Source organism: Lathyrus oleraceus, chromosome 3, assembly GCF_024323335.1.
Source record: "Lathyrus oleraceus cultivar Zhongwan6 chromosome 3, CAAS_Psat_ZW6_1.0, whole genome shotgun sequence".
NCBI lineage: Eukaryota > Viridiplantae > Streptophyta > Magnoliopsida > Fabales > Fabaceae > Lathyrus > Lathyrus oleraceus.
In genome coordinates, this window is record NC_066581.1 from 478,559,393 (window position 1) to 478,631,481 (window position 72,089).

General features: G+C 37.9%; 1 long non-coding RNA gene across 2 annotated transcripts; it reads right to left on the minus strand.

Moving 5' to 3' along the window:
• Positions 1-16,893: 16,893 nt before the first annotated feature.
• Positions 16,894-57,779, minus strand: LOC127128818 (uncharacterized). 2 transcript variants are annotated; one of them, XR_007806042.1, is made up of 3 exons: positions 57,285-57,779; positions 55,769-56,141; positions 16,894-17,105 (listed from the first exon to the last, which is right to left on the minus strand). It is a non-coding gene; the product is annotated as an uncharacterized LOC127128818 (long non-coding RNA). The 2 variants fall into 2 exon arrangements; XR_007806041.1 differs by lacking the exon at positions 16,894-17,105 and having other exon boundaries at positions 55,530-55,824; positions 55,917-56,141; positions 57,285-57,763.
• Between the last annotated feature and the right edge of the window lie 14,310 nt (positions 57,780-72,089).

Consider the following 72,089-nt stretch of genomic DNA (forward strand, 5'->3'; position numbering starts at 1 on the left):
TATCAGTCCGTGCAATACGACTTCCCTGATGAGGAGATTCTGTATTTGAAAATGAAAGATTGTGATGAGCCTACGCTCGATGAAGGGCCAGAGCCTGGTTCCCGGTGGGGTATGGTGTTCGATGGTGCTGTCAATCAGTATAGGAACGGTATTGGGGAGGTGATTATTACTCCTCAAGGCACACATTTTCCTTTTACAGCAAGGCTAACTATCAAATGCACGAATAATATGGCGGAGTATGAGGCTTGTATTATGGGTTTGGAAGAATGTATTGATCTTAGGATCAAACATCTGGATGTTTATGGCGATTCAGTCCTTATTGTTAATCAGATTAAGGGTGAATGGGAGATGAATCAGCCGGGCCTCATCCCATATAGAGATTATGCGAGGAGGATTTCAACTTTCTTTACTAAAGTTGACTTTCATCATATTCCTCGAGACGAGAATCGGATGGCAAATGCTCTCGCTACGCTTGCCTCAATGATTGTTGTCAATTATTGGAATGAAGTTCCAAATATTACTATGATGCGCTTGGATAGACTAGCTCATGTGTTTGTAGTTGAGGAGGTGGAAGATGATAAGCTGTGGTATTATGATATCAAGTGTTTTCTCCAAAGTCAGACTTACCCGCCTGGGGCATCTGTTAAAGATAAGAAGACTTTGAGGAGATTATCCGGCAGTTTCTACCTTAATGGTGATGTACTTTACAAGAGGAATTTTGACATGGTTCTGCTCAGATGCGTGGATAGACACGAAGTAGACCTGTTGATGACTGAAGTCCGTGAAGGTTCATTTGGTACTCATTCCAATGGACATGCTATGAAGAAGAAGATGTTGAGAGCAGGCTACTATTGGCTGACAATGGAGTCTGACTGCTGCAAGTTTGTGAAGAAATGCCACAAGTGTCAGATTCATGCGGACAAGATTCATATTCCCCCGACACTTATGAATGTTATTTCCTCACCATGGCCTTTCTCCATGTGGGTAATTGACATGATTGGCATGATTGAACCTAAGGCGTCAAACGGTCACCGTTTTATTCTCGTAGCCATTGATTACTTCACCAAGTGGGTTGAGGCGGCATCATATGCAAATGTGACCAGGCAGGTGGTTGTGAGGTTTATCAAGAACCAACTCATATACCGATATGGTGTGCCAGACAAGATCGTTACTGATAATGGATCTAACTTGAACAATAAGATGATGAAAGAGCTGTGTAGTGAGTTCAAGATTGCACATCATAATTCTTCTCCCTATAGACCCAAGATGAATGGGGTTGTTGAGGCTGCTAACAAGAACATCAAGAGGATTATTCAGAAGATGGTTGTTACATACAAAGTTTGGCATGAGATGCTGCCATTTGCTTTGCATGGCTATCGTACGTCTGTCCGCACTTCAACAGGGGCAACCCCTTTCTCTCTTGTATATGGCATGGAGGTTGTGCTCCTCGTGGAGGTCGAGATCCCATCAATGAGAGTCTTGATGGAAGCTAAGTTGACTGAGGCTTAATGGGTTCAAAGTCGTTATGACCAACTGAATATGATTGAAGAGAAGAGATTAACTGTCATGTGCCATGGTCAGTTGTATCAACAGAGGATGAAGAAATCCTTTGACAAGAAGGTCAAGCCTCGTGTGTTCTGAGAAGGTGACCCCGTGCTCAAGAAAGTCTTGTCTTTCGCGCCCGATTCCAGGGGCAAATGGACTCCAAACTATGAAGGTTCATACGTTGTTAAGAGAGCCTTTTCAGGCGGTGCTTTGTTGCTTACAACTATGGATGGGGAGGATTGCACTTCTCCCGTGAATTCAGATGCAGTCAAGAAATACTTTGCCTAAAAATAAAAACAGAATGGCTCGCTAAGTTGAAAACCCGAAAGGGCGTCTTAGGAAAAAATGAGCGTCACGGTGGATTGAAAACCCGAAAGGGCGGTCCAGGCAAAAGTTAGAGACATAAAAAAAATGAATAAATATATTCCGCTAGATTGAGTGCCTCACCCTGGGGCAATCTAGGCAAAAATTAGGGATTTGGCAAGTAACTGCATCCTGACAAGACTTTGTTCTACAGCTGTCATCTATCAAAGATTCTCGCTCAGTCATCATCAACTGAAGTTTCGAATACATTGGATTCAGAGTTGGTGGAGAAATGGTCATTATGTTCAATGTATCCCTTTTTCCATGTATATCACCAATTTCAAATTTGTAAAAGATCCATGGAGTCTTGCTATTTACGGGCTACCATTCTCTTAAATAAATTTGAGCCTTTATCCAATTCTTGGCACTCTTATTTGTTTCTGTTTAACAAATGTTTGCATGTTTTAATTAATAAATATCATTGTTTTAAACAAATAAAGTTTTCATAAATAAACTGTTTTTAAACAAAATGAACATTTACAATGACTGAAAGGATAAGTGGAATGTCCTCAGTGCTTTCCCAAGGATAGTATGATCCCCGAAGGGTAAGACATTTGTTCATATTCTGGCGTTCCTATATCCTCTTCATCAGCTTTCAGTTGTCTCCTCAGTAAGCGCAGAAAGGAATGATACATCATCAGCTTCCCAGAGAATCTGATATGAGAAATTCTCTTTGATGGCAATAGATTGATCTATCTTATTGGATTGTTTTCTCCTAGCAGAATTCTTGGATGTTCGTTCAACGCACTCTCGGATAGTTTATTTGTGCATACATGTTTGTTTCCCCGCGGAGTCTTAGCAATCCATGATTGGTTGTATGGTTGATCTGTGGATGATCCCTTCTGTTCCAGTTCTTGCCTTGATCTTTTAGAGACGTGTATCCCTCTATATCAGGCACTAGCATTTGTGTTTTATCAATCATATGATTGTCATCTCTTGTGAGGGCTGACCTAAAATCCCTTATAGATTGATAAAAGTTGATATGCTATTCTACTCACGAGGAAGTTTGTCTTTCCCCAGCATGAATAGAAGTTCCCAGCGGAGTAAGCATGTGTTCCCTGCAGAGCTATCTTTCCAAACAATTATATCCTCAGCAGGAAGTTGCCTAGAGCAATTAATGAAGGGCTTGTGTCCCTTTTCATCCCTGACATGTCGCTTGTTGACAGCGGATTCATCTCCGATTTCCTCAGCCAAAGTAGTTCCTTCGAGAATATTCGCAGCTTGTCCCCAGTAGGGTTGCCAGATCCGAGCTTAATGGTATCTTCTCCGGGTTTGAAGATTTCTTCTAGCATTGAAAGCTGGTGTTGAAGATGTTTATTTCCTTCCCCAGTGGAGGAAAGTGCTATTTCCCCCCTTAGCAGAGTTTCCTCTCCAGCAGATAGAAGGGAGTGTTTTGATTGATGTGCATCTAGTTGGTGGTTGTTCCCCACGGAGTTTCACATCGTTCCTTGATAAGCTTCCCCAGTAGAGTTTCTTCTCCAACAGATCTTACTGTTATTCAACCACCTGTCCCCTAGAGAGTTGATGAAAATCCCCGGCAGATCTTCTGCATCTTCCTTATGTCATGATTGTTTGCCCCTAGGAGACTTCTCTTGTGCAGAGTGTTACCTCTTGCAGTCGGAAGCTTTGACTTTGCCTATTCCCCGCTATGGTTAAAGTATCCTCTTTTTCTCGAGATCATCCCCACCAAACTGAGTTCTCCAGTAGGCTTTGCCCTTCTTGTTGAGATTTTGTGTCGGGTGTCCGTTCATGTTTCTTGGACTTGTTTGTGTTAGATATGTCTGTTTGTCAGCATTAGTCATACACAAATCATGCATATACATGCATAATCATAGCATTCAGATATTCATATTGCATTCTTGGACATATATCTTTGATTGTTATTCGCTGCTATTGGTGAAATGTTCTTCCCCAAGCAGATGTTTGTGTTTGATCTCTCCATATAGAGTCAGCCCCATAGGCAGAAAGTATATATCTTTCCTTCTTTATTCCCCACTGAGCTATCTCCTCATGGATGATTATTGTTTCAGTTCCCCCCCCCCCCCCCCCCTAGTGTGTATTGGGATGGAATTACTCCCTGAGTTATATCCTCATCGGGTTGAGTCTTGTTTGATTGTGTCTTTCCTGGATTGACTTTCCTTTCTTGTTATCTCCTGCAGTTCCCTGTGGTTTAGTTTTTCAATTGCTCAGTAACCAGTAATTGTCCATCCTTTCCCCAGCGCATTTTGTGGCCTTCTACCCAGTAGCCGGTAGTTGTAAGTCCTATTTCTGTGGTTTTCTACCCAGTAACTGGTAGATGTAATCCCCTCTTTGTTGGTTATCTTTATCCAGTAACCGGTATTGATATTCCTTCGTTTCGAGTATACCACCCAGTAACTGGTGATATATCGCTTGGATAATTGCTTTTGTCAGGCAGTTTATCCCTTGCGAGTCATCTTTCATTTACCCTTGTTTGGTAATGATTGTTTCTCCATTCTGATTGGTCATCATTATATACCTAGTAACCGGTATCCCGATGTCCTTTCTTTTCGGTTGATTTATCCTTTATTAACCTAGTAACCGGTTGTGGATAATCTTCCATGCGAGTATGTTATCTATGTTATGACGGTAATAGATAATATATCTCATGCGCTCTTCAGTTGAAGTCTTTTTTTTCTTCCCCAGTCGAGTAAGATTCGGATTTCCTTATGGAATCGAATGTCCGTCCTGTAAGTTGAGTTTGCTTTTTCAGCCCTCCTTTCGGATGATGAGTGTCTTGGATATGTTCCCAATTCCCGCCTGGTTGGTCTCCTATTATATACCCAGTAACCGGTATCTCTGGTGTCCCTTCCTTCTGCTCCCTATTATGACTTTTTGTCCCCTGTGGAGTCAGATTTTCCTGAGTTGAGATGTGCCTTTTGAGTCCTCCTCAAATGTTTTGGATGATTGATATCTCTCACCTTTATACAGGTCTTAGATATTCTTTCTCCTTGAGCATGTTGTTTTCTTGCCTAGTAACCGGTGTTTTGATGACATGTCTCTCTTTGAGTTTATTACCCAATAACCGGTAATATCTCAGTGTTGCTTCCTCAGTTGCGTCCTTTGTGGACATCCCCGTCTGAGTCCGGATTTTTTATCTGAGATATCCTTTGTGGATGGTTTTGTTGTATTCCCAAATACATGCATCTTTGCGTCAGCTCGAGTCTTTCCATCGATTTATTTTCGTGGCATCCCTTCGTGTCTCCCAGCAAGTTTTTAAGTTGTGACTTGCTCACGCATTTTTACCCTGTTTCCCCCCAGAGTCTCTGTCTCCCTAGTGAGTGTGTTACTCCTATGGGTTTTCATTTTCTCCTGATTTCTTTTCCTTCGTGGCAATTATTCACCATGAAGATTTTATTTTGCATGCATACATTTGCATCATGAGGTCTCTTAGGGACCAAAATTCATCTCTTTGTTATTATTTAAGGTCATTATATCTCGTCGAGATGAAGATTTTAACCTTCATATCTCCGGATAGAACGACCTTAAATAGGGGCATCTGTAATACCCTAATTTTGTCCCTAAGATCCCTCATGGCATCATATCATTGCACAAGTGCATTGCCTCAAGGATCATAGCATGTTTGGCTCCTTAACCCTAGGGTTGGGACTTGTTTGAGTGTTTTGAGATCACCAAGCATGCTTGTATTGTATATTATTGCTTTTCTTATTTGATTACTAACCAAAAGCACAAAAATATGTCACTAACTCTTTTTGTTTTGAAGCTCAAGTGATCATGTGCTCCAATGCTCCTAGGAGGCTCCTAAGCCCAATGAAATGGCTAGATGAAGATGATAAAAAGCATGACAATGGTCCACAAAGCTCCTAATTATCATATATTAATCCCAAGTGTCTAAATTTACCAATTTGATCAAGATAACCCAAGGGGCTTGAGGATTGTTTCCCAAGGAAACCCTAATTCCATTGTGCTTTGACTGTGCCTTGCCCATGAAGCAATTTCAACCTCTGATCAAATTTAATCAAGGGAAGTTATTTCATTCATCATTTTATGAATATATGAGCCTATTTGAGCCTCCCCAATCATTTATTCATCAATATTGGAAGTTTGGCCTTGAAAAGTTGATCAGTCAAGTCATCTGACTAAGCTGAGCACCATTGAGATATAACTTTTGATGTGTTTGTCAAATGTAGATGACCCTAAGAGAAAAACTGTTCTTAGGAATCATATGAACAACTTTCATGTTCATCAAAAATCCATTTGAAACTTGAAAGGTCATCATTCATTTCAAAACATTATAGGTCATTTTGACTGAAACCCTAATTTTGGGTCAACTCACCAAGGGCATAACTTCCTTAATTTTTTTATGATTTTGAGGTGATACCAAATGCATTGTAAATCTCGGGATTTCTACTTCAAATGTTATGTTGGACAAAATTTCATAATCATCAAATAAATACATGTGATAATACAAAACATTATAGGTCATCTTGGACCTAATTCATTGAATTTGAAAAAGTACCCAACTTCAAATGCCTATAACTTTGTCATAGAAAATCCAAATGATTCAAACTTTGGGTCTAAATTGATCATATTGAAAAGATATACAACTTTAATGTTGGAGGTTTTTCTATTTGAAGCATGAAAATAGAGGGGCTTGATTAAGTTTATTTTTGGTGAAATTTTTCAAAGTGTTTTGAATATGTTTTGTACTTGGATTTTCACAGCCAGTTTTCATCAATTTCCAAATTCCAAATGAATTTTTTCCCAACATGACTTGTGTTCCTTATTTAAAGGGCTTTCCAACCATTACTCACATTACTCATTTGGATCAACCATTTGGGAGTTTCGAAGACCTTTCCATTTATGTGCATTTTGGTGTTTTATGATGAAACTTGAGTATGCAAGCTTGTTCAGTCCAATGCACACGGCCATTTGCTCTCTACATGACCTCAGCAAGCTTTTGCATTCATCATTGGGCCTTCCACACGCCTGTACAGGCCCATGCATCCAATTTCAAATTTTCATGCACATGAGGGAAGTGTGATGCACAGCCATCTTCAGCTATAAATAACCACTCCCTCTCATTCATTCATCAACCTTTTGGAGATCTGAATTGCTGCAGTATTGAAACCATAGTCATACCAAAGGAATTGTTCAAAAAAAATTCTCACTTTCGAGCTTGAAATTCAGCATCATTAGCTGATCTTCAAAGCCTAATTCCTTAGCCTTTCACTTCCACTACATCCATAGATCAAAGAGGAGCAAAGAACTTGGAAGTTTCGTGGCCAGAGGTGCTTCAATTCAGAGGTATACCTTTAAAATTTTTGGATCTAGAACTCTCATTTCAATGTAGCATTCTTGTGTTTGTGTGGTTTTCTGAAGTCCTCACACTTGAGGCAAGCTTGTGATGCTTTCAATTTTCCATTTCATGAACTTTCAGTTGGAACACCATGATCTTCCACTTCACATTTCTCTCAATATAGGAAGAGTGAGGAAGATCCATGGTGTCATACCCCGATTTTGACCCTAAATCACGGATTCCGTACATTCATCATAGTTATTGCATCTCTAATAGCATACCATGCATTCCATACTGCATAATGCTTAGAATATCAGTCGAAATAATTTTTTCAGATCTACAGGCAGACCGGTTGAATTAATTTTCGAATGTGCGTCAAATCAGTGGATGAAATTTTTAAAAAAATCAAGCTTCCAGACACCAACTTTATTAATCTATGTTTTACGTAGTTTAATTTGGTATGCTCGATTTATTTTTCAGCTAATTTTTCGGCCACTTTTTGATCAACTCGAGCCTGTTTAACCGGTCAAAATTTATTTCAAAATTAAAAGAAACGCTGTATTTTTCCAATAAGTTTATTTCGCACTGTTCATTTTGGTGCATTCATTTTAATTTTTCGAGCACTTTCGCGCTCGACTTTTATTCATTTTGAGTCCATATATTTTTATCTTTTTGTCAACATGTTCATAAAAAATAAATAGAATTAATAAAATAGTTATTTTGATTTTATCTTATCTTTTAGAAACATTTCATTTTTATTTGACATAGTTATTTTAGTTTCATTTTGATTTCAAATAAATATTGAAGGGTAAATTTGGCATTATTGAATATTAAAAAACCCTATATTTATGCTATATATACTTTCATTGGCAAACTAAAAAGGGGGGACAAAAAAATTACGAAGCGGCGCATACTCTTAGTATCATCTCCCTCATCTTCAAATTTGAAAAAAAAACCATAGAAAGAAGTGGAAGATTCACGTTCAGGCAAGTGAGAATGGTGTTTGTTCTCTTATTCCTCATTTCATTAAACACACATGTCCATGCTACATTATATTTTCTTACTATCAAAACAAAGTGCTATTTTTTTCATTTACACTAAACACACATAGTACCCCTTTCACCACATATTATATCCTTGCTTTCTATCCATTTACCATTTAAACAACTCACATCATAACCATGTTGATATATGCTTCATGCCATGAACGACCACTTTTCTTCTTTTCTACACATGAAACAACCCAAATCTAATGCAACAACAACCATGAAAACACCGGAGAATCGATCCAATACGCCGCACCACAAATCTAAACAAACATCCCTTTTCCTCTCTCTGACAACCGCGCCCTCAACAACTCTACACAACCACCAGACTCAACAACCCATCACTTTCGAAGTTGCCGACGAATACCACCAACATCATACGACCTCATCTCTTGGATTCAACCATTATTTCTCCGATTGGTAACTCATTTTCCTGCAAATCCATCTTGGAGTATGTTGTTTGTTGGAGTTTTTTATTTTTATTTTGAGAGGAATATTTGAATTTTGAATTTGAGTTTGTGCTTGGAGAGAAAAAGCATATCGAGAGAGATGAGAGAAAGAAGTTGATTTATTTTGTTCCTTTCCAATTTATGTTTTACTGTTTTCTGTTTTGTTTTGATATTTGCATTGCCACATGTCAGTGATTTGTTGGTGGCTTTTCAAATTTTGAAAAAATGACATGCCAATCTCTCTACAACACCGTGTGAACGTCCCCTCTCCCATGTACTTTTTTATTTTCTCTATTTTTTCATTTTCATTATAATTTATTTAAGTTGTAGATTAGATTTAATTACATTTTTTTTGTTTTATTGGATTTGGACCCAAGTAAGGTTAATATTTACACCCCATCCCAATTATTTTCACCCTTTTACTTTTTCTATTTCTTACTTTCTTTTCTTTTTTTTATTATTACTATTATTAATTTAATCATTTAATAATTAGTTAATATATTAAATTTTTATTTTTATTTATTTAGTTGATTATAATTTAAATGAAACATATATATATATATATATATATATATATATATATATATATATATATATATATATATATATATATATATATATATATATATATATATATATATATATATATATATATATATATATATATATATATATATATAAGGGAATTTGTATGATTATTTGTTGAATTATTCTTAAGTTCGTTTAGTTGATTAATTAGGTTATTTTTCATTGTGTTGCGATCTCAAAGCTGAAATTCAATCTAGCTTTTGAAATTCGCTTGAACGCATAGATTGTTGCTTGGCTTACTCTTGGGCCTTCTTACAATGAGCTCTTTTCTTTTTGCATGCTCACATTTACTTGTGTGCATTTTAATTATCCTTAAGTCACTTCAAACCATTTTCATAACTAAATTAAAAGAAAAAGATTACCCTAGATGGAATATCCAGTCGTAATCCCGAATATTAGGCCCAAGTTGTAAGAGCTTGTAAGCCATATGTATTCGTCTTCTCTTCAAAATATTTGTAAATATTCAAACGTCTTTTTCTCAATAAAATTTGAAGAAAAAGATTACCCTGGATGAAATATCCAGTCGTAATCCCGAATATTAGGCCCAAGTTGTAAGAGCTTGTAAGCCCTATGTATTCGTATTCTCTTCAAATATTTGTAAATATTCAAACTTCTTTTCTCAATAAAATCTGAAGAAAAAGATTACATGGATGAAATATCCCGTCGTAGTCCCGAATGCTAGGCCTAAGTTGTAAGAGCTTGTAAGCCATAAGTGTTCGTCTTCCCTCCAAAACACTCATAAATGTTCAAACCATTTTCTCAATAATTGGAAGAAAAAGATTACCTGGGTGAAATATTCAGACGTAGTCCCGAGTATTAGACCCAAGTTGTAAGAGCTTGCAAGTCATAAGTACTCGTCTTTCAAGCCCAAAAATACATCCAACCAATCAAACTCTTTTTCGCCGCCGTGCGATTAATCAAAAAACCTTTTCATAAACGAAAGACATCTTGTCTTGAGATGATGCAAAGTAATGCTTCGGCCACAATTGTTGATTTGAGATAAGTGACGTTTTTCCGAATGTTGATTTGTAAATCCATTTGATGTGTGGTATACATCCGCTCCTCATCTGTTTTGGGTAAAATAATGTTTTCATCGTTTAATACAATATAGCTTTCGCTAAAATCGACCAACAAACAAACATTTTCTACCCAGAACTACGTAAGCCTTGAATTCTCTTTTGAGATACGTAGGAGCAGGATTGTGAAATCTTGTCAGACCCACTAATAAAAAACTTAGGTTTAGTCCTTCGTTAAAAATCCAAAAATATTCTCCTCTCACCCTTTCTTTCTTTCCCACCTAATAACTCGAGAAGCCTAACATTTCTAAGCTAACAATAACGTGCACAATTAACCTAATGGTTCCCGTTGAGTACAACGGACGTAAGGGGTGCTAATACCTTCCCCTTGCGTAATCGACTCCTGAACCCTGATATTGGTTGCGACGACCATAATCATTGTCGTTCTTTCTTGGGTTTTATCGATATTTCCCCTTTCCTTTTTAGGAATAAATAAAGTTCGGTGGCGACTTTATTTAGTCCATCATTGCGAGCGTGCGATTGCGCTTCGCTAGGTCATGATCTCATTTTTTTGAGGTGCGACACATGGATACAGTGATGATCTCCACCACACGAGCTTCATTTCCATGTCCTTGTTTTCCATTTTCATTAAACTTTTTTTCTCTGCAACTGGTGGCCGGATTCTGTTGACTCGCCGGAGAAGACAGTGGTTTCCACCACCACCATTACGTGTCTTGTCTCCTGGCCATTGGATTTGGATACCAGGTTTTAATCTTGATCCTCCATTGTTTTTACTTCATTTAATACCTTATGTGGCGCGCTTGACTTGGTTGCATCGTGTTCCTCATGATCTGAACCATTCACCCTTGCCACGTCAATTAATGCGTTGCATCACGCGGCTGTGGTTTTTTTTTCTATTTATTCTATTTTATTTTATTTTTAGTTTATTCATTTGATTTTCAAAAATTCATAAAAAATTCATTTGAAGTCATAAAAATATGAGACCAACTCCAAAAAATTTCTTGAAAAATCTAGTTTCATATTTTGATTTTTAATTATTTTTGTGACTTCATTTGATATTTTTCTTGGATTATTTGATTTTTATTAGTTTTAATTCATTTTAAAATACTTTCTAACTTTTGAAAAATCCAAAAATATTTTCATAGCATTTATGGATCATGATAAGTCAATGAAAAATAGTCTCATTAATTTCTTATTTGATTTGAGATTTATTTGAGATTTTAATTCATATTGTGCTATTTTTAATTGTTTTTAATTGTTTTTAATTACTTTCTGGTTTCAAAAATTTGTGAGAAAATTAGTCAAAGTTTGTTTGACTATGTTGAACCTATGAGAATTTAATTGGACTTTTTAAAGTTGATTTGAATTGAATTTGAGGTTTGACCTTATTTGTTTATATTTTATTTGCCTTTTATTTTAATTCAAAAAATACCAAAAAAAAAAATATTGTTAACTTGTTGACTTGTTATCTTTATTTTCTTCTATTTGGTGTTAATTGATGATGATTTGATTCATATTTAATCAATTGGAATTGATTGTTGTATTCTTTTCCCCTCCCTTTCATCTTCATCCCTTTCTTTCCATCAATGGCCAATGAGTTAAAGTCTTATGGTTGGTCTTGACAAATGAGAGGTTTAACTTTCTTTGATCCAAACCAAACTTAATTTGATCCATGATCAAGTGAGTTGTTTTTTGTCCAAGATAGGTTGCTTCTTGGTCAAGCAAATAACCTAAAGTCAATACAAGGCCCTTCCCCTTTTGTTTTGGCATGGCAAGTTTATGGAGCTTGGCTTACTAGTCATGATCTCTAACTTGTGTTCTTTGTCTATATTTTTATTGACTGGCCTCAGATAGGTGTGACTACTACATTAGTCCACTTACGATTGCTTAACATGGCGTTACATTGTCTTATGACAAGATAACATAACCTCACTAATTACTAACTTTAATTTGAGCCTTTAATTTCTTGCCATTTACTTTTAATGCCATTTATTTCTTGCTCATTATTCATATTGATCTTCCCTTTGCTCACTTGAGTACATATTTTATGTTTATGTCATTTTTCTTTTGCTCATTTGAGCCCATTATTGTATATAAATATATTGTTATCTTGTGTTTGCTTTGTGTTTGTTTTGTGTGAATCAAATGCAAAAGGAGAAAGGACTTAGAATTAGGACTTACCTATGCTTAAAGGAGTTCAAGAGCAACTAGGCCTCATGCCTTTAGAATGCAAAATTTGTTGAATAGCAACTAGGCCTCATGCCTTTAGAATGCTAAATTTCAAAGTTGACCTCAAAGGATTTCCCTTCAAACTTATTCTTTGTCCATTCCCCTTTATTATGTTGTGAATTTTTTGATATTTGCTTGTGTGTGATAGGGATCCCACTTTGAGATGGTGAAAAGAGGATCATTGTCATGAGTAGCCAAGTTAAGAGACAAGCCAAATGGATATCCTAGGAGCTTGAATTCAAATTGTTTGATTGCTTGTTTGTGTGCTAAGTCCAAAGGAAAGGAGCATCTTGAGTCATCTATATGACTTCAAGAAAAGGAACTCCAAGGGTTTATCTTTCCCCTCTTATCTTTGCATTGCTTTAGGACTAGCCTTTCTCTTCTTCTCCCCACTCTAACCAAGCCAAAAATCCTTTTCAAAACTTTGACTTTGTTTTAAATTAGAAACCTAGGCCTTAAGCCTTTGACTTTTCAAAACCGTTTTCATAAATACTCATTGTGAATAAATTTTAATCCAACATTGACTTCATTTTGTGAATAAATCTAACTTGTAAATATAACTCACTTCAAGTTGTTTTTTTGGTTTCAATGGCCACTTGTTAAACCTTTTCAAAACATTAGTCATAGGTTTGAGTTATCATAGTGGTTGATGTAAATCTCACCTCATCCTTAGTGATTGGATTATAAGTCTTCCATGCTTATTATAGGGTTAACCCCTTCACTAGTATGTTGAAGCCTTCCTCACATGGTGGATTGTTGGTTTAGGTTGAGTTTTCTCCCTTTAATAACAAAAGACCTTAAGGCTTTTGATCAAATCAATTCACCAATTTTTGAGATTTTTACCCCGAACTACAAGGTTTTGATCCTCCTTTATGATGGTATGTAGGCAATGGGTTCATCCATTCAAACAACAAAATTTGTAAATATAATCTATTCTCTTCTTATCCCTCCAATCTTTTGCACAGATCTTTTTACAAATACCAACCTACAACACATATTTGCAAAAAGGGTTCCCTTAGAGTACAAAGGATGTTTTGGGTGCGTAAAACCTTCCTATTTCATAACCAACCCCCTTACCTAGATCTCTGACATTTTTATTAGTTTTTTATTTGAAAAACTTCTTACCTTGGCTTTTGTTCGCTTTTTAGCCTTTCCTTTGGACAAATAAAAGTGCGGTGGCGACTCGAATTGTATGTTGACTTTTGGTTTAGTCAATAAACCCAAAGGTAACGAAAACCCCGCTACAGTACCTAACAGTTCTTGAGGGATATATAGGATGTGTTCTTGGACAACACGATGAAACAAGTAGAAAAGATCACACAATCTACTACCTAAGCAAAAATTTCACCGACTGCGAGAGAAAGTACTCACTATTCGAGAAGACATGTTGTCCACTTGCAGAGGCTGCCAAACACTTAAGGCAATAGATGCTAACTCATACAACTCTCTTGATCTCCAAAATGGATCTGATCAAGTACATTTTTGAAAAGCCTGCTCTCATAGGAAGAGTTGCTCGTTGGCAGATGGCACTAACCGAATATGACATCCAACATGTCACGCAGAAAGCCATCAAAGGTAGTGTGTTTCGACTTCCCTAATGAAGAAATTATGTTCATTATATATTGTAACATTCCAGACCCGGAGGAAGGACCCAAACTAGGTTCACGATGGACAATCGTGTTCGATGGTGCTTCCAATGCCCAAGAAAATGGAATTGGGGCAATCATCACCTCTCAAACCGGTTTTCATCTACCTTTCACTACAAGGTTGTTCTTTGATTGCACTAACAATATGGCGGAGTATGAAGCATGTATTTTCGGCATAGAGGCAGTCATTTATTTAAGAATCAAGATCCTTGGAGTCTATGGAGATTCAGCCTTTGTAATCAGCAAAGTTAGGGGAGATTGGGAAGTTCGAGATCACAAGTTAATCATGTACAAAGAGAATATCTTGAAGATAACCCCATACTTTGAGGAGATTATGTTCCACCATATTCCTCGAGGGGGGAACCAACTGGTATATGCTTTAGCCACTCTGCTATCCATGTTTAAGGTTATGTGGAAGAATGAAGCACCATCTATCTGCATTGACTACTTGGATGAACCAACATACTATTTGGCAGCCGAAGAAGACTCTAATGGTCATCCATGGTTTTATGATATCAAGAGATATTTGGATAAGCAAGAATATCTAGTGAATATATCCATTACGGATAAAAAGTACCTCTAAAGCCTCTCGACTAATTTATTCTTAAGTGGAGATGTACTTTACAAGCGGAATTATGACTCGGTCCTGCTCAAATGCGTGGATAAACACGAAGTAGACTAAATCATAATTAAAATTCATGAAGGCTCCTTTAGGACGTATGTCAGTGGGCATATAATGGTTAAAAATATCTTGAGGGCATGCTACTATTGGATGAAAATGGAGGTTGAGTGCCACCGTCATGTGCAAACATGTCATAAATGCCAGATCTACCACGATAAGATACATGTGTCATCGGTTCCGCTGAATGTCTTGATATCACCTTGGGCTTTCACCATGTGGGGCATAAACGTGATTGGGCGCATCGAGATTACTGCCTCGAAAGGGCATCTCTTTATCCTTGTAGTCATTGACTATTTCACCAAATGGGTGGAAGTAGTCTCGTTGCAAACGTTACAAAGCAAGTGGTTGCTCGCTTCTTGAAGAAGGAAATTATATGTAGTTATGGGGTCCTAAATAAAATCATTACTGATAATGGTTCTAATCTCAATAACAAAATGATGAAGGAATTGTGCAAAGACTTCAAGATCAAACACCATAACTCGTCGTTGTACCGTCCAAAGATGAATGGTGATGTTAAGGCAGCTAACAAAAACATCAAAAAGATCGTTCAGAAGATGGTAAAGACGTACAAGGATTGGCATGAAATGCTACCATTTGCTTTGCATTGCTACCTTACTTCGGTACACACTTCCACTGGGGAAACTCTGTTCTCTCTCGTGTATGGCATGGACGAAGTACTGCCTATTGAAGTAGAGATTCCTTCTTTAAGGATATCAATGGATGTCAAGTTGGATGAAGCTGAGTGGACACAAGCAAGATTGGATCAACTTAATCTCATTTATGAGAAGCGCCTAGTAGCCATTTTCCATGGGCAAATATATTAGAGGCAGTTGAAGAGGGCATTCGATAAGAAAGTTCATCCTTGAAATCTCAAGGTTGAAGATTTGGTATTAAGAAAGGTTATGATGATTCATACATATCCGTGTGGAAAATGGACGCCTAACTATGAAGGTGCATGTTGTACCCCAAAATTTCCCCTCCTCTTTTCACCTTTTCATCCAAACCTTAACTTTAGAATCATTTTCATACCCTTATGTTTCATACATATGCATCAATCATTCATTCATACCTAGTGGCTAATCATTATGGATTCAAAGTTCTTGACTTGCAAAGCTAGGATTTTTGGTGTGGATAAAACCTTAGAGGTTTGGCTTGGATATTCATCTGATCATATGGGTTGTGAAACCCTAATGCTTTAATCTTTGGGACTTGAATTCAACAAAGTTCCATCATGGTATTTCTCAAAGGCCTCAAACCCTGGTCTCATGTTGTTTTGGTTGTAAGGCTCCATGGATGGTCTTTAGGTCTTATCTCGACTCTTGAACCCTAGTTGGGGGTTCATATGTTGAAGACTTGATTAGGAAGAATCTTGGGCCATCCAAAGCCTTTTATTGAAAGAGGTGTTATTGAAACCCTAATCAGGAGCCTTGGTTCTAGTATGCCTTGTTGGCTTTACCTTTCACCTTGAGGTTTGTTTAAACCAAAATTCATTAGAGGATGGTTTCTAATCATTATGGTATGTATCATCAATCATCACATTTTTTCTTGCTTATGGAAATCAATTCAAACAAGTTGATCATTTAACCTACCTACTTGGGGGTTCATCTAATCTAAAGCCTTGTCCAAGATTCCATCCATGTCATGTGCATCCAAGTCCATTAATCCAAGCCTTTGTTACATTTCTTCATACCCCATGGTATTCTTAGTCCATTTATTTCATTGGTTCCATTATGCTTCATGGGCATATTGATAAGTCACTTGGTGCATTCGTTGGTCCATAATGCAGTGGTTATTGGTGCCCAGTCTATTATCCTTGATTCATAGTCCATTGGTTTTTATCCATTATGTCATAATATAGTCATGATCCTTTGATTTGAGTCTTTTAATGTTCATTCTTAATCCATGAATTCATTCAAAAGTTTCATGGTAAGTTATGGCATAAGCATAAACATGGAAAGCAAAGTTTTATTTTGAAATAAGTCATGTATCCATTCCATCATAAAGAACATTTTATTCAAATCAATGTCCATTCATTCATACAGTTGGCATTTACATCAGTTACAAAAGAAAACACAAAAAATACAAGTTTTGTGAAAGTTGACTTTTGGTCAAATGTTGACTTTTTGGTCAACCACTTGACCAAAGTCAAGTAACATGTTTTTCATCCTCTAAAACTCATTACATCTTCATTATCCTTGCATTCCATGATATTCCATGATCATTGACTTCATGAATAAGAAACCTTTTTTTTGTGAAATTTGCCATGCCTTGAAGATTGCTTTGAAACCATGTTCATACCTGCAAAACCATACCAAGTTCATCATGTCATTTAAGCCAATAAGCAATACATTCATGATTCACCAAATTGCAAATGACATAAGGATGCATACCATGTAACAATGCAAGCTTAGCAACCAAAACCACAAGACCTTGACTTTCAACCACCACCAAGCCATGATATTTTAAGCAATATGCGGCCAAACCAATTCCTACTATTCTACACATACCTGACCTGCATCAGGACCTGAACATTCCATACATTATTGCAGTCAACACATCCTGATGCTACACAGGTATAACCCTACATCATGGTCATCATTTCCCATCCAACTAGCCTGCAACAGTCAGCATGTAATGATCAGACAGCAGGCCAGTCTATTCCCAAATTGAGCTAAGCATCAAACAAACATCAATTCCATAGGTTATAGCTTAACATTAAGATTTCCTCCAAATTGCAACAAGGTATAATAGAACAAGCATACCAATCCATTAACAGAGCAATGCAATAACAACTTAGTCTATTGGTGCATAAGCAGCCCATTGACAATTATTAGTTGGCTTTAATGGACCCATGTACTAATCATTCAAGTTTTATGACATTGTATTCATTTCACAACCCAAACAACCCAGTTTTAATTCATTAATCAATTCTGCATTTTCCATAGTTTTGGTGCTAGTTGAATTCATTTTATCTCAATTAACTAACATTACCATAACCTTTCAAGCCATTGCAATTAGTGTAAAACAAACATAGCATAACAAGCATATCATGGACATTCTAAGGGTAATCAAACTCAACACAAGATCAGATGTTAACAAATAATTTCAATGATCAAAACTCATGACAGTACCAAACTCCTTAACATGACTCAAAATCCATAACAGTTAACTAACACAGAGAAGCATGACATAATAGTTCAAGCAGCCAATCAAATCCACATAACAGTTCCAATAGGATTCCCAAGTCCCTTAACAGTTATCCAGTTTTTCCATTTAATCCATTCTAAGTTATTTCAAACCATAGACTAGTTGCTGCCAATTCTAACTGAAACTAACCTAAACTAATTCAACTAACAACTAACATCATAACAGAATTCAACTGAATTACACTAACACACTAACCATTAATAACAAACCTTCCCTAATTCTTAACAAACTGACCTAACCTGCCCCATTATGTTACAAGAAAATCCCCTATAATAGGTCATCATTGCCAATCATTAGAGGAGGACACATCACAATCACAAATCTCAGAATTTTCGCTCTCACTCTATTTTTGATCAATCCCAATCATCTCCCTCTCTCATTCAAAGCTCTACTCTGAACTCTATTGAAGCTTCACATTGAAGCTTCAAGAAGAGCGAGCTCAACCTTGCGTCATTCTCAGCTCAATCGTATCATAGAAGTTCATAAGAGAAAGAGTTGAGTCAAAGAGGAAGTGAAAGAAGAAGAAGAAGCATACGAGGTTGTACCTAATAATCAAGTGATTTTCCGTCTCTTACTTCGTCTTCTCCGATTCAACGCTTCGCCGGAGCAACCCTCAGCTCCGGAGGTAGGTCCATCATCTCCATTTTGTAGCATTGCTGTTATCATTTCATACCCCCTTAGTTCTTTAGTTCAGTTACATTTTAATTCTAATTTTTAGATCTAATTAGGATTTTCTTGTTAATCCTGTTTACTTAGGTTAATCAAAAAAATTAGGATTTAATTAGATTCTTATGATTTAATTAGAATTTAGGGCTAATGAAGTTAGGATTTTAATTAGAATAAAATTAGGATTAATTAGTTTTTTAATTGATTTTAGAATTTAGTCATAGTTTCTAAACAATTAGGTTTAAATAGGTTTTAGAACTTCATCAAATTTTAGGTTCTAGTTAGAATTTTATTAGAATTTAAAATTTGTTCCTAACTGATATTTCATGTAATTTGACCTTTTTACCCTTATGGGTTATTTTTGTTATTTTAGCCATATAAATGCATGTTCCTTTAGGATTAGAGTTAACTTAGAATAATTAGCTAGTTTGATCAAGTTGATTTTCATGAAGTATCTGATTAACATGACATGCTCCCTTAGGAATAGCTTGTGAATAATATTAACCCTTAGATTAGATTAATCACAATTTTCAAGTTAATTCAAACCATCTGATTCAAGTTGATCAAAAGCAATTTTGATCAATTAAATCCTTTGATCATGTATAATCCCATAGTCTATTCAAGTGATCAAAAGTCCCTTGATTGCTTGATAGGACTACTTCTAATATTGTGGATCTCCAAGCTTCAAGTACAAACTTTCATGCAAGGCAACCTAGTCAAAGTAAGCATCAGATTATACAAGATACATCAAAGGTCAACACTTGCTAACTAGGATTCAAATTGTATGCCATGAGCCTTAAGAAATGAGGAATGATGAGACGGAGTTTCTCCTACCCTTGTCTAGAGTGACTTTGCGTATAGGGCGTAGGCCTTAGCTATTTAAGGCATTCACCCTTATTCATATACTTTAGTGTAATGAGAATCAAACAAAGTGCCAAGTCTTCTTCATATAAAGCAACATCAACTCAAGGAGCAACAATGAGGATTCTTCTCAAACAACTTGTCAGTTATGATAAAAAAAACACGCCATGAGCCTTAAGTAATGAGGAATAATGAGACGGATTTCTCCTACCCTTATCTAGAGTGACTTTGCATACGGGGTGTAAGCCCTGGCTATTCAAAGCGTTTTCCCTCATTCATAGACTTTAGTGTGATTCAAATCGAATAATTGTCAAGCACTCTTCATATTCCATTATCAATCAATCACTTCTTTTTCCTCAATCATCTTGTTGTCAGCCTTAGTAGGCTGAACTACGAAAGCTCTGACTTTCTCATTACACGGTGAGAATACGTAGGCACGAGAATTCAGATTCCCCGCGAGCTACCTTATTTATTTCTACCTTATTCATTGATCTTATCTTATTCATTTTTCTATTCAATCAATATAATCTTTTTGAGATCAAATACATTTTTCCTTGGATTCCATAATCAATGCCTTCCTTTGAACCAAGAGATGTTTACCTTTATGTCAAGCATTTAATTCTCTTTGTTTCTGGTTATGACAAGAGTGGGTATGCCTAGTTTCCTCCACATCTTAGTCTGTACCTCTTTTACTCTTCGGTTCAGGGCTTATTTCCTTCATGAATCCAACGTACCATTCTTCTTTGGTTTCAAATTGTTTGTTCTCCAGCAAGTGATATATTGTTCCTTGTATCCAAACAACACCTTCTTATGGGTCTCATACATATCCTTTTAGGACATTTGTCCATCTTATGAACCAAGATATGTTTACCTTGACGCCAAACACCTATTTCATTCTTTTTGGTAAGACAATACAGTGGGTATGCCTCTGTAACTCCACATCTTAGTTTATACCTCTTTACTCTTAGGTTCAAAGTCAGTTTGCCTTTATGGGTTCCCATGTTACCATTCTATTGGTACAAGTTATATTGTTTATCACTTCAGTCATACCCTTGAATTTTTTTGTCTTGTTAGTCCTAGTTGCGTAGGCAAACACTTCCTTATCTTTCCTTTATCGTCGTGGTTTCGTGAACTATGAATGCTCTGACTTTCTCATTGCATGATGAGAATACGTAGGCACGAGGATGTGAATCCTTGGCGAGCATAATCATAATTATTCCTTATGCCTTAGGGAACCATTCATATCTTTCATGATCCATGATCTACCTTCAATCATAAATCGCTCACCCCAGTGACATACTATTTCTTTGAAACCATATATAATTTTCTTTGGAATCCCATAAATACCCTTTTAGGACATTTGTCCATCTTGTGAACCAAGAGATGTTTTCCTTGATGTCAAACACTTATTTCATTATTTTTGGTAAGACAATACAGTGGGTATGCCTTTATCCCTCCACATCTTAGTCGTGCCACACTTACTCTTGGGTTGCAAATACCATTTCTTCTATAGATTCCAGTATACCATTACCTTTGGTTCTGAACCATACTCTTCAGTCACTTTTACCAAACCCTTCGTTTCTATGACTTTGCTTAATATTCCCCCATCATTCCATTCATATCCATGATGCATTCATATTCTACCGTCAATCACTTCATATGATACACTGTTATATTTGAGCCCAAATACACTATCTCTTTGAGCTCCATCCAATGTCAGCTTTTGAACCAAAAGATGTTTGCCTTGATGCCAAACACTTAATTCATTCTTTTCGATATGACAATACAGTGGGTATACCTTTGTCTCTCCACGTCTTAGTTTATACCAGTTTTACTCTTGAGTTCAGTTTTCATCCCTTGTTGGAGTTCAAACCATTATCCTTTGGTTCAGACCATACCTTGATCACAACTTCTTTTCACCTCCCACCACTAGCCATGAACTACGGAGCTCTGAATTCCTTATTACACTATAAGGATACATAGGCATGATGGCCCTAATCCTCACTGAGCACTCTATCTATTCTTTTCTTTTCCCTTATTCCTTTGTGAGTAATCTTTATATATAACACCCATTCAAGTAAGAACGATCAAAACGGTTCCCATGTAGTATGTTAGGGGTGTTAATCCCTTCCCTTGCATAACTGACTTCCTTACCCAGTTATTCTCTTTCCCCTGGGTTTTATCAATGTTTTCCCTTTCCTTCAGGAATAAATAAAGTTCGATGGCGACTATGTTGTATGTTCGAGCGTTCGATACATTTGGGTATATTTCTGCTAGCTTTAGCTGGCGACTTTGCTGCTTGGAGTATTTCCTAGTCGCTAAAAGGAGTCGAGCCTATTTTTGGTTGTTTACGCTTATTTTAGGTGTTTATCTTTTTGCTTTACTCACTTTATATTATTCACCATTTATTTTATTATTTGTATCTTCTCCTATTCAGGATATCTGTATATGTTGTTGTTCGGTTGGGGTAACGATACATGAGAGAAAAGCTTTATACCCGAGTTTGAGTATAAACACATGATAGTAATGTGACTAGAGTCATATTTGATCTCCGTGGAGTTACTCTGCGATCATGGTTGACACGAGACTTCACACCTAGAGTAGATCCTTTTGAGAGCATCATTGTTTGACGAGTCATTCGTCTAAGGCAATTGTATCTCAAAATGGGTTGTTAACTCTAGGAACCTTTTAGGACCACCCTTTGAGGATAGTACATACATGTGAGGGGGATATTGGGTTTTTGCAGGAAACCAGGACCCTTCATACCTATTTCTCGTGTATACGTCGGACCTTTGAACTTGCAACAAACAAAATATGCAGTTTATCCAGAATATGTCAGAACTCTGATTATATGATATCTCATCATCATCGTATCATATGACATCATTGCATCATAATGTTTGATTTTGTCTGTTGCATTTTCATCTTTTCAGGGAACCCTCTGTTTGTCAGTTCCAATTGTCTACTCAGTTATGGAGAAATTCGACAGGAGGAACACTTATGAATACAAGTTAAGGGACTCTAAGTTTGATGAACTAAGGAAGCTTGGTGATTTCTTGGTTGATGACCGCAAGATGGACTTCAAAAAGGCATATGGTAATTTGTTTAGGGTTCTGTCTACTAAGGAAGACACATGGTTGATCTTCACTTTCGCACAGTTCTATGATCCCATTTTGCATTATTTCACATTCCATGATTTTCTTCTAGCTCCCACGCTGGAAGAATTTGATCACTTGCTTCATCTACCGGTTAAAGATCGGGTGCCTTACATGAGCGAAGATAGTTTCCCATATTCTGCCGTGATAGCACAAGCCTTGCATATGAAGAAAATTTTGATTGATTCTAGCTTTCAAGGAAAGGGTAATGCCAAGGGTCTTCCGTCTAAGTTTTTGTTTGAGAAAGCCACTTTATTTGCCAACACTAGAAGTTGGATGCATTTTATGCTAGATTTTCCTTGCTTATCTATAGTCTAGTTCTATTTCCGATTGTTGAAGGGTTCATTGACAAAGTCGCCATCACCATCTTTATCTCCCAGAATCCAGTTCCCACATTGCTAGCTGATGTTTTCTTCTCTTTCCATTGGAGAAATATGAATAATGGTGGGACTATTAACAGTTGCATTCCTCTATTTCACAAGTGGATCATGACTCACTTTCCAAAGAGGGGACCGTTTACTGATAATGTTGGGGCATTGAAATGGTCGCAGAGATTGATGTTCTTGGATGTCGAAGATGTTATCTGGTATAGTCGTGATTATATTGGGGTTGAACCTATATTTTGTTGTGGGGATTTTCAAAATGTTCCTCTTATCAGTACTAAAGGGGGTTGATCAACTATAACTCTGTTCTCTCACTTTGTCAGTTAAGGTATCCATTGAAGGAAAAGCCTGAAGACCAATAACTGGAAGAACTACTTATAGCTAAAGGGGTTGAGAATCTTGATATGATGAAGAAAGTACGCAGATCTTGGGGTAAGATCCATCATATTGGGAATAAGGAGTTGGGTAAGCAAACATGCACCATGACAGTATCATATTCAGCTTGGGTTAAGTCAAGAGTCAAGATGATTAAGTTGTCATACCCATGGGAACCTTCCATGAGTTTCAAGACTATTGAGCCACCTGTTGCTACTATTTCTGAAATGGACAGGCTCAAAGATACTATCAAGACATTGGAGAAGGAGAATGTCGATCTCTGGTCTAGTCTGGGAAAGTCACATTAGAGAAGGAAACTTTGAAGCTTAATCTCAGTCAAAAGAGGGAGCGAGCTCTCAAAGCGGACACTGGTATTCAGATTGAACAACATAAAAGAAGAAAGGTAAGAGAAGTTTTAAAGGGAACTTATGAGAACCTTGCATCCAAAAAGAAGAAATTAGCCGAAGCCCAATATTGCACATGAAAAATGGAGATCAAATACTAAGACCAGATCAAGAATCTACAAGACCAGTTAGAGAAATGTCAGAAGGGGTTTAAGGAAGAGCAAAGTCGTGTCAAACATCTAGAAGTCACTCTTTCACAACACCAGAGTGATATCGACAAAAGTTTTGAGGAGATTCAAGAACTGAGAGGTCAAGCACACAAGAGTTTGGAAGATAACAATCAGTTGAAGGAAGAAGCCACTCATTGGGAGACCCAAAGTCGTCACCTCCAGGTCCTCCTAGATCAGAATGAGGTGTTTCTACAGGATCTTTTAAGCGGACCTAATCACACTCTATTGTACAACCTTGTTAAGTATGTATAGTATTGGAACGATGGGCACGCACGCTTGGTCAAATTTGTTGACCATGCGCTTGAGGACCTTCCTGGATTACTAAAAGAGGCATATGCTGACATGTTTCCTCACAACACTCCTTGGGCCGCTTTTCATTTTGTATCAGTGTGTAGAGTTGTATTTAAGAGAGTCTAGGATGGTCTTCCTGTAGTTCATTGAACCAAATTTTGAGTTGTAATAATTTTTATTGTTTGTTCCTCAAATGAATAAAAGAGATTTTGTTGAAATATTTATGTTGTCTTACTCCTACTAACTGTATGACTATATATGCAAACTGACATACTTACTCCCTCAAAAACTTTTTCTTTTCTGCTTGCATACACTTATACATTCATGCATTCATGCATTTTTTCTAACAAGAAAACAAAATGCTTACCATATCAATTTTCCACAAACAGCTACGATGACTCGTCATCTCTACTTTACCCGTGCAAGCAAGACTGGGCTCATGGTTGAATACAACTCTGATAATGCCGCTGTCAAGGAAAATCTTACCCAATTCTAGGGAAAATGGATCTTTTTCAGGGTAACATGGAGACCATTATAAAGTATCGTTGTACCCTAAAATGTACCCTCCCCTTTTCTTTTTTTATCTAACTTATAACTTGAGATCCATCTATACTCATTCATGACCCATTCACGTGCATCATTCATTCATGATTAACATTTTCTAACGAGCATCCTCGATTCAAGGTTTATGGTTTATAAAATCAGTGATCTAGCTTGAAGGTTATGGTATCGCTCCTCAGGTGGGTTTAAACCCTAATCAAGGAAGATTTGGTCCTAATGTACCTTGTGGCTTAACTTTCATATGGAGATGATGGAAACCCTAAGTCATTAAGAGAGGTGTTGTCCTATCATATCATGCCTCATCCATTACCAAATACTCCACGTGATCATGGGAATCACCCATTTAACCTAAATAACTACATGCTTGGGATTTCATCTGACTCAAGGATGGGTTTTGGCATTCATACGTGCATTCCACTTGGCCATTCCTAATTTATTGATTCTAGGTCTTTGGTGCTTTCAAATTCATAGGTCGTTGGTCTTTGGTGCATTGTAGTGCATTAATTCTTAATTCATCCATTGTCTTAGTCCATTTGACCCATGCATTCGTGATCCTCATGATTCAAATGTTTTGAAAGTATTGATTGATTTACTTCTAACTATGGCTTAAACTTGGTTTTAAGGAAAAGACGACTTCATTTGACCCATGCATTCATGATCCTCATGATTCAAATGCATTTTTTACAAAAGTTGACTTTTGGTCAACTGTTGACTTTTTGGTCAACCAATTGACCAAAGTCAACTATCAGATTTTCTCATTCCCTAAACTCGAATGTACATGGAATCTTCATTCTTGAATTCTTCCACGTGATTCCATCATTCACTTACTTCATGAACAAGAAATTTCACCTTTTGCATCATAATTTGTTTTTGTCATGCCTTGATTGATTCTTGCCAGGCCTTAAAAACTTACCTTGAGACCATGTTTAATTGACATGCTAATCCTGAATTTCATACATTTTCAACCAAGCAACATGCATTCCAAATCCATTCATCACACACAATAATAAATCCATTATTAACAATCACCCAAATATCTACAACAGGTCAATCCACATTGCATAATATAGAAGCCTAATATTCAATTCTAGTGGGACTTGCATTTCCAAAAGCAGGATAACAAACCAACTGCATCAACAATTCACTAACTGACTAACAATTTCTCATATAAAAAAAGAGACCAAGAGAAATCATTTTTAAACTCCTTCAACTAAAACAGAACTAACAAGCCCCAACTAACCGAAATTCAACTGTAACAGAATGGAATGGAATCATTTGATTATAAACAGAATGTCACTTGCTAGAAATTTTAACAAGCCTAACATAACATCCATGACCACTTCAAAACCAAGCGTATATTCATACCAATGCATTTAGAAACACATTCAAGTCTAAACAAAAGTTTGCACGAATCATCGATGGATAGATCTATGCATTCAGTTCCTTGGCAAAATCTGCTATTGTTTGATGCTAGTAATGGAAACAAAAGGATTTTCTGAATTGACCCGTCCAGTACAAGTGCACCTGACTCCACATCTGGATCCCATTAACCATCACATGTAAAGCCATTCAAATGAAGTCGTCAAACACATGAAAACCAACTAATAGTTCCAGCTGCTACTCTAAATTAACCTAATTGACTAGTAATAAGACTACACCAATAGCAGCAACATCTACCTTAACATGAACATGGCAAGTTATGCAGGAAACGTTGGCGTAACAATCTCGGGTCATCTCATGCCTCACGTTTCTCAAGTTTTAGATTGCTTGCGACTTTAGTTCTTCTTCTGTTACTAGCAGGTACATTCCTATAACATCATGCAGGGTGAAGATTCATCATTTGTGGCTTTACCGACGACAGTGTAATCAAGATAAATAACGGGAAAGGTGTCTAATAAGTGCACATTGCGAAACGTCTTAAAATCCAGATGAAGGTCACACTGACTTACTTTTTCACGACATTGAAGAAGGCCTCTAATAAATGGGGGAGGTTGGAGAGCTGGCAATCCCTCAGACAAGAGACTTTTGTGAACAGGATTATAAGATTTGGAAAATCTGCCGACGAAGTCAAAAACTCATCTTTCAAAACACTTGTATCTAGGGCACTCACAGTGCTTGAATTAAGAAGAGATTTCTTATCTAGAGATCCTCTCCCATTGCAGTAGAGACAGTGATAAACAAATTGCAGTAGAATCCAACACCAGTCATACTTCAACAGATCATTCCGCCCCGCATCCAACGGCAAAACCCAACAACGCTAACCGAAACCATCTGACTTGCATCATACATGACATAAGTTCCACCTGCAACTTTCGAAATGAAATCAAATAAGTCATCGTAACTTACCACTCGCGAAAAATCACCATATGAGGACATGAGTTTAGGAACTCTTCCTTGCTATAGCAGATAGAATAGACTAGGCCATTGCGAATTCTCCAAGGTCCTTTTCAACCATATTCGTGCACCTTGAGTAACCTATCAAAACATATTGCGAAAGTTTAATGCCAACAAGATAAGAAATGAACCCAATTCGGTCACTATCATGAGAAAAAGTGAGTGTATAAGAGATTACATGTGGTTCACTCACCTCAAAAAGGCACGATTCTGCAACACACCAAATTAGAGATTCAGTATGTGTAGCCCTCCAAACAATCAACCGCGAAATTCATTCAGTAAATCATAAACTAACGCAGTCCACTATGACTAACCTAAGAGCAACACATGGAATCATTACTCAACTAACTGAGTTAGCAGTTATAACAAACTAACCACCCTAATAGATTTGGGAATTCCAACTAATTGGAATATGAGATGAATGTGAGTATGAAGACCCTATTGTAGTTGTGTTAAAGAAACTTGAACAATTTGGGTTTCTAGCAGGTATACATGAAGATTGTGCAGTATGTGAACATGATCCAAATAATTGTGATGAGTTAAAAGGTTGTGTGCAAGAGTTGATGGACCAAGGGCTGATACAGTTCTCCAAGTCTAAAGCAGCCGAAGAAATTGCAGTGATTGAACCGATAACTATTGTATATAGGAAGAAGAAGGTCGAAGCTCTTCCTAGGAGGATTCAGCCAATCCATTTTCGTGTTCCTAGTCCGTTTTCGTATCAGAATACCAAGGCGGTGCCTTGGAATTATGAGATAACGGCGTATGTAGGCGGAAAAAAATCTGTATTCCTGACACTGAAATCGTCAACATAACTGGAACGGGAGGCATGACTCGCAGTGGTCGTGTATTCGCTCCAAAATACACTCCTAGGTTGTCTCCATCACCCACAGTTATTCCGCCTAAAGAGAAGGTTCTTCCTACTCCTACTCTACAGGCAAGGGCAACTGTGCCTGCCACTCCGAATATGACGACTATTCTAGTACCAACAAATGTTATTGCTAACAAAGTTGTAGAATCTGAAGTGTCTAAGGGTAAAGGGCCAATGGTTGAAGACGACCAAGTTGAAGATCACAAGAAGAGCATAACTTTTGAGGAAGGACAAAAATCTATATTTTGTCTTTGTTGTTGAGTTTTGAGGCTCACCGTAAAGCATTGCTGAAAGTTCTGAATATCGCTCATGTGATGCAAGATATCACGGTCGATCAATTTGACGGCGTGGTTGCAAATATCACTGCCAGCAGATACTTGGGATTTAACGAAGCAGAGTTTCCTCCTGGAGGAAATGCCCATAATAAAGAACCACACATTTCAGTCATGTGCACAGACTCTCTTCTATCTCGAGTCCTTGTTGATATTGGTTCTTCGCTTAATGTACTGCCGAAAGCTACATTAAGTCAATTAGAGTTTAAAGGGCCCGAGATGAGGACCAACACACTAATTGTTCGAGCTTTTGATGGTTTCCGAAGACAAGTTATTGAGGAAGTGGATCTGCATATCTGTGTTGGACCTCACCAATTCAAAATTACCTTCCAAGTCATGGATATCAATCCAGCTTACAATTGTTTATTGGTAGACCATGGATTCACACTGTAGGGGCAGTCACCTCTACGCTGCACCAAAGATTGAAGTTCATGATTGATGATAAGCTGGTAATTGTATATGGTGAAGAAGACCTGTTGGTTAGAGAACTCTCATCATTCAGATATGTTGAGACAAATGAAGGAATTGTTGAGATTCCATTCCACTCTTTAGAGTTTGAAGAAGTCAGTTCTGCTACCACCAACCATGATCAGTCATCCGCCACCATCCTATCTTCAGTCAGAAGCACCAAGCAGACTTTGGAGAAAATCCCGCTTTCCGTTTGGGGTAAAGTTGTCGACGTGATAGAGAAGCGTGACAGATTTGGTATCGGTTATCGTTTGTCAGCATGCAAGGCAAGCCCAAAGAAGAAGCAGTTCAACCCAGTCAAATTCAGCAGCACCGATTTTCAAAATGATCATACTGTGGCAGTCATCAGGGAATCTAGTGGCAGCAAACTAGGGACCCCTAGCCTCATACGCAGATGTCCTCTAGGGTTCAAGCTCTCCAATTGGACAGATTACGTGATTCCTATAGTATATTCGAAAAAAATGTAATGCATTTTGTTTTCTCAATCCCTTGTCCATGCCCGAGACAAGAGGATAGCTTGTAAGGGCCTCCATGTTTAAGAGTATTATGTGAATAAATAAAAAATTACTTTTTGCTTGCAAAACTTGTGTTCCCTTTCTTTCAGTTATTTTCCCTTTTTCACTAAAACAACGAAATGGAAAAAGATTTCTTTTTATTTTTTCCATTTTATTAGAAAGCATACTAAAAATAAGCTCATCATATGCAGAGCAAACAAAACTATTGATTACAATATGAGAAGAATCGACTGTAAATCTGAACTTCCAGTCAACCAAGCTGAAGATGACAATGAGGAAGATTGTGAATTACCAATTGAACTAGCACGGCTCCTTGAGCACGAAGAAAAAGAGATTCAGTCGTATAAAGAACCAGTGGATGTTATTAATTTGGGTTCTGAAACAGATAAAAAAGAAGTAAAAGTTGGGGCATCTCTTGCCAAGCATGTACACTCTGAGTTGGTTGAGTTATTGCACGAGTATGTTGACGTCTTCGCTTGGTCATATCAAGATATGTCAGGGTTAGACACCATCATCGTTGAACATCACTTGCCACTCAAGCCTGAATGTCCTCCCATCTAGGGGTGTTCAAAACCAACCCAATAGAAAACCGCAAACCAAACCAAACCAAACCGAAACCGCAAAAAACCGCATTTGGTTCGGATGCGTTTGGGTCATTTTTTTACAAAATCGCACGGTTTGGTTTGGTTTGTGGTTTGTATTTTGCAAACCGAACTAAACCAAACCAAACCGCATTATGTTACCATCTAATCTTCACTTATCCCACATCCAATCCAAAACTCAAACCTAGAATGCCCTTAACCTTACAATTACAAACGGTTTTCTCTTACTCACACTTAGGGTTTCAATTTCAACCTTCTTAAATCTCTCCTAGTAGTACCGCACATTCTTCTCGTCTTCTTTGCCATGTACATTTCACCTTTTCTACTCTAATATGTCATCTCTTATGTTCTTTCTTTTTCATCTTTTATATTATTGTTTTATCTTTCAATTACATTTTTATCTCACATTTCTTCTCAATCTTGCATCTCTTATGTTTTTTTTCATCTTCTCTAATCTCTCTTCTCATATGTTTTTTTATGTTTTATTATAATGTTTTTGATATTATTTTATGCTACTATTTTATGCTACTATTTTATGCTACTATTCTATGCTACTATTTTATATATTTTTTTTATTCCACTTTTTTTCTAATCTAATTTTTTGTATATTGAATGAGAAGTTTTTGTCTAAATATGATGAATTTTGATGTTTTTTACTAATGTATGAATGGCTAAAGACAAAGTTATGTTGTTCTCTATAGGTGTATGTATGGCTAAAAAAAAATATTGTAAAAAACCGAACCAACCGAACCAATCCAAACCGCATTCATTTGGTTTGGTTTGGTTTGGTTTAATTTCTAAAAGTCAACCGAACCAAACTGAACCGCATGTTTTTTTCTCTTGCGGTTCGGATGATTTTTATCATTAAAACCGCCCAAACCGCACCGCGAACACCCCTACTCCCATCAAGCAAAAGCTCAGAAGGACCATACCTGACATGGCACTCAAGATCAGAGAAGAGGTTAAGAAGTACTTTAATGCTGGCTTTTTGGCCATTTCTGAGTATCCTCAATGGGTTGCTAACATCGTTCCGGTTCCTAAGAAGGACGGTAATGTTAGAATATGTGTAGATTACCGAGACCTCAATAAAGCGAACCTAAAGGATGACTTCCCCTTGCCTCATATTGATGTTTGGGTTGATAATACATCTCAGTTTCCCGTCTTTTCCTTCATGGATGGGTTCTCCGGGTATAATCAGATAAAGATGTCGTTAAAAGATATGGAGAAGACAACTTTCATCACACCTTGGGGAACTTACTTCTACAAGGTAATGTCGTTAGGCTTGAAGAATGCATGGGCAATGTATCAATGTGCCATGGTAACCCTCTTTCATGATATGATCCATAAAGAGATTGAGGTTTACGTGGATGACATGATTACCAAATCCAGAACTGAGGAAGATCACTTAGAGAACCTGAGGAAATTGTTTTCCAGACTCCGAAAGTTCAAGTTGCATCTGAATCCAGCTAAGTGCACTTTTGGGGTCCGATTCGGTAAGCTCCTGGGTTTCATAGTCAGTCAGAAAGGTATTGAGGTTGATCCCGACAAAGTTCGAGTCACTCAAGAAATTCCATATCCCCGAACAGAAAAAGAAGTCTGAGGTTTCCTTGGTCAACTCAATTACATCTCCAGATTCATATCCCATTTAACAGCTACATGCGAACCGATATTCAAACTATTGAGAAAGAATCAATCGATTACATGGAGCGAAGATTTCCAAGCGGCATTCGACAAAATAAAAAAGTACTTGCAAGAACCACCAATTCGCATACCATCGGTTCCTGGTAGGCCTTTAATTATGTACCTCACAGTACTCAATGAATATATGGGCTGCATTTTGGGTTAACACGACGACACAGGCAAGAGGGAACACGTCGTTTACTATCTTAGCAAGAATTTCACTGAATGCTAGACAAGATACTCACTTTTAGAGAAGAATTGTTGTGCTTTGACTTGGGTCGCTCGACGCCTGAGACAATATATGATTTGCTATACCATTTTATTGATATCCAAAATGGATCCGATAAAGTACATCTTCGAAAAGCTTGCTATTACGGGTAGGATTGCTCGTGGTAAATGTTGTTGACCGAATATGATATCTTGTACGTGACCCAGAAGACAATAAAAGGGAGTGTTTTATCTTACTACCTTGCTCACCTACTTGTGGAAGGTTATCAACTGTTGAGGTTTGACTTTCTAGATGAAGACATCATGTTTATCAGAGACTTCACTATATCAGGCTCCGAGATAAGCCCTGAGGAAGGCCCCAGACCAGGATCGTGATGGACGCTCGTGTTCGACGGTGCTTTCAATACTCGTGGTCATGGAATAGGTGCAGTTATCACTTCTCCAATCGGTTTCCACCTTCCATTTACTTCCAGATTATGTTTTGACTGCACCAACAATATCGTAGAATATGAAGCATGTATCTACGTTCTGGAGGCGGCCATCGACTTAAGGATCAAGATTCTTGAGGTATATGGTGATTCAACTCTGGTAATAAAACAGGTAAATGGTGATTGGGAGACTCGAGATAGAAAATTGATACCCTATAAAGAGCATATCAGAAAACGGGTACCCTACTTTGATGAAATTTCTTTTCATCATATTCCCAGGGAAGAAAATCAGTTAGCAGATGCTTTAACTACGTTGGCATCTATGTTCAAAGTCAAATGGAAGAATGAAGCGCCAACTATCCATATTGACCACTTAGATGAACTGGAACATTGTCTAGCAATCGAGGCCGATCTTGATAATAAGCCCTAGTTCTATGACATAGACATTTTTGGAGAAACAGCAGTATCATGAGGGTATATCCATTACTAATAAGAAGGCTCTGAGAAGACTCTCTTCTAAGTTCTTCCTAAGTGGGGATGTGTTATACAAATGAAATTATGATTTCGTACTACTTAGATGCATGGATAGGCACGAGGCTAGTACGATCATAAAATCCATACATGAAGGCTGCAAGGGTGTACATGCGAAAGGTCCTGCTATGGCCAAGAAGATCCTTCGAGTTGGTACTACTGGACGAAAATGGAGGTTAATTATTACAACTTTGTTAGAAGATGTCACAAATGTCAGATATATGGTGACAAGATCTTTGTGCCACCAACGTCGTTGAACATCTTGACCTCTCCATGGCCTTTTTCTATGTGGAGTATTGATATGATTGGGATGATAAAGCCTAAAGCTTCCAACGGTCATCGATTCATCCTGGTTGCCATTGATTACTTCACGAAATGGGTCGAAGTTGCATCATATGCCAATGTCACTCGACAGGTGGTTACTCGGTTTATCAAGAAAGAGATAATCTGCCGCTACGGAATTCCTAGCAAGATCATCACTGACAATGCTAGTAATCTTAACAACAACATGATGAAAGAATTATGTGAAGAGTTTAAGATCGAGCACCACAACTCCTCACCATACCGGCCCAAGATCAATGGCGCCGTAGAAACAGCTAATAAGAACATCAAAAGAATCATCCAGAAAATGGTCAAGACGTACAAGGACTGGCATGAGATGTTACCCTTTGCTCTGCATGGTTACAGAACCTCGGTCCGCACATCCACTAGGGCAACTCCGTACTCGTTGGTGTATGGGATGGAGGTCGTCCTACCAATCGAAGTTGAGATCCCTTCACTCAGGGTCATGATGGAGGTTGACCTCGATGAAGTTGAATGGGTTCAATCACGGTATGATCAGCTGAATTTGATCGAAGAAAAGCGATTGAATGCCATCTGTCATGGTCAGTTGTACCAAAGACGCCTCAAACAGGCTTTTGATAAGAAAGTTCTTCCTCGTGAGTACCGCGCAGGGGAACTCGTGCTCAAAAGGTATTCTGCTATTCACTCAGATCCTCGAGGAAAATGGACTCCCAACTATGAAGGACCTTTCGTCATCAAGAAGGCCTTCTCGGGTGGGGCTCTAATCCTCACAATAATGGATGGGGAAGATTTTCCATCTCTAGTGAATGCAGACATAGTCAAAAAATATTATGCCTAAAAAGAAATAATAAATAAAAGCCCGCTAGATTAATCCTCACAAAATTGATCTAGGCAAAAATGGCTATCCCGATTGACCAAAAAATGAATTGTCCATGCAAAAGTTAGGGACCAAATGAAATATAAAGCTCGCTAAGTCGAAAACCCGAAAGAGCGACTTAGGCAAAAAGGAGCATCCCGGTAGCCGAAAAGAATAAAAAATGTCCAAGCAAAAGTTAGGGATAAAGGCATTGACTATGATCCTTGAGCCCACTACGTTACAAGCTAGATATCGGACGGTCAAAGATCAATCCAATCATCATCAGTCGAAGCAACGTCTCAGAAATCAGATTCTACGGTGGACAACGGCCAATGTTATAATCAATGGAAAAATACAAAAAATATTTCCCATTGTCATTTCATTTATTTATTTTTCAATTTTTGGCAACATCCTCCTCAAGGGTTCTTACGTCTTTGTACACACCATATGTACAGTTTTATATCAATAAAATTCAGTTTCTTTCATCAATTATTTTTCTTCTTATGTATTTTGTATCCAAAGACATAATGCGTTAAAACCTCGGAGAATAATAAAAGCTACACTAAATGAATACTTGGCGCATTACCATAAAATCCCGATGAACTAAAAGATGATCGGTGGCTGGAAAGTCTCATTGGAACGCCTGTGTCATCTAGATGATTGCCCGGTAGAATCATGTACCCCGGCATTCCCCAACAGGTAGATGGATCCGTGATGGCAGTGTTAACGCCTGGACTTCATAACATTAACATTTTAATGACGAGTCGGGATCCCATCTATAACTAAGAACCATATCCCCACAAATAACATCTGTCTAACCAAATAAACATTCATGCATCATGAAAATAAAGCATGTGTCATGCAACACATATCCATAATCTCTCCACCAAAATATCAAAAAAAAATGTATGACCACCCGTTTCGGCAAATTTTTGGATACATCGGTATTTAATCCTCTTATACGTTGAACACATAAAAAGCTTCCGCAATTCTTGTATTCAAGTCCAAGAAGATTAAACAGGGGCAGCTGTTGTACCCTAAAATTTGCCCTCCCCTTTTCTTTTTTTATCTAACTTATAACTTGAGATCCATCTATACCCATTCATGACCCATTCATGTGCATCATTCATTCATGATTAACATTTCCTAACGAGCATCCTCGATTCAAGGTTTATGGTTTATAAAATCTATAATCTAGCTTGAAGATTATAGTATCGCTCCTCAGGTAGGTTGAAACCCAAATCATGGAATATTGGTCCTAATGTACCTTGTGGCTTAACTTTCATATGGAGATGATGGAAACCCTAAGTAATTAAGAGAGGTGTTGTCTTATCATATCATACCTCATCCATCACCAAATACCCCATGTGATCATGGGAATCACCCATTTAACCTAAATATCTACATGCTTGGGATTTCATCTGACTCAAGGCTGGGTTTAGGCATCCATACGTGCATTCTACTTGGCCATTCCTAATTTAGTGATTCTAGGTCTTTGGTCGTTGGTTCACGGTTCATGATTGCATTGGTTATCAACCTTTTGGCCCATTATGCTTCATTGTTCCATTATACTTCAGAGTGCATTGTAGTGCATTAATTCTTGAGTCATCCACTAGTCCATTTGACCCATGAATTCATGATCCTCATGATTCAAATGTTTTGAAAGTATTGATTGATTCACTTCTTCTAACAATGGCTTAAACTTGGTTTTAAGGAAAAGTTCATTTTGAAATCAAACTTGTTTACCTTCAATCATAGAGATCATTATATTCAAATAATACATTCATTCATTCAACTAGCACTTACATCATTTATAAAAAAGGAAATATAAAAAAAATGCATTTTTTACAAAAGTTAATTTTTGGTCAAATGTTGACTTTTTGGACAACCAGTTGACCAAAGTCAACTATCAGATGTTCTCATTCCCTAAACCCTAATGTACATGGAATCTTCATTCTTGAATTCTTCCATGTGATTCCATCATTTTCTTACTTAATGAACAAGAAATTTCACCTTTTGCATCATAATTTGTTTGGGTCATGCCTTGATTGATTCTTACCAGGCCTTAAAAACTTACCTTGACACCATGTTTAATTGCCATGCTAATCCTGCATTTCATACATTTTCAACCAAGAAACATGCATTCCAAATCCATTCATCACACACAATAATAAATCCATTATTAACAATCACCCATATATCTACAACAGGTCAATCCACATTGCATAATATAGAAGCCTAATATTCAATTCTAGTGGGACTTACACTTCCAAAAGCAGGATAACAAACCAACTGAATCAATAATTCACTAACTGCCTAACAATTTCTCATCAAAAAAAGAAACCAACATAAATCATTTTCAAACTCCTTCAACTACAATAGAACTAACAAGCCCCAACTAACCGAAATTCCACTCTAACAGAATGGAATGGAATCATTTTATTACAAACAAAATGTCACTTGCTAGCAATTTTAACAAGCCTAACATAACATCCATGACCACTTCAAAACAAAGCGTACATTCATACCAATGCATTTAGAAACACATTCAAGTCTAAACAAAAGTCTGCACGAATCATCAATGGATAGATCTGTGCATTCAGTTCCTTGTCAATATTTGCTACTGTTTGATGCTAGCAATGGAAACAAAAGGATTTTCTGAATTGACCCGTCCAGTATAAATGCACCTGACTCCACATCTGGATCCCATTAACCATCACCTGGAAATCCATTCAAATGAAGTCGTCAAACACATGAAAACCAACTAATACTTCCAGCTGCTACTCTAAATTAACCTAACTGACTAGTAATAAGACAACACCAGTAGCAGCAACATATACCTTAACATGAACATGGCAAGTTACGCAGGAAATGTTGGCGTCACAATCTCGTGTCATCTCCTACCTCGCGTTTCTCAAGTTTCAGATTGCTTGCGACTTTAGTTCTTCTTCTGTTACTAGAATGTACATTCCTATAACATCATGCAGGGTGAAGATTCATCATTTGTGGCTTTGTCGATGGCAGTGTAATCAAGATAAATGAAGGGAAAGGGTGTGTAAGAAGTGCACATTAAGAAACGTCTCAAAATCCAGATGAAGTTCACACTGACTTACTATTTCACGACATTGAACAAGGCCTCTAATAAATGGGGGAGGTTGAAGAGCTGACAATCCCTCAGACAAGAGACTTTTGTGAACAGGATTATACGATTTGGCAAATCTGCCGACGATGTTGAACACTCATCTGTCAAAACACTTGTATCTAGGGCACTCACAACACTTGAATTGAGAAGAGATTGCTTAGTTACAGATCCTCTCCCATTACAGTGGAGACATTGATGAAAAAATTGCAGTAGAATCCAACACCAGTCATACTTCAACAGATCATTCCACCCCACATCCAACGGTAAAACCAGTGGCGGAACTGAGGGGGGCGTGGGAAGGCCACGGCCACCCCCTCAACTTTTTTTTTAATTCATATATATTAAATTACTAAAACATCCTTATTTTAAATTAAAATTATTTTTTATTTTTTTATTTTTCATTCAAAGTTAGGTTAAAATACAGATAAGGTAAAAAGCTCTTACCTTTCCTTTCTTTCTCATATGGGTTTGCTACCGGCACCGGAATCGGAATAGATTAAAGTGATCGACATATAACAGGTAAAAAACTTTATTCATTCTTCTTTTATAAAAAGTAACAAATTAAAGTGATTGCTTGATTTGTGTTGTAGAGATTTTTAGGGTTCTTCTTTCTTGATGTGTTAAAATAATCTATATGAGGTTTATTAAGTCAATTCATAACACTGTAATTTACAAATATAGTTATACACTATAATAAGGTTTATTTAATCATTGTTACTGCTAATTTCTAATAGTGAAGTTACCGGTATTTGAAAACGGATTAAAGTTGATTAATTAAGTTTATTAATTTTGTTCTCTTTTAATTTTTATGTTCTCTAAATTGATTTTTGGATCTGATATGATATTATAGGAAGAGTAAAGATGAATAATAGGAAAATTGATTCTTTTTTCAAAAGGAAAGCATGTGAAATTGAAAGAGAAGAGAGAGATGAAGAAATTATAATCCTGACATCCGAAACTGAAACAGTTCTTGAGAATCCAACAATTGAAGAGCATCATGGTTTTGAAAATTCTTTGGAACGCGATCCTGGAAAGCGTCCTCCGATTTGGCAATATCCACAAAATCAAGTGGATGTAATACGAAGAGATTATCTAAAATGGGGTCCATATCAAATTCATTTAGAAAACTATCCTTTGTTCGATAACGAGGATCATCCGAGAAGGTTTCAACATACTTGGTTTAGCATATTTCCATCATGGTTAGAATATTCACCATCTGAAGATGCCGCATATTGCTTACCATGTTACCTTTTTAGAAAAAAACTAAGTGGACGTCCCGGATCACTTGTCTTTATTTCTATGGGTTTTAGAAATTGGAAGAAAGTTAGGAATGGAAAACATTGTTCCTTTCTTAAACACATAGGGAAGGATCCTAGCTCACCACACAACAATGCAATGAAAGCTTACCAAGACTTGTTGAATTAAGATGGTCATATTAGAAATGTTATTCAAGTGAAAAGTTCAAGTCAAAGAATGAATAGTCGGTTATGACTCAAGACTTCAATTGACACTGCTCGTTGGTTAACACTATAAGCTTGTGCTTTTAGGGGTCACGACGAAAGTAGCAAATCAAGAAATCAAGGTAACTTTCTTGAGTTATTAAAACTTTTAGCATCCTACAATGATGAAGTTGCAAAAGTTGTGTTGGAAAATGCTCCATAAAATTGCAAGTATACTTCACATCAAATTCAAAAAGAGCTCTTGCAAATTCTTTCTAGTAGGGTGAAAAAGAGTATTCGTGAGGAAATTGGTGATTCCAAATTTTGTATCGTTGTTGATGAAGCTCGTGATGAGCCAAAAAAGGAACAAATGGCTCTTGTATTAAGATTTGTTGATAAAGTTGGTTTAATACAAGAGAGATTTTTTGATGTGGCACATGTTAAAGACACCACATCTTTAACTCTTAAGGAAGCAATATGTTATATACTTTCTCGACATAACCTTGATGTTTCTAACATTCATGGCCAAGGGTATGATGGTGTTAGAAATATGAGAGGAGAATGGAATGGTTTACAAGCCCTCTTTATGAAGGATTGTCCTTATGCATACTATGTTCATTGTTTTGCTCATCGGTTGCAACTTGCTTTAGTTACATCATCAAGAGAAGTCAAACATGTTCATAAATTTTTTGAGAAGCTGATCTTTGTTGTGAATGTTGTTTGTTCTTCTACAAAGCATCATGATAAGTTACAAGCTGCCCAATTAGAAGAAATTGCTTATTTGTTAGAGATTGATGAGATTGTAACTAGTAAAGGTGCAAATCAAGTTGGTACATTGAAACGAGCTAGAGATACTCGTTGGGGATCACATTACGATTCAATTTCTAGCTTAATAAACATGTATGAAGCAACTTGTTTAGTTTTACAAAAAAATGCAAAAGATAGAGGGAGTTATGCTACACGTGGGGATGCAGATAGTTGTTACAATTACTTGAAGGCATTTGATTTTATATTTATTTTGCACTTGATGAAAGAAATCATGGGAATAACATATATGCTTTGTCAAGCCTTACAAAAAAAATCAAGATGTAGTTAATGTTATAAACTTGGTTCGTTCAACAAAACATCTTATTCAAGGTTTAAGAGAAAATGGTTGGGATATATTGTTTACTAAAGTGGTATCTTTTTGTGAAAAGCATGGTATTGAGATTCCTGATCTTAATGATGTTCATTCAACAACAAGATTTGGACGCTCCCGTCTTGAAGAGAATCAAGTCACGATTCAACATTACTTTAAAGTTGAAATCTTTTTCACTACCATTGACAAATAGTTACAAGAGTTGAATAGCAGATTCAGTGAGCAGGCAATGGATTTGTTAACTCTTTCTTGTTCTTTATCTCCTAAGGATGGATATAAAGCTTTTAGCATTGATACTATTTGTTCTTTAGTTGAAAAATATTATCCTATGGATTTTAGTGATCAAGAGAAGAATAATTTGCAATTTCAACTCCAACATTTTCTATTTGTTGCTCGTCAAGCATCAAACTTGAATAATTTATCAACTATTCAAGAACTATGTTCATGTTTGGTTGCATCTGGACAGACTGAAACTTACTTCTTGATTGATAGACTACTTCGTCTTATCATGACTCTTCCCGTTTCTGCGGTCATAACTGAGAGGTCTTTTTCAGCAATGAAAATTATTAAGACTAAGTTGAGAAACAAGATGGATGATGGGTTTCTTGGAGATAGCATGACAGTATATATTGAAAGGGAGATTAGTGCAAGCATTAGTTCGGAGTCAATTATTGACGATTTCAAGTCACTCGGAACGCGTAAAGCATTACTTTAAGTTAGTTTTAAGTCATGTAATTTAAATTTTTAGTAATTAACTTTGTATTTATTTTAACTTTAATATTTTATTTAAAATACTATTTACATTTTATTTTTAATCTTTATTTTACGTTAGCGGCCATCCCAAATTTTTTTATCTGGCTCCGCCACTGAGTTCGGAGTCAATTATTGACGATTTCAAGTCACTCGAAATGCGTAAAGCATTACTTTAAGGTAGTTTTAAGTCATGTAATTTAAATTTTTAGTAATTAAATTTGTATTTATTTTAACTTTAATATTTTATTTAACATACTATTTACATTTTATTTATAATCTTTATTTTACGTTAGCGGTCATCCCATCCCAAATTTTTTTATCTGGCTCCGCCACTGGGTAAAACCTAACGGTGCCAACTGAAACCATCTAACCTGCATCATACATGACATAAGTTCCACCTGTAACTTTCAAAATGAAATCAAATAAGTCATCATAACTTACCACTCGCGAAAACTCACCATATGAGGACATGAGTTTAGGAACTCTTCCTTGCTATAGCAGATAGAATAGACTAGGCCGTTGCAAATTCTCCAAGGTCTTTTTCAACCACATTCGTTCACCTTAGGTAACCTATCAAAATAGATTACGAAAGTTTAATGCCAACAAGATAAGAAACAAACCCAATTCGGTCACTATCATGAGAAGAAGTGAGTGTATAAGAGATTACATGTGGTTTACTCACCTTAAAAAGGCACGATTCTGTAGCACACCAAATTAGAGATTCAGTATGTGTAGCACTGCAAACAATCAACCGCAAAATTCATTCAGTAAATCATAAACTAACGTGGTCCACTCTAACTAAGCTAAGAGCAACACGTGGAATCATTAATCAACTAACTGAGTTGGCAGTTATAACAAACTAACCACCCTAACATATTTGGGAATTTCCAACTAACTGGAATGTGAGATGAATGTGAGTGTGAATTTCAAAACCGAATAACTAAATATCTAAGAGTACTCACCAAGCCTCATTCACAGGGATCAATTTTTTGGATTCTCACGCTCCCCTGCAATTTTCTCTTCCCCCTTCTTTTACCCTCACCAAAAGCTCTTCCGAAGAGGTTCTTGGAGCTTCACATCGAAGCTTTATTTTCACTCGAGCTATACCCCACGCCATGCCATCTTTATGCTCCGATTTACTCGCAGTTGTTGGAAAGAAGAAGAAGAAGAAGAAGAAGAAGAAGAAGAAGAAGAAGAAGAAGAGAAAAGGAACCTTGGTAGACATACTTGACTCCCTTACACCGTCAGCATCGCAACCATCGTCGGAGAGGGTCGAAGGTAAGAATTCTCCTTCGCTTCATCTTGAATCAAACCTCTCTAGGTAGCTTTAGACCTTACAAATTGAAGTGATAACCAAATTGTATTTCTGTTTTCTTTTAGAAACTAGGTTTCATTTGGTGAGGTTTTAGATTTTGATTATTTTTAGGGTGGAATTGAGAGGTTTAGATTAGGGATTCAGGGAGAGTGTTTGAGGGCGAGTTGTTGATGGTATTTGAATTCATGTTCGAACCGCCACTGCCTCCGTTGCGACGGCGTTTCCCTCTGAAGAGTGTATGAATTGGGGAGAGGTAAGGAGTCAGTGGATGTTTGAATCTGAACAACATGAGCATCTTATTCCCATTTTGCTCTCACGCGTGATTAATGGCGGTATGGGCTAATTAATGGCCTCTTAATCCCAGGGTTTAGGAGTTAATGGCTATATTACTGATTGATTAACCCTAGGATTACATAGGCTAACTTCATTTCTAAGATTGTGGCCTTTCCGTTGAACATGGTCGGTGGTGGTCAGGTGGGCCTTGTTTAAGCATTAGGCCCAGTTTTTTTTGGTAGCAGCTATTTGGAGAATCGGGCCCATCAGGTGGGCCTTTACCTCATGTGAGTGCAGACTTTGGGGACTGATGTTCGCCCCCCCCCCCCCCCCCAAGCAGAATCATTGTGGACCGTTTTGGTTGCAAGAGGATTCATGGACCTAGGTCCCTAATATTTCATGAGAAATGACCATTTTACCCTTTAGGGGTTTATCTTACCATTTTGACCATACAAAGGCATGTTCCCTTAAAAATTTTGACTTAAAATTTTTAATCGAATTTTCATATGCATGACCCCATAGATTAGTTTGATTAATTATAACCATTAGATTAGGTTCAAACATAGTTTTCCAATCAAATCAAACCCATGATTCAAATTGATCAAAATTAATTTTGATCAATTAAATCCTTTAAACTTGTATAATCCCACAGTCTAATTGAGTGACCAAAAGACCCTTGGTCACTTAATAAGACTTTTTCTTCTAAGTTGTGGAGCTCGAAGCCTAAAATCAAGATTCTCAACCAGGCATCCTCAATCATACTAAGTAGTGGATAATACAAGCATATCAAAGGTGGCATCTTCAAGAGCTTGTCGAATTAAAGTTAGAATTGTGTGGCATGAGTCTTAAGTGATAGAGAAGGAGTGGGACTGGAGAATTCCTACCCCCATTCTGGATATCTTTAGGTATGGGATGAATGACCCAGGGCTTATTGTATTCACCTCTATTCATAGACTTTAGCACTATTCTAATCATACAATTGATAAGTCTCTTTCTCTCTCTCTTCACAAAGCAATGCAACAAGCAAGGACTACGTCAACGACTTATCAAGCATAATTCAAGTTGTAGGACACGAGCCTTAAGAAATAGAGAAAGAGTGGGACTGGAGAATTCCTACCCCCATTCTGGATATCTTTGGGTATGGGAAGAATGACCTAACGCTCATCGTATTCACCTCTATTCATAGACTTTAGTGCAACTCGAATCAAACGATTGATAAGGTCTTAACGAATACAAGAAACCACAACGGAGATTCTCCTTCACCAATTTGAAATTTAAGATGATAATTACATGTCACGAGCCTTAAGTAGTAAAGAAGGAATGGGACTGGAGAATTCCTACCCCCATTCTGGATATCTTTGGGTATGGGACGAATGACCCAACGCTCACCGTATTCACCTTTATTCATAGACTTTAGTGTGATTCTTATCAAATAACTATCAAGTCTATTACATCCTCTCATCCAATCATTATATCATCTCTTCTTGCCTCCTTAATCACCTTTTTTCAGCCCTAGTAGGTTGAACTACGAAAGCTCTGATTTCCTTATTGCACTATGAGGATACGGAGGCAGGAGAACCCAGTTTCTTTGTGAGCTGCCTTATTTATTAGTTCTTCATCCATTAAACCAATATCATCTTTTTGAGATCAAATATCACTTTTCCTTGGTTTCCATGTTCATCCTTTTGGGACGCTTACTGAATAGTCCTCCTTGTGAATCAAGAGTTGTTTGGCTTGTACCCATACATTTAATTCCTTTGTTTTTGGTTATTCCATTATAATGATACCATGCCTCGGGCCCCTAACTTATTGGTTTACCTTTGCTCTTCGGTTCAGAGTTTATTCTTTCATGGATCCAAGATACCTTTCTCTTTGATCTCGAATTGTCTGTTCCCTAGCAAGTGATATATCATATCCTTGTGCCAATCAATACTTCCTTGTGGGTTCCATATTCACCCTTTTAGGACGACCTAATCAATGTCTATCTTTGTATCAAGAGTTGTTTGGCTTATTGCCAGACAATTAATTCTCTTTGTTTCCAGTCATTCAATGACAGTGACACCATGCCTCGGGCCCCTCACTTGTCGGTCTGTCTGTTTACTCTTTGATTCTAAACCAATTTGCCTTTGTGGGTTCCCTTGTTACCATTCTGTTGGTACGAGTTATACCTTTCATCACTCTCAATATCTTTCTTTGTTTCCGTAGTTCCACGAACTGCAAATGCTCTGACTTTCTCATTGCACAGTGAGAATACGTAGGCACGAGAACGCGAATCCTTGGCGAGCATACTCCTAATTATTCCTCCTTCCGCCTTAGGGAACCATCCATATCTTTCATGATTCATTACTTACCTTCAATCATAAACCGTTCACTTCAGTGACATATTTCTTCTTTGAAATCAGATACACTTTCTTTGGATACCCATATATATCCTTTTAGGACGCCTAATGAAAAGTACGCCTTTGTACCTAGAGTTGTTTGGATTATCCCCAGACATTTAATTCCTTCTTTTTCAGCCCAATCATATAGTGATACCATGTCTTAGACCCCTCACTTGTGGTTCGTGCCACTTTCTCTCTATGGTACAAATTCCATTTCCCCTATGGATTCCAATACACCTTACCTTTGGTTTCAAACTATACCTTTACAGTCGCTTGTCACCAAATACTCTATTATGTGACTTTGGTCACTTCACTCCATTCATCTCCGTGATTCATTCATACTCTATTTTAATTCATTCCATGTGATATACCCTTGTCTTTAAGCCAAATACAGTAATCTCTTTGTGCTCCATCTTGTACCTATTTGTGAACCGAGAGATGTTTGTGCTATGAAACCAAACACTTAATTCATTCTTTTTTCGGTTGTTCCAATACAGTGTTGTAGGCTCTCACTTGTTGGTTCATACCAGTTTACTCATGGGTTCACGATTTCACCCCTTGTTGGAGTTCAAATCAGGTTATTCTTTGGTTCAGACCATACCTTTGATCACACTTCTTTTCATCTCCCACCACTAGTTCTTTGAACTACAGAGCTCTGAATTTCTCATTGAACTATGAGGATACGTAGGCACGAGGGCCCAAATCCTCACCGAGCATTTTATCTATTCTTTTCCTTTTCCCATTCTTTTGCGAGTAATCTTTAGATATCACACCTATTCGAGTGAGAACAATCAAAACGGTTCCCATGGAGTACCATGGATGTAAGGGGTACTAATACCTTCCCCTTGCATAATCGACTTCCTTACCAAGCATATCTCTTTCCCCTGGGTTTTATCGATGTTTTCCCTTTCCTTCAGGAATAAATAAAGTACGATGGCGACTCTGTTGTATGTTCGAGCGTGTGATATGTTCGGGTATATTTCTGCTAGCTTCAAGTATCTCCAAACTCATAGGGCTTCTACCTCTGCCAACCATGCTTCTGATGTCGTCACCTATGCTGTTGTGGTAACCACCTCTGCCGCTGATGTTGTGGCCACTATTGATACCCACATCGAGACTATGGTCCCAACTGTTGTAAATTAGCCTATGTTCATCTTTGTTTCCAACAGGCTCGTTGTTGCCTACCCGTGGGGGATGCCCCTGAATTTTGCTTCACAATTTGCTAATGGAGGTGCTTTCATCCCTCATCAATCTCTCGCCACTGCTACTGCTGCTGGGAATTATGTTTTCCCATGGGGTGTGCTTATGGTCCAATCTCCTCAGACAATTGATGCTGCCAACCCTGAGAACATTCAAGTCCAGGTTCCTACTGAAACTCCTAACGACGACACTGAATATCGAAGCCCGTGCCTCCATTTCCAGATTCCTTTTCAAGCAGCTCAGCTTGTGAACCTGAATCAATACCAAGCTGCTCAGTTTGTCTATCATGGGGCAACTTTTGTTCCTATGATATCTTACGCACCTGTCAACCCTACACGCTAGTATGTGCAGTCTGGGGCACCTCATGCCCCTAATGCTCAAATTGGAGGGAAATTCCCTCAAATGATGAATGTTTCTCCCCAGACAATGCCTCCTATTTTTTCTTACCTGCCGTGGATGTTGTTTGCTCCCAAATTTGTGTATGCTCAAGCATTTTCTCAAAATACCTCTTGACCAGTCAGTCAGGTCATCATTCCTAATGCTAGTCCGGCTAGGCCAGGGGACCACCAGTCGTTAGATGATAGAATAAAGGCTATCGAAGGTTTCTCAGCCTTCGGCATGGGCGCAAGAGATCTATGTTTGGTTCCGAATGTGGTGCTCCCTTAGAAGTTCAAAGTACCAGACTTGCCAAAGTACAAGGGATTAAGTTGTCCCCAGAGTCACCTTAGGATGTATTATAGAAAGATGGCATCGTATATTGAGAATGACGACTTGCTGATCCATTATTTCTAAGACAATCTTTCTGGGGCTTCCTTGGATTGGTACATGAGTTTGGAGCATACCAAAATCATATCGTGGAAAGACTTTTCTGAGGCATTATTGAAGCAATATAAGTATAATATGGATATGGCACCGACTAGGTTGCAGTTGCAAAATCAGTCGCAGAAGTCCAGTTAAACATTCAAAGAGTATGCTCAGAGGAGGTGTGAAATATCTTCTCGAGTCAAGACGGCTTTGTCTGACAACGAATTGATTGACATCTTTATGGGTACCCTACAGGGGTTATATTTTGAGAAAATTATTGGTAGCTCCTCATCCAACCTACATATATTGTGATTATCGACGAAAGAATTAAGAATGGGGTTAAATCAGGGAAATTGTAGGTTATGTTGCTCAGCCAGACGTGAATAAGAGACCACATGGGAACTTTACAAAGAAGAAGGAACGTGAGACAAGTGTTGTGTTGGAAAATGTCCACCCCCAGTATCAGGTTCATATGGCTCCCATGCAGTATTATCCTTATCTGTATTTTGTCGCCGCTTAGCAACCGCCTTTCCAGTATCAACCACATAATCCTAATCAACAACCAGCAATGGCTCAGTCTGCTCAGACTCAACAAAATACTCGTGATAATAGGGGTCAAGGTCAAAGCCAAAATAATAGGAATAACCATGGTAAACATCTTCATATTGATAAGACCCCTGCATCATATGCTGAATTCGTGCCATATCTGATCCATGTGGGGGCCATTATCCCAAAGGAAATTTCATCTTGCATTCCTCCTTATCATTCCAGATACAACCCTAATGCCTCATGCGCCTTCCACGTCGGGCATATAGGGCATGCAACTAAAGATTGTTGGCCTCTCAAAAATAAAATCCAAGAGTTGATTAACTAGAATGTTTTGTCCTTTTCAGAGGAGAAGCCTAATGTAAAGAAAAACCCTCTGCCAAATCATAGTGGGCCAGCAGTCAGCGTTGTAATTGAAGAAGAGACTGTGTAATTTGTCAAGAGGGTTGATGATGTGAAAACGCCGATGTCCATAATTTTGAAGCAGCTTGAACATCATAGGTTTCTAGATGGTATTCATGATGATTGTGTTGTGTGTGAATCTGATCTCGATTATTGTGACGTCTTGAAGGGGGATGTATGCAGAATTTGATGAATCAAGGGTTGGTACAGTTCTCCAGATCAAAGGTAGTTGAAGAGATTGATGTTATTGAATCGATAAACATAATGTACAGGAAAAAGAAGATTGAAGCTCTTACCAAGAGGATTCAGCCTATCCATATTCGTGTTCATGGTCCATTCCCATATCAAAACACCAAGGCGGTGCCTTGGAGGTATGAAACGACTGTGTATATGGATGGAAAAGAAATTTAATTCCCTGATACTTAAATTGTTAACATAATTAAAACAGAAGGAATGACTCGTAATGGTCGTGTATTCGCTCTAAAGTACACTTCTAGGGTGTCTCCATCACCTACAGTTGTCCCTCCTAAGAAGAAGGCCATTCCTACCCCTCCTTCCCATGCAGAGGCATTTGTACCCGCCACTCTGATCGTGACAATTGTTCCAGCTGTAACAAAGGTTATTCCCAATAAAGCTGCAGAACCTGAAACTTCCAAAGGCAATGGATTGATAAACAAAGATGAACAGGTTGAAAGTCACAAGAAAAGTATCTTTATTGAGGAAGTCCAGGAATTCCTCAAATTGATCAAGAAGAGTGACTACAAAATTGTTAATTAGTTAGGCCAGACTCCTTCCAAAATCTCCATATTGTCTTTACTCCTGAGTTTTGAGGCTCACCAAAAGGCATTATTGAACGTCTTGAATACTTCTCACATGATGCAGGATATCACGGTCGATCAATTTGACGATGTTGTTTCAAATATCACCACCAACAGGTATTTAAGATTTAATGAAGCAGGATTACCTCCTGAGGGAAATAGACACAATAAGGTGTTGCATATTTCAGTCATGTGTATAGACTCCCTATTGTCTCGAGTTCTTGTTGGTATTGGTTCCTCTCTTAATATGATGCCAAAAGCTACATTAAGCCAGCTACAATTTAAGGGACTCGAGATGAGGTCCAGTGCACTAATTGTTAGAGCTTTTGATGGCTCTAGAAGGCAGGTTATTGGCGAGGTGGATTTACCAATTTGTGTAGGACCTCATCAATTCACTATCACCTTTCAAGTCATGGACATCAATCCGTCCTACAATTGTTTGTTGGGTGGACCTTAGATTCACGTTGTTGGGGCAGTCACTTCTACGATGCACCAAAGGTTGAAATTCCTGATCGATGACAAGCTGGTTATAGTTTGTGGTGAAGAGGACCTATTGGTTAGTGAGATTTCTTCATTCAGATATGTCAAAACAGATGAAGGGGTCGTTGAAATTCCACTCCACTTTTTAGAATTTAAAGATGTCAGCTCAGGTACTTCTAATCATGATCAGTCATCTGCAACAATCCTATCTTCAGTCAAAAGCGCCAAGCAAACTCTAGAGAAAGGTATGTTAGCTAGTTGGGGGCAAGTTGTCAATGTGACAGAGAAGCATGACAGATTCGGTATTGGCTATCCTCCATCAGCTTGCAAAGCAAGTTCGAGGAAGCAGAAGTTCAATCATATCAAGTTCAGCAATGCAGGTTTCCAAGGCGATCACACTGTGGCAGTCATTGGAGAATCCAGTGGCAACAAACAGAAGATTCCTAGTTTGGTACACAGATGTCCTCTGAGATTCAAGATCACCAACTGGACGACTTCCGTGATTCCTATAGTATATTCTTAGAAAATGTAATGCATTTTCTTTTCTTAATCCCTTGTCTTTGCCCGAGATAAGAAGATAGCTTGTAAGAGCCTCCTTATTTAAAAGTATTATGTGATTAAATAAAGAAAGTACCATTTTGTATTCAAATTTTTATTCCCTTTCTTTCAGTTATTTTTACTTTTTCACAAAAAATGAAATGGAAAAAGTTTCTTTCTTTTTCCACTTTATTAAAAAGCATACTAAAAATAAGCTCATAACATGCATAACAAATAAAACCATTGATAACAACATGGAAAAAATCAGTTGTAAGTCTGGATTTCCAATTAACCAAGCTGAAGATGGCAGTGAAGAAGATTGTGAATTTCCAACTGAACTAGCAAGGCTCCTTAAGCACGGAAAAAAAGAGATTCACCCATACAAAGAACAAGTGGATTTTATTAACTTGGGTTCCAAAATTGATAAAAAAGAAGTAAAGATTGGGGAATCTCTTGCCGATAATGTACACTCCGAGTTAGTTAAGTTACTACATGAATATGTTGACATTATTGCTTGGCCGTATCAAGATATGCCAGGGTTGGACACCAACATTGTTGAGCATCACTTACCACTCAAGCCTGAATATCCTCCAGTCAAGCAGAAACTCAGAAGGACCAGACCCGACATGGCACTCAAGATCAGAGAAGAGGTTAAAAAGTTATTTCATGTTGGCTATTTAGCTATTTTTGAATATACGCAGTGGGTTACTAGTATTGTTCCAGTTCTAAGGAAAGACGACAAAGTCAGAATGTGTGTAGATTACCAAGACCTCAATAAAGCGAGTCTAAAGGATAATTTCCCCCTGCCTCATATTGATGTTTTGGTTGATAATACAACTCAGTTTTCCGTCTTTTCCTTCATGGATGTTTCTCAGGGTATAATCAGATAAAAATGTCGACTGATGATATGTAGAAGATAACTTTCGTCACGCCTTGGGGAATATACTACTACAAAGTAATGTCGTTCGACTTGAAGAATGCAGGGGCAACATATCAACGTGCCATGGTAACCCTCTTTCACGATATGATTCATGAAGAGATTCAGGTTTATGTGGACGACATGATTGCCAAATCCAGAGCTGAAGATGATGACTTGGAACATCTGAGGAAGTTGTTTGCCAGACTCTGGAAGTTCAAGTTGCGTTTGAATCCGACAAAGTGCACTTTTGGGGTCCGATCTGGTAAATTATTGGGTTTCATAGTCAGTCAGAAAGGTATTGAGGTTGATCCCGACAAAGTTCGTGCCATCCAAGATATGCCACCTCCCCGAACAGAAAAAGAAGTCTGAGGTCCCTTGGTCGACTCGATTATACTTCCATATTCATATCATATTTAACAGGTACCTGCGAGCCGATCTTAAAATTGTTGAGGAAGAATCAATCGATTGAATGGAATAATGATTGTCAAGTGGCATTTGAAAAAATAAAAAAATATTTGCAAGAACCACCAATCCTCATACCACCGGTTCCTAGCAAGCCTCTTATTATGTACCTCACGATACTCAATGAATCTATGGGCTACATTTTGGATCAGCATGATGACACATGCAAGAAAGAGCATGCAATATACTATCTCTTATTATGTACCTATTATTATGTTCCTGGAAGGCCTCTTATTATGTACATCACGGTACTCGATGAATCTATGGGCTACATTTTGGGTCAGCATGATGACACAAGCAAGAAAAAGCATGCAATATACTATCTCAGTAAGAAGTTCACTGAATGTTAGACCAGATACTCACTTTTAGAGAAGACTTATTATGCTTTGGCTTGGGTTGCTTGACGCCTGAGACAATACATGGTTTTCCATACCATTTATTGATATCTAAAATGGATCTGATAAAGTACATATTTGAAAAGCCTGTTGTCACTTGTAGAATTGATCGGTGGCAAATGTTGTTAACCGAATATGATATCCAGTATGTGACTCAGAAAGTGATAAAGGGGAGTATTCTGTCTGACTACCTTGCTCATTTACCTGTGGAAGGTTATCAACCGTTGAGGTTTGACTTTCCAGATGAAGACATTATGTTTATCAGAGACTTTACTATTCCAGGCCCTAAGGAAGGCCCCAAACCAGAATAGTGATGGACACTCATGTTCGACGATGCTTCCAATGCTCATGGTCATGGAATAGGCGTAATTATTACTTCTCCAACTGGCTTCCACCTTCCGTTTATTGCTAGATTATGCTTTGACTGCACCATCAATATGGTAGAATATGAGGCATGTATTTATGGTATTGAGGCATCCATTGACTTGAGGATAAAGATTCTTGAGGTATATGGAGATTCAGCTCTGGTAATCAGTCAGGTAAAAGGTGATTGGAAAACTCGGGATAGAAAGTTGATACCTTATAAAGAGCATATCAGAAAACGGATTCCCTACTTTGAATAAAACTTTTTTCATCATATTCCTAGGGAAGAAAATCAACTAGCGGGCGCTCTAGCTACGTTGGCATCCATGTTTAAAGTCAAATGGAAGAATGAAGCACCAGCTATCCATATTGACCAGTTGGGTGAACCAACACATTATCTAGTAATCGAGGCATATCCTGATGATAAGCCCTGGTTCTATGACATAAAGACATTTCTAGAGAAAGAACAATATCTCGAGGGTATATCCATTAATGATAATAAAGCTTTGAGAAGACTTTCTTCCAAGTTTTTCTTAAATGGTGATGTGTTATACAAAATGAATTATGATCTCGTACTGCTTAGGTGCGTGAATATACACGAAGCTAGCACGATCATAAAGTCCATACATGAAGGTTGTGTGGGTGTACATGCGAAAGGTCCTGCTATGGCCAAGAAGATCCTTCGGGTTGGGTATTACTAGACAACAATTGAGGTTGACTGTTACAACTTTGTTAAAAGATGCCACAAGTGTCAAATATACGGTAACATGATCTATGTGCCACCAACTCTATTAAACGTCTTGACGTCTCCGTGGCCCTTTTTCATGTGGGATATTGATATGATTGGGATGATAGAGCCAAAAGCTTCCAATGGTCATCACTTCATCCTAGTTGTTATTGATTACTTTACAAAGTGGGTTGACGCTACTTCATATGCCAATGTCACTCGATAAGTGGTTACTCGGTTTATTAAGAAAGAGACAATTTGTCACTACAGAATTCCTAGCAAGATCATCACTGACAATGCCAGTAATCTCAATAATAAGATGATGAAGGATCTGTGCAAAGAATTTAAGATCGACCACCACAACTCTTCACCATATCGACCCAAGATGAATGGTTCCGTAGAAGCAACTAATAAAAACATCAAAAGAGTCGTCCAGAAAATAGTCAAAACATATAAGGATTGGCATGAGATGCTAACTTTTGCTCTGCATGGTTTCAGGCCCTCTGTTCATATATCCACTGGGACAACTTCATACTCATTAGTGTATGGGATGGAAGCTGTTTTACCAATTGAAGTTGAGATTCCTTAAATTCGGGTTATCATGGAGGTTGACCTTGATGAAGATGAATGGGTTCAATCTCTATATGATTAGTTGAATCTGATTGAAGAGAAGTGTTTGACGTCTGTGTGATATGGGTAGTTATACCAAAGACGCCTCAAACAAGCTTTTGAACATAAAGTTCTTCCTCGTGAGTACCGCACAGGAGAACTCATGCTCAAAATGTATTCTGCTATTCACTCTGATCCTCAAGGAAAATGGACTCCCAACTACGAATGACCTTTTGCCATTAAGAAGGCCTTCTCAGGTGGAACCCTAATCCTCACAACAATGGATGGGGAAGATTTGACGTCACTAGTGAATGCTGACATAGTCAAAAAAATATTATGCCTAAAAAGAAATGATAATAAAAGCCCGCTAGATTGACCATCACAAGATCAATCTGGGCAAATATGGTTTTCCCGATGAACCAAAAAATGAATTGTCCATGCAAAAGTTAGGGATTAAATAAAAAATATATACAACTCTAAGTTGAAAACCCGAAAGGGCGAGTTAGGAAAAAATGAGCATCTTGGTCGACGAAAAAAATAGAAAATGTTCAGGAAAAAGTTAGGGATAAAGGCATTTGATCCTTGAGCCTACTTTGCTACAAGCTAGATCTTAGACGGCCAAAAACTTGAAAACCCGAAAGGGCGAGTTAGGCAAAAATGAGAATCCTGGTGGGCGAAAAAATAGAAAATGTACAGGCAAAAGTTAGGGATAAAGGCATTTGACTATGTTCCTTGAGCTTACTTCGCTACAACCTAGATCTCAAACGGCCAAAAATTTATCTAATCATCATCAATCGAAATAAAGTATTGAGATTTAGATCTTACAATGGATGACAACCTATGTTGTAATTGATGGAAAAATATAAAAATATTTCCCATTGCCATTTCTATTATTTTCCAATTTTTGCAATATCCTTGTTAAGGATTTTTGCATCCTTGTACGCATCATATGTACAAATTTTGTTTACAATCAATAAAATTCAGTTTCTTTTATCAATCATTTTTCTTTTCTCCTACATTTTGTTTGTGAAATAACTAATTTATTTTAATCACATAATGCTTTAAAACTTGGGGAATAATAAAATCTACATTAAAATAAAACCTTATGCATTGCTATATAACCTTCTGAAGAATCTTAAAAAGATGATCGTTAGTTTGAAAGTTTTGCTTGAAAATCTGCAATTGTCTTGATGACTTCCTGATTAAACCATATATTTTTGTGCTCTCCAACAAGACCATATGGATCCCCATCAGCAGTGTTAACACACCATGTTCTCATAATAATAGTTTCTTTGGTATAATTGGTGATGAGTCAAAGTTTCCTCCATGTCAAAAACCATACCCTATGAATGCCATTCATTTGACCATATGAAACAATCATGCATCATGAAAATAAAGCATACATCATACAAGATGCATCTCATGTTCTTAATTTGTAGTTTCCCCATAGAATATCTTAATATATGTACCTCAACAGATGGAATTATAAGAGTCAAACTGTTATTCCATATCCCATATGACCATTCTCGACGGGCAAATTTTCAGATACGTTAGTATTTAATCCTTTTCTAACTTGAAAATCTAAAAAGCTTTCGCAATTCTCGTATTCAGGTTCAAGAAGATTAATAAGGGGCAGCTGTAGTAACCCAAAATTTGCCCTCCCCTTTTTCACCTTTTCATCTAACCCTTAACTTGAGAATCATTTGCATACCCTCATGCTTCATTCATATGCATCAATCATTCATTCATACCTAGTGGCTGATCATTATGGATTCAAAGTTCTTGGCTTGCAAAGCTAGGGTTTTTGGTATGGAAGAAACCTTAGAGGTTTGGCTTGGATATTCAACTAATCATAGGGGATGTGAAACCCTAATGGCTTGATCTTTGGGACTTGAATTCAACAAAGTTCCATCATGGTGTTTCTCAAGGGCCTCAAAGCCTAATCTCATGTTGTTTTGGTTGAAAGGCTTCATGGATGTTCTTTAGGTCTTATCTGGACTCCTAAACCCTAGTTGGGGGTTCATATGTTGAAGACTTGATTAGGAAGCATCATAGTCCATCCAAAGGCTTTGATTGAAAGAGATGTTATTGAAACCCTAGTCAAGAGGCCTTGGTTATAGTATGCCTTGTTGGCTTGACCTTTAGCCTTAGGGTTTGTTCAAACCATAATTCATTAAAGGATGGTTTATGATCATTATGGTATGTATCATCAACCATCAAGTTTCTTCTTACTTATGGAAATCATTCCAAACAAGCTGATGATTTGACCTACCCAATTGGGGGTTCATCTCATCCAAAGCCTTGTACAAGATTTCATCCATGTCATGTGCATCCAAGTCCATTAATCCAAGCCTTTGCTACATTGCTTCATACCCACGGTATTCTTAGTCCATTTATTTCATTGGTTCCATTATGCTTCATGGTCACATTGATAAGTCTCTTGGTGCATTCATTGGTCCATAATGCATTGGTTATTATTGTCTAGTCTATTTTCCTTGATTCATAGTCCATTGGTTTTTGTCCATTGTGTCATCATATAGTCATGATCCTTTGATTTGAGTGTTTTAATGTTCATTCTTAATCCATGAATTCATTCAAAAGTTTCATGGTAAGTTATGGCCTAAGCATAAACATGGAAAGCAAAGTTTCATTTTGAAATAAGTCATGTTTCCATTCCATCATAAAGAACATTTTATTCAAATCAATGTCCATTCATTCATACAATTGGCATTTACGTCATTTACAAAAGAAAACACAAAAAGTACAAGTTTTTTGAAAGTTGACTTTTGATTAACTGTTGACTTTTTGGTCAACCAGTTGACCAAAGTCAACTAACATGTTTTTGATCCACTAAAACTCATTATATATTTATCATCCTTGCATTCCATGATATTCCATGTTCATTGACTTCATGAATAAGAAACCTTTTTTTTGTGAAATTTGCCATGCCTTGAAGATTGCTTTGCAACCATGTCCATACCTATAAAACCATACCAAGTTCATCATGTCATTTAAGCCAATAAGCAATACATTCATGATTCACAAAATTGCAAATGACATAAGGATGCATACCATGTAACAATGCAAGCTTAGCAACCAAAACCACAAGACCTTAACTTTCCACCACCACTAAGCCATGATACTTTAAGCAATATACAGCCAAACCAATTCCTATTATTCTACACATACCTGACCTGCATCAGGACCTGAACATTCCATACATTGCTGCATTCAACACATCCTGATGCTACAGAAGCACAACCCTACATCATGGTCATCATTTCCCAACCAACAAGCCTATAACAGTCAACATGCAGTGATCAGTCAGCAGGTCAGTGTATTCCCAAATCGAGCTAAGCATCAAACAAACATCAATTCCACAGGTTACAACTTAACATTAAGATTCCCTCAAAACTGCAACAGGGAATAATAGAACAAGCAGACCAATCCATTAACAGAGCAATGCAATAAGAATTCAGTTTATTGGTGCGTTAGCAACCCATTGACAAGTATCAGTTGGCTTTAATGGACTCATGTAGTAATCATTAAAGTTTTATGACATTAAATTCATTTCACAGCCCAAACAACCCAGTTTTTATTCATTCATTAATTATGCATTTTCCAAGTTTTGGTGCTAGCTGAATTCCTTTCATCTCAGTTAACTAACATTACCATAACCTTTCAAGCCATTACAATTAGCGCAAAATAAACATATCATAACAAGCATAGCATGGACAATCCAAGTGCAAGCAAACTCAACACCAGATCACATGTCAACAAATGATCTCAATGATCAAAACTCATGACAGTACACACCTCCTTAACATGACTCAAACTCCATAATAGTTAGCTAACACAAAGAAGCATGGCATAATATTTCAAGCATCCAATTAAATCTACATAACAATTCCAATAGGATTCCCAAGTCCCTTAACAGTTAGCCAGTTTTTCCATTTAATCCATTCCAAGTCATTTCAAATCATAGACTAGTTGCTGCCAATTCTAACTGAAACTAACCTAAACTAATTCAACTAACAACTAACATCACAACAGAATTCAACTAAATTACACTAACACACTAACCATAAATAACAAACATGCCCTAATTCTTAATAAGCTGACCTAACCTGCCCCATTATGTTATAAGCAAATCCCCTATAAGAGTTTATCATTGCCAATCATTGGAGGAGGACACATCACAATCACAAATCTCAGAATTTTCGCTCTCACTCTATTTTTGATCAATCCCAATTCTCTCTCTCTCTCTCTCACTCAAAGCTCTAATCTAAACTCTATTGAAGCTTTACATTGAAGCTTCAAGAAGAGCAAGCTCAACTTTGCATCATTCTCAGCTCAATCGTATCATATAAGTTCAGAAGAGGAAGAATTGATTCGAATAAGAAGTGAAAGCAGAAGAAGAAGAAGCATACAAGGTCATACCTGTTAATCAAGTGATTTTTTGTTGCTTACTTCATCTTCTCCGAGTCAATGCTTCGCTAGAGCAACCCCTGGCTTCGGAGGTAGGTCCATCCTCACCATTTTGTAGCATTGTTGTTATCATTTTGTAGCTTACCTCAGGGCGCCTCAAAGCCCTAACAGTTAGGGCTCTGGATCCTAAACCTCACCATGTAATTCGTATTTGAACCCCTGGGGTTCTTTAGCTCTTTAATCCGATTTGTGATGATGGGTCCAGTTTTGTTTGAAATTGAATACATATTCGAATTGGGGAGGTAAAGATGATTCCAATTGAGTGTCTGGTTTGTATTTCTGGTGGCCACCACCGCCGAAAGTGATTTTCGATGTGGTGGCCCGCGGTGGTCCGTGACGGGCATTCGATCGGAGACGATGAGATGAGGGAGCGTTTCAGAATTCCATTCAGAATCAATTTTGGGAGCGCGGTTTGAAGTTTTTTATTTTAGGAAATAACAAGGTGTTTCTATTGGGCAAACGACGTCTTTGGCCCAATCGTCTTTCAGCCAGCATCCTCCCCAGCTGATCCATGCACCCCCCTTTGCTACAATACCTTGGACCATTTTTGTTTGCAGGAGAAGTTCTTGGGCCTAAGGCCCATTCGATGATCACACATGTCAGTTTCAGTTCTGCACCCCCTTAGTTCTTTAGTTTAATTACATTTTAATTCTAATTTTTAGATCTAATTAGGATTATTTTTATTAATCATGTTTACTTAGGTTACTCAAAAAATTTAGGATTTAATTAGATTCTTAGGATTTAATTAGAATTTAGGACTAATGAGATTAGAATTTTAATTAGACTAAAATTAGGATTAATTAGTTTTTTAATTGATTTTAGAATTTAGTCATAATTTCTAAACAATTATGTTAAAATAGGTTTCAGAACTTGATCAAATTTTAGGTTCTAGTTAGAATTTTATAAGAATTTAAATTTTGTTCCTAATTGATATTTAATGTAATTTGACCTTTTTACTCTTAAGGGTTATTTTGTTATTTTAGCCATAGAAATGCATGTTCCTTTAGGATTAGAATTGACTTAGAATAATTAGGAATGATGAGATGGAGTTTCTCATACCCTTATCTAGAGTGACTTTGCGTACAGGGTGTAAGCCCTAGATATTCAAAGCATCTGCCCTTATTCATTGACTTTAGTGTGATTCATATCAAATAACTGTCAAGCACTATTCATATTCCATTATCAATCAATCACTTCTTTTGCCACAATCATCTTGCTGCCAACCTTAGTGGGCTGAACTACGAAAGCTCTGACTTTCTCATTGCACGGTGAGAATACATAGGCACGAGAATTCAGATTCTCCGCGAGCTAGCTTATTTATTTCTACCATATTCATTGATCCTATCTTATTCATTTTTCCATTCAATTAATACCATCTTTTTTAGATCAAATACATTTTTCCTTGGATTCCATAATCAATGCCTTCCTTTGAACCAAGTGATGTTTTCCCTGATGCCAAACACTTAATTCTCTTTGTTTCTGGTTATGACAATAGTGGGTATGCCTAATTTCCACCACATCTTAGTTTGTACCTCTTTTAATCTTAGATTCAGAGTTTATTTCCTCCATAGATCCAACGTACCATTCTTCTTTGGTTTAGAATTGTTTGTTCCTCAGCAAGTGATATATTGTTCCTTGTATCCAAACAACATCTTCTTGTGGGTCCCATACCCATCCTTTTAGGATGTTTGTCCATCTTATGAACCAAGAGATGTTTGCCTTGATGCCAAATACCTATTTCATTCTTTTCGGTAAGACAATACAATGGGTATGCCTATGTCCCTTCACATCTTAATTTGTACCTCTTTACTCTTAGGTTCAAAGCCAGTTTGCCTTTATGGGTTCCCATGTTACCATTTTGTTGGTACAAGTTATATTATTCATCACTTCAATCATACCCTTGAAGTCATTTGTCTTGTTAGTCCTAGTTGCGTAGGCAAACACTTCATTATCTTTCCTTTGTTTTCGTGGTTCCACAAACTACGAATGTTCTGACTTTCTCATTGCACAATGAGAATACGTAGGCACGAGGATGCGAATCCCTGGCGAGCATAATCCTAATTATTCCTTTTACCTTAGGGCACCATTCATATCTTTCATGATCCATGATTTACCTTTAATCATAAACCGCTCACCCCAGTGACATACTATTTCTTTGAAACCAGATACAGTTTTCTTTGGAATCCCATAAATACCCTTTTAGGACATTTGTCCATCTTGTGAACCAAGAGATGTTTTCCTTGATGCCAAACACCTATTTCATTCTTTTTGGTAAGACAATATAGTTGGTATGCCTCTGTACCTCCACATCTTAGTCGTGCCACCTTTACTCTTGGGCTGCAAATACCATTTCTCCTATGGATTCTAGTATACCATTACCTTTGATTTCAAACCATACTCTTTAGTCACTTTTACCAAACCCTTCGTTTCTGTGACTTTGGTTACTTTTCCCTCATCATTACATTCATCTCCATGATGCATTCATATTCTACCTTCATTCACTTCATGTGATACACTGTTATGTTTGACCCATATACACTATCTCTTTGAGATCTGTCCAATGTCAGCTTGTGAACCAGATATGTTTGCCTTAATGCCAAACACTTAATTCATTCTTTTCGGTATGACAATGTAGTGGGTATTCCTCTATCCATCCACGTCTTAGTCTATACTAGTTTTACTCTTGGGTTCAGTTTTCATCTCTTGTTGGAGTTCAAATCATTATCCTTTGGTTCAGACCATACCTTGATCACAACTTCTTTTCACCTCCTACCACTAGTTCCATGAACTACAGAGCTTTGAGTTCCTTATTGCACTATAAGGATACGTAGGCATGATGGCCCTAATCCTAAATGAGCATTCTATATATTCTTTTCTTTCCCTTATTCCTTTGTAAGTAATCTTTAGATATAACACTCATTCAAGGAAGAATGATCAAAATGGTTCCCATGGAGTACCATGAATGTTAGGGATGCTAATATCTTCCCATTGCATAACCGACTTCATTGCCCAATTATTCTCTTTCCCCTGGGTTTTATCGATGTTTTCCCTTTCCTTCGGGAATAAATAAAGTTCGATGGTGACTCTGTTGTATGTTCGAGCGTGTGATATGTTCGAGTATATTTCTGCTAGCTTCAGTACATACTTTGTGAAAAAGGTCTTCTTTGGAGGAGCCTTAATCCGATCAACTATGGATGGTGAAGATCTCTCGTCCTGGTTAATGCAGACGTAGTTAAGAAATACTTCGCCTAATAGACTCGCTAAGTCGAGGACCCTGAGATGTGACTTAGGCAAAAATGGGAATCCCAATGGACCACAAAAAGAAAGGTCCATGCAAAAATTAGGGATAAAATCAAAAGAAGTAAATAACCCGCTAAGTTTATCACCCCAATGGGCAACTTAGGCAAAAACGGGTATCCCGGTAGACCAAAAACCCGAAAGGGAAGTCTAGGCAAATCTTAGGGATTCGAAAGATAAGAGACCGTGATCTATAAAGGACCTGTACATTCGTCGCTACAACCATGGAAGCCCCGAATGGGAAGAATTGATCCAATCACCTTCATCAAAGGCAAATGATCTCCAATGACAGATGGACTATAGCAGAGGGGGAACTCAATGGATATTCGAGTCATTGCCATTGTATTTTCCATTTTTTCCCCGCAATTACCTCTTTAAGGAATTGCTTCCTTTTGTAAATCACCCATTTACTGGTTCTTCATCAATAAAAGTACTTTCATCAAATGTGCTCAATAATTTTTACTTTTTCTGCTTCATTGCAAAAATGTGAATTTATTTTTAATAAACAACGCTTTGAATTTTCTAACACGGTCAAATACATGATTAGAGGTCTTCCTTCAACTGGTGGCATCAGAATTGGAGGTTCTTGGAGATACTTCTTGATTTTGTCAAAAGCTTCTTGACATTCATCATTCCATATTATCTCTTGATTTTTCCTCAGTAATTTGAAGATGGGTTTGCAAGTAGCAGTCAAATGGGAGATAAATCGGGTAATGTAATTCAAGCGTCCCAAGACACCTCTGACTTCTTTATCTGTACGGGGAACTGGCATTTCTTGAATAGCTCTCACCTTAGCCGGGTCAACCTCAATTCCTTTACCACTGACAATAAAGCCCAAGAGTTTACCGGATCTTACTCCAAAGGTGCATTTGTTCGGGTTCAATCTCAACTTGTATTTCTTCAACCTCTCAAACAGTTTGTATAAATGATCGAGATGTTCTTCTTCAGTATGAGATCTGGCTATCATGTCATCCACATATACCTTTATTTCATGATGGATCATATCATGGAACAAAACCACCATAGCACGCTGGTATGTTGCCCCTGCATTCTTTAAACCGAATGGCATTACTTTGTAACATAAAGTGCCTCATTACGTCACAAACGTAGTTTTCTCCATGTCTTCAGGTGCCATCTTAATCTGGTTATAACCTGAGAATCCATCCATGAATGAGAATACCTTGTGTTGAGCGGTGTTATCTACCAGAACATCAATATGCGGAAGTGGAAAGTCATCTTTGGGACTTGCTTTATTCAAATCTCTGTAATCTACACACATTCGCACCTTACCATCCTTCTTTGGCACTGGTACCACATTAGCAACCCATTGAGGATAAGAAGTAACAGCTAGAAAACCTGTATTAAATTGTTTCATAACCTCGGCTTTGATTTTCTCAGACATTTCAGGACGCATGCGACAAACCTTTTGCTTAACAGGATGACAATCTTCCTTCATCGGCAAACGATGTACTACTATATCAGTATCCAGTCCTGGCATGTCTTCATAAGACCAAGCAAAAATCTCTACATAGTCATGTAACATTTGAATCAATCTTTCTTTGACACTGTTTTCCAAGCCTGCTCCTATTTTGACTTCTTTCTTGTCTACTTCAGTACCCAGATTTACAATTTCAATTGATTCCTCATGCGGCTGTATAGTCTTTTCTTCTTGCAGTAACAGTCTGGCAAGCTCTCCAGGTACTTCGCAATCTTCCTCACTTCCATCCTCGGCTTGGTAGATCGGATTTTTAAAGCCATAATTAACAGTAGCAAAATTATTATCAACGGGATCCAGAATGGATATGGATCTGCAATTTGTTACGTGAGTGTGTGTAAGAAAACATAGCTTATTTGAAAGATGACAGGAAAGATAAAGAGCGCAATATTTGAATGCAAAAAGTCCATTGATTTATTGAATGTGAATATGCTTATGAAAATGACAAAACCCTTAACAAATTAGCTATTGTGCCCCGGGCATAGACACAATGCTTTAAGAAGTTCAATTGTTCATAATAAAAATTACAAAATTTGAAACACTAAAATAAGCAATAACAATTACTCCTGACTAAAGGAAATCAGGATAGTGTCTTCAGCCTTCCAATTATTGAGTCCGTCACCAATTGTTGGGAAAATCCAGCTATCCAAGTCGCAATCGCTATCAGCATCTTCTACAGCATTAATCTGATCTTTGACTATCTTTTCAGAGCTAAACCCCAGGCCAAATTTATTAGACTTGTACGGTACATCGACCAGTTGACCCCAGCCAGTACGACCACCATATTCAACCACGGCTTGAGCATCTTTCAGAGAAATCATAGCAGGAGGAGCACGAATAACCATGGGCACACGGGAAGTTGGCTTAAGGACGGGACTGGTCGGAGGAACTACTTCAAATGACTGAAAAGGAGTCTCAAAGAATTCACCATCCATCTCGACGTATCTGAAGGTATGCACACTACTGACAATATACTCTTCTTCTCCACACACAGTGAAAATCTTGCCCTCTATTGGATACCTCAGCTTTTGATGGAGGGACGAAGCTACAGCACTTGCCCCATGGATCCAAGGGCGTCCCAGCAAGCAGGAATAGGCAGGACGAATGTTCATTACGTAAAAGGTAGTGTTGAAGACTTGAGGTCCTATCTTGATAGGGAGAACCACTTCACCATGGACAACACTCTTCGCACCATCGTAAGCACGCACCACAACGTCACTAGGTTTCAGTTCAATGCTTTTACGGTCAAGCTTATCGAGCACAACTTTCGGTAGCACATTCAAAGAAGAGCCATTGTCGATCAACACATGAGACAAGGTGATCCCCTTACACTCAATGGAGATATGCAAAGCTTTATTGTGATTCTTTCCTGCTGGTGTCAGGTCAGCATCAGAAAAGCCTATGCCATTATCAACAGCCAAGTTAGCAACATAATTTTCTAACTGATCGACAGATGTCTCCTGAGGTACATGAGCGGTCTTCAAGAATTTTATCAACGCATTGGCATGAGATTCAGAAGATAACAACAAGGATAACATCGAAATTTTAGACGGAGTATGCCCCAGCTGTTCTACCACATCAAAATCACTCTTACAGATGATTTTCAACATTTCTTCCATTTCCTGCTTGGCAACATCTTCGGTAGTAACTTCGACTGGTGTCTTTGACTGAGAAGGATTGATTACTGGTCCCTTTCCTCGAGTTTCAGGGGTGGGAGGTGAGATTTCTGGAGAGAAGATCCTTCCACTTCGAGTAATTTTACTAGTCCCAACAATGTCAACGTCATTAGGATTAGCAGAATTATCATCTTGCTTTATGCCATGGATGTAAGCATCACCTCCATAATTCCACGGAATGGCTTTGCTTGAGGAATACGGTACTGGGCCAGGTGCATTAATAATTAGGGGAGCTACCTTGGGCTCAGCAGTAATCTTCACAGGCACTCTAGTAGCGGTAATCTTCACTGGAACTTTGGACCTAGCAATCACAGATATTTCTTCAATAGGGTTTTCCACCTTAGGAATCTTTTCAAAGAGAATTGTAGGATCATCCATCAGCCGTTGAATACCATTCCTCAACTTCAAGCAATCATTGGGTCGGAGTATACAGAGATCGCAATTTTCAGCACAACCTGGAAATAAACCAGCTTGCAATAAATTCTTCTTGATGATCAGGAGAGGAGATGCTAAGTCAGCTACATTAGTAATGTGAGAATTGTTATCCACAGCATTAACAGTCTTGTCATGATTAGGCATAGGAGCAGTGATGACATTAGGAGTCTCCGGAGGATCAAATTCAATTTCTCCAGCGTTGATCATATCCTGAATCTTATTCTTCAACAACCAACAATCGTTTGTATCATGCCCGGGGCTATCGGGGTGATATGCACACCTGGCATTGGGATTATAACGAGGAGAAGTAGTGTTGGGATTTGCAGGAGGATCTCTGAGGTTAATTAAATTTGCTTTTAGCATACCCTGCAGTGCTTGTGCTAAAGTCATATTGATCTTGGTAAACTGCCTTCTTGGCCTGTCTTGTCTGTGTTGGAAGTTTTGAGATGGCGGTGCTGCAATCGTAACTACTCCAACAGTATGGTCACGATTTTTCTTGTTATGACCCCTTTGATCGTACACAGCATTTGATTCATTCTTCCCCTGATATGACTTTTTGGTGCTTGCAGAGGTAGCCGCCTGTATCTTTCCACTTCGAATGCCGCTTTCGACATGTTCACCCGTTAATATAAGTTCAGTGAAACCCGATGAGGAACTTCCCAATAGATGGCTGTAGAATGGGCCAGTCAGTGTACCCATGAACATGTCCACTAATTCTCGATCAGTCATAGGGGGTTTGACTCTGCCAGCCAAATCTCTCCATTTTTGAGCATATTCTTTGAAGCTTTCTTTAGAGCCCATAGTCATATTCTACAGCTGTAGCCGAGTAGGCGCTAGTTCAGAATTATACTGGTAGTGCTTGTAGAAAGTTGTCGCTAAATCAGTCCAGGTGCGGATGTTAGAGCTCTCGAGCTGATAATACCACTCTAACTGTGTGCCAGATAGACTCTCTTGGAAGAAATGGATCCATAGCTTCCTATCAGTGGTATACGGCTGAATCTTTCTCACATAAGCTCTCAGATGCATCTGAGGACAAGACGCACCATCATACTTAGTGAAAGCGGGGACCTTGAATTTGCGAGGAATGACCACATCAGAGACCAGACCTAAGCTTTCGAAATCCAGACCGGGCGCCTTCTGACCCTCCATAGCTAGCATACGTTCTTCCAGCAACTTATACTTATCATCTTTCGGAGAGTACTGTTCATTTTCATAATTTTCATAGTCGTCCTCAGGGTTGAAGGGATCAGCATTCTCATCTTTCGAATCATTTTCTGTCTCATCTTCTTTATCCTTCGGAATTCCAATCTTGACTCCTGAAGCCTGGCTTTTAAACCTTCTTCCCGGGTTAATGTAACTCACAGATTCCTTGTCTTTCTTCTTCACGAGCAATAGAGTCTTCAGTTCCTCCTGCCCCTTGAATAAGTTCAAGATCATCTCCTAGAATTGAGCATTCTGAGCCTGGAGATCCTTGACAGTTTGTTCGAGGGCCATTTTTCTGTTTGAGAGGAAGACCGTGAGAACATTGATCCTTTAGAGTACCTGTTATGCAATGTTATGTTATGCTATGCAATGTATGAAATGTTTTCAAGGACTTTTAGAATTTAACTTTGCGTAAACCACCAAAAAGGGGAACTTTTATTAATAATTTCTTTAATCAATGTTCATTACAAGAAAAAATGAAAGCTCAAGTCTCCCAGGGACAGCTTCTTTTTGGGCGGAGATATGCATTGAGACTTCGTTCCTCATTAAGCTGGCTGATGAGCTCTAATACTTTCTCCCTTTCAGCACAAAACTGAGCTTCAAAAGTATCCATTTCCTCTCTTAACTGGATCTAATATTTCTTCAATTCTTCAACATTGGTAGGCATATCTGGATAAGGAATGATCTGAGGGGTACCTCCTTCAACTTTTGGTTCAACAATCAGAGGTCCGATTGCAAGATATGGCATGATAAGCTCACGAGCTCTGGCGCGTACCCATCTGAGATAAGGTTCCATAGGAATAGAGTTTTTCTGTCCTAAAGTACTTCTTTTCACCATGCCCCAAGCTCGTACAAACCTTTGACGGAGACCTTGAGAATCGTTGTCATAGTCAAACACAGTGCCTTGGATAATTATTTCATGTGGACCATCTCTTCGAGCATAACCAAACTGACGTAGGGCTAAAGCAGGATTATAAGTAATACCTCCTCTTATCCCTAGGAGTGGTACGTTAGAGAATTCTCCACAACGGTCAATGATGATAACATTTTCTTTGGGTTGGGGACACCAATGGATGTCTGAATGGGAGAGCGACATTATCCTTTGAGACCATTTCAAATTTTGCTCATTCTTCAAGACTGATTGAGGAAGGTGAGAAATAAACCACCTAGATAATAAAGGTACGCAGCACATGAGAGTCTCTTGCCTTTTCATAGTACGAGTGTGAAGGGAATGCAAAATGTCTCCAAGCAAGGTGGGCACAGGGTTATGAGTGAGAAATATCTTAACAGCATTCATGTCTATGAATTGATCCGGATTAGGAAATAGCACCAAACCATAGATTAGTAATTCTAGAACATCTTCGAAAGCGTGGACACTCATAGCTTTTAGGAATTCTCGGGCCTTATTTATCAGAAATTTGGCAAGTAAACCCTTAACTTCACTTCTTGTTATCCAATTAGTTTCAATGTCGGACTTTGTCATGTGTAAAGTCGCGGCAACCTCTTCAGACCTCAGAATCTTTTCTAAACCACTAAAAGGTGTTTGATCAAGGATAGGTATCCCAAGTAACCTGGAAAATTCTTCTAATGTGGGTACCAACTGATAATCTGGGAAGGTGAAGCAATGATGTTTAGGATCGAAGAACTGGAATAGAACTCTCATCATATCTTCCTTGAAACCGGTGGTAACTAAATTGAGGAGATAACCATGTTTCTTGATGAACTGAGCATGATCGGGAAGTTCTGACACTAAATCCTTGAGTTGAGGAGAGGTCGCTACAAAATTGATTCGGATGGTCTTCCTGGAAGCCATAGCCCTACAAAACAGAGCAAAATTAAATCCCTAAGTCCTCGAAATGGTTAGTACAATGCCATGATGTCATGATGTTATGATGTTATGATGTCAAGTAAGTAACAAGCACAAACAAGTGATCAGTCACCATTTATGCTAGACATTCCACTATTTAACCGTAAATAAGTCAGGTAAACTGTGCAAACTGAAGCATTTTTAGTTAGATATAAGCTCAATTCTATAATATAAAGTGTGTTGTTACTTATGAGTTTCTTGAGGATATTTTACACTTTTGGGTATGTTAGCAGGTAAAAAAAACTAGTTTGGAAGCTCAGGGAATCAAACGTCAGAGGCGAAATTGAGCCCGAGCAAGAAAACGGAAGAAAAAATCAATTTTTGGAGAACCTGCTGTCCATACGCGTATGGCCTTACATGATACGCGTATGGACCTTCCCAGTACGCGTAGCATACGCAAATGACCAGAGGGGTTGAAAATCAAGCAAAAAGACAAGCTTCTGGTGATACGCGTACCAAACTGGTGATACGCGTACCAGACTGGGCAATACGCGTACCAGACTGGGCAATACGCGTATCAGAGGCTGTCTTACGTGCAATACGCGTACCAGACTGGGCAATACGCGTATGAGACTGGGCAATACGCGTATCAAGCCCAGAATCAGGAAAAGTCCAACTGAATAGCTATTTAGAGGGCAGAACACGTTTTTCCGGGGGTTGGACGTTTTGGAGAGAAAAAAGACGCGTTTTGAGAGCTGGAGACTCGACGAATATCAAAGGATTCATATGTTCAAGAGTTTTCCGACTATTGAAGATTGATTCCTCACGAAATTCTGTAATGACAACAATATTAATCTTTGTTTTTATTTCTATTATGAGTAGCTAAACCCCCCATTGCTAGGGGGGTGACCCTGATTCTGAATGTGACAGATTTGATGTTTATGAATGCATTGGTTAGTTATTCTTTTCCATTGATTTGTTCTTATTACCGTTCTTTATGCTTTATTCGTCGGACCAACGAGTGATGATTAATATGAATAGTTTAAGCTGGACAGCGATTATTCATTGACTTGGATAAGAACTTTGGATAGTAAAAATAACCTAGGACTAGGGATTTTCTATCTGACCGGTAATTCTTGATATTTGAATGCTTGAGTATGAACTTAATTATTTATGGACATAGTAATTAGGTTACATAATCAAAGGTCTGTTTACTAAGGACTTAGGAATAGATACCCTTGAGGACCGGATTTAATTTGACAGGAATATTGTCTAAGCCTTCATAAATTATATCTGTTACAGGAAGTTTCATTCACCGACCCTAGCAATCGTCTCTCATTTGTATCTCGTTCAACCTTTTTACTTGCTTTACTTATTTGCAATTGGTAGGATAATTACTCACAACACAAAAACCAAAGGCTTTTGTCTAATTGAAACAATCTATAAACTCTGTATCGTCAAGCAGTCCTTGAGATCGACAAACGGGGAATTTCCCTTTTATTACTACAGTGAGAAAAATAGTACACTTGCTATTTTCCCATCAAGTTTTTGGCGCCGTTGCCAGGGACTGCCAAAGATAATAGAGTTTATTAATTTATTTTCAATTAGAATTTTGTTGCTCTGCATCCAAAATTTTATTTACTGCTAATTTTATTTTTATTTTTATTGTTATTATAACTAATTTCTGTCTAATCTGTGTATGCGAGGTAAGGCCTCAGCTAATTTTCATTTTGACGCAGAACCAGAGAGAACATTGCGCGCAAAGCTCAGAGAAGCTAGAAGAAAGAAACTGGCAAACTCTGACACCGAAGAACCGGCCACACCTAGAACACCAGCTTCTGTTCACTCCGAAAAATCTGAGTCAGACACATACTCACATCCAGACACTGTTAACATGGCTGCAGACCCACCCCCAGCGGAGAGACTTTTAGGTGACTATGGCAGATAGAATAACCCAGCAGTGCGGTTGACCATTGTTAACCAACCTGTTAATGTTGCTCACTTCCAGTTACACCCCTCAACTATTCGTCAGTTAGAAAGCAAACCTTTTGCAGGAAAGATCAATGAGGATGCAAACAAGCATCTGCAGAGGTTTCTTACTATGACTACATCATTAAAAATTGATGGGCATTCTGAAGAGGCAAAGAGATTGGTCATGTTTCCATTCACGTTATCTGAGGACGCTGAGGAATGGTTCTATTCCCTACCTGCAGGAAGCATTACTACATGGCAACAAATGGAAACAGCATTCTTGAATGAGTATTTTCCTGCTTCTGTGTATATCCGTAAGAGGTATGACATTGTGAATTTTAAACAGAAAGACGGAGAGACACTTGGAGATGCATACAAAAGATTCAAGAGATGTTTAGTTGCATGTCCTACACATAATCTGGATGAAACTGAACAAATGCAGAATTTTGTAAACGGGCTGAAGATGAGAACTAAGCAGCTCATTGATACAGCTGCTGGTGGCTCATCTAATTTTTCTACAGCAACCGGTATCAAAAAGATCATCGAAGCTATTGCAGCGAATGAGCATTTGGAATTATATGACCGTACTGTGAATCAGCCGGAAGTAAAAATTGACTTGAAATTAGCAAATCAGGTAGTGAAAATGGAAGACCAGATTGCTGCTGAGGTTGAAAGAAGATTGAAAGCTATGAATTTAGGTACCCAGACTGTTGCTCAAGTTCAACCGGTTCCGACCATGATTTGTGAGATTTGTAGTGGACCACACTTTACCATGCATTGTGTTGCAACCGCAGAACAAGTGCAAGCTATAAATTACCTGAGGCAGAATAATCCCTACTCAAATACATATAATCCGGGGTGGAAAAATCATCCTAATTTCTCTTGGAAAGATCAGCAAGGTAATATTCAGAATCAAGGACCTCCACAATAACAACCACCTTACCAACCACAATATCAATCGCAACAGCAACCTTATCAGCAACAAATACCGAAGAAAGCGGAGTGGGAGATTGCTATAGAGAAGATGGCAACTCAGAATATGCAATTTCAGGAGGAGACCAGGAATAATCAGAAGAGCACCAATGCATCCATTAAAAATCTGGAGATTCAATTGGGTCAGATAGCACAACAGATAACAAATTTTCAAACACTGGGCGCATTACCTAGTGCAACAGTGACAAATCCGAGGGAGCACCATAATGTGAGTGCGGTAACAACAAGAAGCGGAAGGTATGTTGAAGATCGTAAGAAGAAGGATGAAGAAGAAGATCATTTGCTTGAAGTGGACCTGGAAATCTTAGAAAACAAGACACCATCTGAGGAAGAAATTGTAATACCGCCGGTGGTACAAGAAAAGCTCCCTGAACCAAAACCCATCATTAAGCTTCCTTTCCCACAAAGAAACAAAAAGAAGAAGCAAGATGAGAACAATTTTCAGAAATTCATGGAGTTGTTCAGAAAATTAGAAATCAATATTCCATTCTCTGAGGCACTCGAGCAGATGCCTATCTATGCGAAATTCATGAAAGACATTATCTCCAAGAAGTGCACCACTGACACTGACCCTGTTATACTAACTGAAACTTGTAGTGCTATTTTGCAGGGTATGAAGATTCTAGTAAAGAAGCCGGATAGAGGTTCTGTGACCATCCCGTGTACCATTGGAGATAGGTCCTTTAAAAGGGCGCTGATTGATTTGGGGGCTAGTGTTAGCCTTATGCCTTTGTCTATTTACAGGAAGCTAGGAATTGGAAATGTTCAAGATACCAGAATGACACTTCAATTTGCTGACCACTCAGTGAAGAGGCCTTTTGGGGTAGTTGAGGATGTTCTGGTCAAAGTTGATAAATTTGTTTTTCCTGTTGATTTTGTAATTTTGGAAATGCCAGAAGATGAAGAGATACCTCTGATTCTGGGCAGACCTTTCTTAGAAACAGGGAGATGCAATATAGATATGGAGGAAGGTACCATGACCCTAAAGGTGTATGATGAAGAGCTCAGAATTGATGTCCGAGATACTATGAAACATAAAGAGAATATGTGTACAAACCACTCCGTGGAAGTGATTGATCAAATTGTAACTAGCACAATTCAAAGAAAGTTTCCTGAATTACCGTTAGAAAGAGTTCTTAGTCTGTCGGTCAGAGAGATGGAGGAGAAGGATGAGGAAAAAGAAAAAGAAGTGCTTGCTATGCTGGACACACAAACCCCTTGGAGGAAATACAAACCACGCAGGTGGGAGGATCTGAGATCTTCACCAGAATTAGAAGACGAAAAGGTACTGAAGAAACATAAAAGTGGTATTGGTGTTTTAAATGAGAAGAATGGCGACACCTTCAAGGTTAATGGTCAGAGGTTGAAACCATATGATCCCGGTGAAGGGGGACCAATTGAAACTGTTAAACTCATCTGAGTATGAGGTGTCCCGTCGAGCCATGCGACGTTAAACGAAGCGCTGCTTGGGAGGCAACCCAAGGGAGGTTTGAAATTTCTTTGTGTATTTTTCTTTTTGGTTTATTCAGTTTTTATTTTCTGTTGCTTTGATGTAATCACCTATTATGGGTTGGCTTAATCTAATGAATTTGATTTGGTTTACCTCCATTTTCCTGTTTATTTCGTTAGATACGTGACTATGTCTGGCTATTGGGTTTCTTGATCACTTACACCAAATACTTGGGCGTCCTCTCTTTCAGTCCCCTGACTGTAGATACTGTTGTTTATGATTGGACGCACTGGTTAAGATTAACATCAAAACCACGAGCATGAGCTTTGAACTCAGAGGTATGATAGAACAAGTCAGCTTAACCCGTCCTGGTGAGATCATAAAAAGCCAAACACTTATCATCATATGAGAGATATCAGGTATGTCTTTA